Here is a 70,030-nt window from a genome sequence, read left to right as displayed (position 1 = left end):
TGACACAAGCACGGATTTGCAGCACCCTATTCCACCCATGGTGTGACAGGTTTCTGCGCTGTGCAGGGCATTTCTCTACATCTGGGAGTCCAAGGGAAAGCGCAATTGTTGTGGCAGAGGGTAGCAACAGCAGGAGGGAGCAGCAGAAGGAAGTCATGGCCGTACTTGTGCCACACGACAACTAGCGACTAATCAACAAGCGTGCGAGCAGCAGCTAAGTTCCACTTGCAGTCTGAAAGTTTCGCGTGCCAGATGCCTGTTCAACACCTTCCTTATTCGCCTGCCCGCAGCGCTCGCGCTTTCCCCCGCCCGCGCTCTGACCGGCACTCTCCCTCAGACATACATGGGAAGTTGGTCGGTTGCCAAGAGCTCCGGAATGCAGCTTCTGCCGAAGGAGGCTCGCCTCTTGCGGTTACCTTCTCCGAACTGCGGAGTCGCGGCTTCTGCTTTTCTTTGCTCTTAATGTAAGCGGAAAGCTTTTGCTCTGCGTCTGGCGAGGAGAACGTGTGACAGGAGAGCACATGTTTGTGCAGCTTACACCTGCCACTGACACAAGCACGGATTTGCAGCACCCTATTCCACCCATGGGGTGACAGCTTTCTGTGCTGCCCAGGGCATTTCTCTGCATCTGGGAGTCCAAGAGAAAGTAAAATTGTTGCCGCAGAGAGCAGCAACAGCAGTAGGGAGCAGCAGAAGGAAGTCGTTTCAGTACTTCTTCCACACGACATCAAGCAACTAATCAGCAAGGGTGCGAGCGGCAGCTATGTTCCACTTGCAATATGAAAGTTTCGCCTGCCAGATACCTGTTCAACACCTTCCTTATTCGCCTCCCCGCAGCGCTCCCTCTTTCCCCCGCCAGCGCGCTGATTGGCACGCTCCCTCTGACACACATGGTTCCTTGGCCGGTTGCCAAGAGCTCCGGAAAGCACCTTCTGCCGAAGGAGGCTCGCCTCTTGCGGTTACCTTCTCTGAGCTCCGGAGTCCTGGCTTCTGCCTTTCTTGCTCTTAATGCAAGCAGAAAGCTTTTGCACTGCGTCTGGCGAGGAGAACGTGTGACAGGACAGCACATGTTTGTGCAGCTCACCCCTGCCACTGACAAAAGCACGGATTTGCAGCACCCTATTCCACCCATGGTGTGACAGGTTTCTGCGCTGTGCAGGGCATTTCTCTGCATCTGGGAGTCCAAGGGAAAGCGCAATTGTTGTCGCAGAGAGCAGCAACAGCAGTAGGGAGCAGCAGAAGGAACTCGTGGCCGTACTTCTTCTACAAGACAACTAGAGACTTGTCAGCAAGCGGCTGAGCAGCATCTACGTTCCACTTGCAGTCTGAAAGTTTCCCGTGCCACATGCCTGTTCAACACCTTCCTTATTCGCCTGCCCGCAGCGCTCGCGCTTTCCCCCGCCCGCGCTCTGACCGGCACTCTCCCTCTGACACACATGGATCCTTGGCCGGTTGCCAAGAGCTCCGGAAAGCAGCTTCTGCCGAAGGAGGCTCGCCTCTTGCGGTTACCTTCTCTGAGCTCCGGAGTCCTGGCTTCTGCCTTTCTTGCTCTTAATGCAAGCAGAAAGCTTTTGCACTGCGTCTGGCGAGGAGAACGTGTGACAGGACAGCACATGTTTGTGCAGCTCACCCCTGCCACTGACACAAGCACGGATTTGCAGCACCCTATTCCACCCATGGTGTGACAGGTTTCTGCGCTGCCCAGGGCATTTCTCTGCATCTGGGAGTCCAAGGGAAAGCGCAATTGTTGTCGCAGAGAGCAGCAACAGCAGTAGGGAGAAGCAGAAGGTTCGCCTGCCCGCAGCGCTCGCTCTTTCCCCCGCCCGCGCTCTGACAGGCACTCTCCCTCTGACACACATGGTTCCTTGGCCGGTTGCCAAGAGCTCCGGAAAGCAGCTTCTGCCGAAGGAGGCTCGCCTCTTGCGGTTACCTTCTCTGAGCTCCGGAGTCCTGGCTTCTGCCTTTCTTGCTCTTAATGCAAGCAGAAAGCTTTTGCACTGCGTCTGGCGAGGAGAACGTGTGACAGGACAGCACATGTTTGTGCAGCTCACCCCTGCCACTGACACAAGCACCTATTTGCAGCACCCTATTCCACCCATGTGGTGACAGGTTTCTGCGCTGTGCAGGGCATTTCTCTGCATCTGGGAGTCCAAGGGAAAGTAAAATTGTTGTCGCAGAGAGCAGCAACAGCAGTAGGGAGCAGCAGAAGGAAGTCTTGCCCGTACTTCTTCTACAAGACAACTAGAGACTTGTCAGCAAGCGGCTGAGCAGCATCTACGTTCCACTTGCAGTCTGAAAGTTTCCCGTGCCAGATGCCTGTTCAACACCTTCCTTATTCGCCTGCCCGCAGCGCTCGCGCTTTCCCCCGCCCGCGCTCTGACCGGCACTCTCCCTCTGACACACATGGTTCCTTGGCCGGTTGCCAAGAGCTCCGGAAAGCAGCTTCTGCCGAAGGAGGCTCGCCTCTTGCGGTTACCTTCTCTGAGCTCCGGAGTCCTGGCTTCTGCCTTTCTTGCTCTTAATGCAAGCAGAAAGCTTTTGCACTGCGTCTGGCGAGGAGAACGTGTGACAGGACAGCACATGTTTGTGCAGCTCACCCCTGCCACTGACACAAGCACGGATTTACAGCACCCTATTCCACCCATGGTGTGACAGGTTTCTGCGCTGTGCAGGGCATTTCTCTGCATCTGGGAGTCCAAGGGAAAGCGCAATTGTTGTCGCAGAGAGCAGCAACAGCAGTAGGGAGCAGCAGAAGGAAGTCATGGCCGTACTTGTTCCACATGACAACTAGCGACTAATCAACAAGCGTGCGAGCAGCAGCTAAGTTCCACTTGCAGTCTGAAAGTTTCGCGTGCCAGATGCCTGTTCAACACCTTCCTTATTCGCCTGCCCGCAGCGCTCGCGCTTTCCCCCGCCCGCGCGCTGACCGGCACTCTCCCTCTGACACACATGGTTCCTTGGCCGTTTGCCAAGAGCTCCGGAATGCAGCTTCTGCCGAAGGAGGCTCGCCTCTTGCGGTTACCTTCTCTGAGCTCCGGAGCCCTGGCTTCTGCCTTTCTTGCTCTTAATGCAAACAGAAAGCTTTTGCACTGCGTCTGGCGAGGAGAACGTGTGACAGGACAGCACATGTTTGTGCAGCTCACCCCTGCCACTGACACAAGCACGGATTTGCAGCACCCTATTCCACCCATGGTGTGACAGGTTTCTGCGCTGCCCAGGGCATTTCTCTGCATCTGGGAGTCCAAGGGAAAGTAAAATTGTTGTCACAGAGAGCAGCAACAGCAGTAGGGAGCAGCAGAAGGAAGTCTTGCCCGTACTTCTTCTACAAGACAACTAGAGACTTGTCAGCAAGCGGCTGAGCAGCATCTACGTTCCACTTGCAGTCTGAAAGTTTCCCGTGCCAGATGCCTGTTCAACACCTTCCTTATTCGCCTGCCCGCAGCGCTCGCGCTTTCCCCCGCCAGCGCGCTGACCAGCAGCGTTCCACAGACACATATGGTTCCTTGGCCGGCAGCCAAGAGCTCCGGAAAGCAGCTTCTGCCGAAGGAGGCTCGCCTCTTGCGGTTACCTTCTCTGAGCTCCGGAGTCCTGGCTTCTGCCTTTCTTGCTCTTAATGCAAGCAGAAAGCTTTTGCACTGCGTCTGGCGGGGAGAACGTGTGACAGGACAGCACATGTTTGTGCAGCTCACCCCTGCCACTGACACAAGCACGGATTTGCAGCACCCTATTCCACCCATGGTGTGACAGGTTTCTGCGCTGTGCAGGGCATTTCTCTGCATCTGGGAGTCCAAGGGAAAGTAAAATTGTTGTCGCAGAGAGCAGCAACAGCAGTAGGGAGCAGCAGAAGGAAGTCTTGCCCGTACTTCTTCTACAAGACAACTAGAGACTTGTCAGCAAGCGGCTGAGCAGCATCTACGTTCCACTTGCAGTCTGAAAGTTTCCCGTGCCAGATGCCTGTTCAACACCTTCCTTATTCGCCTGCCCGCAGCGCTCGCGCTTTCCCCCGCCCGCGCTCTGACCGGCACTCTCCCTCTGACACACATGGTTCCTTGGCCGGTTGCCAAGAGCTCCGGAAAGCAGCTTCTGCCGAAGGAGGCTCGCCTCTTGCGGTTACATTCTCTGAGCTCCGGAGTCCTGGCTTCTGCCTTTCTTGCTCTTAATGCAAGCAGAAAGCTTTTGCACTGCGTCTGGCGAGGAGAACGTGTGACAGGACAGCACATGTTTGTGCAGCTCACCCCTGCCACTGACACATGCACGGATTTGCAGCACCCTATTCTACCCTTAGAATGACAGGTTTCTGCGCTGTGCAGGGCATTTCTCTGAATCTGGGAGTACAAGGGAAATTAAAATTGTTGTCGCAGAGAGCAGCAACAGCAGTAGGGAGCAGCAGAAGGAAGTCTTGCCCGTACTTCTTCTACAAGACAACTAGAGACTTGTCAGCAAGCGGCTGAGCAGCATCTACGTTCCACTTGCAGTCTGAAAGTTTCCCGTGCCACATGCCTGTTCAACACCTTCCTTATTCGCCTGCCCGCAGCGCTCGCGCTTTCCCCCGCCCGCGCTCTGACCGGCACTCTCCCTCTGACACACATGGTTCCTTGGCCGGTTGCCAAGAGCTCCGGAAAGCAGCTTCTGCCGAAGGAGGCTCGCCTCTTGCGGTTACCTTCTCTGAGCTCCGGAGTCCTGGCTTCTGCCTTTCTTGCTCTTAATGCAAGCAGAAAGTTTTTGCACTGCGTCTGGCGAGGAGAACATGTGACAGGACAGCACATGTTTGTTCAGCTCACCCCTGCAACTGACACAAGCACGGATTTGCAGCACCCTATTCCACCCATGGTGTGACAGGTTTCTGCGCTGCGCAGGGCTTTTCTCTGCATCTGGGAGTCCAAGGGAAAGTAAAATTGTTGTCGCAGAGAGCAGCAACAGCAGTAGGGAGCAGCAGAAGTATGTCGTGGCCGTACTTCTTCTACAAGACAACTAGAGACTTGTCAGCAAGCGGCTGAGCAGCATCTACGTTCCACTTGCAGTCTGAAAGTTTCCCGTGCCAGATGCCTGTTCAACACCTTCCTTATTCGCCTGCCCGCAGCGCTCGCGCTTTCCCCCGCCCGCGCTCTGACCGGCACTCTCCCTCTGACACACATGGTTCCTTGGCCGGTTGCCAAGAGCTCCGGAAAGCAGCTTCTGCCGAAGGAGGCTCGCCTCTTGCGGTTACCTTCTCTGAGCTCCGGAGTCCTGGCTTCTGCCTTTCTTGCTCTTAATGCAAGCAGAAAGCTTTTCCACTGCGTCTGGCGAGGAGAACCTGTGACAGGACAGCACATGTTTGTGCAGCTCACCCCTGCCACTGACACAAGCACGGATTTGCAGCACCCTATTCCACCCATGGTGTGACAGGTTTCTGCGCTGTGCAGGGCATTTCTCTGCATCTGGGAGTGAAACGGAAAGTAAAATTGTTGTCGCAGAGAGCAGCAACAGCAGTAGGGAGCAGCAGAAAGAAGTCGTGGTCGTACTTCTTCTACACGACATCTAGCAACTAATCAGCAAGCGTGCGAGCGGCAGCTATGTTCCACTTGAAATCTGAAAGTTTCGCCTGCCAGATACCTGTTCAACACCTTCCTTATTCGCCTGCCTGCAGCGCTCGCGCTTTCCCCCGCCCGCGCGCTGACCGGCACTCTCCCTCAGACATACATGGGAAGTTGGCCGGTTGCCAAGAGCTACGGAATGCAGCTTCTGCCGAAGGAGGCTCGCCTCTTGCGGTTACCTTCTCCGAACTGCGGAGTCGCGGCTTCTGCTTTTCTTTGCTCTTAATGCAAGCGGAAAGCTTTTGCTCTGCGTCTGACGAGGAGAACGTGTGACAGGAGAGCACATGTTTGTGCAGCTTACCCCTGCCACTGACACAAGCACGGATTTGCAGCACCCTATTCCACCCATGGGGTGACAGCTTTCTGTGCTGCCCAGGGCATTTCTCTGCATCTGGGAGTCCAAGGGAAAGCGCAATTGTTGTGGCAGAGGGTAGCAACAGCAGTAGGGAGCAGCAGAAGGAAGTCATGGCCGTACTTGTTCCACATGACAACTAGCGACTAATCAACAAGCGTGCGAGCAGCAGCTAAGTTCCACTTGCAGTCTGAAAGTTTCGCGTGCCAGATGCCTGTTCAACACCTTCCTTATTCGCCTGCCCGCAACGCTCGCGCTTTCCCCCGCCCGCGCGCTGACCGGCACTCTCCCTCAGACATACATGGGAAGTTGGCCGGTTGCCAAGAGCTCCGGAATGCAGCTTCTGCCGAAGGAGGCTCGCCTCTTGCGGTTACCTTCTCCGAACTGCGGAGTCGCGGCTTCTGCTTTTCTTTGCTCTTAATACAAGCGGAAAGCTTTTGCTCTGCGTCTGGCGAGGAGAACGTGTGACAGGAGAGCACATGTTTGTGCAGCTTACCCCTGCCACTGACACAAGCACGGATTTGCAGCACCCTATTCCACCCATGGTGTGACAGGTTTCTGCGCTGTGCAGGGCATTTCTCTACATCTGGGAGTCCAAGGGAAAGCGCAATTGTTGTGGCAGAGGGTAGCAACAGCAGGAGGGAGCAGCAGAAGGAAGTCATGGCCGTACTTGTGCCACACGACAACTAGCGACTAATCAACAAGCGTGCGAGCAGCAGCTAAGTTCCACTTGCAGTCTGAAAGTTTCGCGTGCCAGATGCCTGTTCAACACCTTCCTTATTCGCCTGCCCGCAGCGCTCGCGCTTTCCCCCGCCCGCGCTCTGACCGGCACTCTCCCTCAGACATACATGGGAAGTTGGTCGGTTGCCAAGAGCTCCGGAATGCAGCTTCTGCCGAAGGAGGCTCGCCTCTTGCGGTTACCTTCTCCGAACTGCGGAGTCGCGGCTTCTGCTTTTCTTTGCTCTTAATGTAAGCGGAAAGCTTTTGCTCTGCGTCTGGCGAGGAGAACGTGTGACAGGAGAGCACATGTTTGTGCAGCTTACCCCTGCCACTGACACAAGCACGGATTTGCAGCACCCTATTCCACCCATGGGGTGACAGCTTTCTGTGCTGCCCAGGGCATTTCTCTGCATCTGGGAGTCCAAGAGAAAGTAAAATTGTTGCCGCAGAGAGCAGCAACAGCAGTAGGGAGCAGCAGAAGGAAGTCGTTTCAGTACTTCTTCCACACGACATCAAGCAACTAATCAGCAAGGGTGCGAGCGGCAGCTATGTTCCACTTGCAATATGAAAGTTTCGCCTGCCAGATACCTGTTCAACACCTTCCTTATTCGCCTCCCCGCAGCGCTCCCTCTTTCCCCCGCCAGCGCGCTGATTGGCACGCTCCCTCTGACACACATGGTTCCTTGGCCGGTTGCCAAGAGCTCCGGAAAGCACCTTCTGCCGAAGGAGGCTCGCCTCTTGCGGTTACCTTCTCTGAGCTCCGGAGTCCTGGCTTCTGCCTTTCTTGCTCTTAATGCAAGCAGAAAGCTTTTGCACTGCGTCTGGCGAGGAGAACGTGTGACAGGACAGCACATGTTTGTGCAGCTCACCCCTGCCACTGACAAAAGCACGGATTTGCAGCACCCTATTCCACCCATGGTGTGACAGGTTTCTGCGCTGTGCAGGGCATTTCTCTGCATCTGGGAGTCCAAGGGAAAGTAAAATTGTTGTCGCAGAGAGCAGCAACAGCAGTAGGGAGCAGCAGAAGGAACTCGTGGCCGTACTTCTTCTACAAGACAACTAGAGACTTGTCAGCAAGCGGCTGAGCAGCATCTACGTTCCACTTGCAGTCTGAAAGTTTCCCGTGCCAGATGCCTGTTCAACACCTTCCTTATTCGCCTGCCCGCAGCGCTCGCGCTTTCCCCCGCCCGCGCTCTGACCGGCACTCTCCCTCTGACACACATGGTTCCTTGGCCAGTTGCCAAGAGCTCCGGAAAGCAGCTTCTGCCGAAGGAGGCTCGCCTCTTGCGGTTACCTTCTCTGAGCTCCGGAGTCCTGGCTTCTGCCTTTCTTGCTCTTAATGCAAGCAGAAAGCTTTTGCACTGCGTCTGGCGAGGAGAACGTGTGACAGGACAGCACATGTTTGTGCAGCTCACCCCTGCCACTGACACAAGCACGGATTTGCAGCACCCTATTCCACCCATGGTGTGACAGGTTTCTGCGCTGTGCAGGGTATTTCTCTGCATCTGGGAGTCCAAGGGAAAGCGCAATTGTTGTCGCAGAGAGCAGCAACAGCAGTAGGGAGCAGCAGAAGTATGTCGTGGCCGTACTTCTTCTACAAGACAACTAGAGACTTGTCAGCAAGCGGCTGAGCAGCATCTACGTTCCACTTGCAGTCTGAAAGTTTCCCGTGCCACATGCCTGTTCAACACCTTCCTTATTCGCCTGCCCGCAGCGCTCGCGCTTTCCCCCGCACGCGCTCTGACCGGCACTCTCCCTCTGACACACATGGTTCCTTGGCCGGTTGCCAAGAGCTCCGGAAAGCAGCTTCTGCCGAAGGAGGCTCGCCTCTTACCTTCTCTGGGCTCCGGAGTCCTGGCTTCTGCCTTTCTTGCTCTTAATGCAAGCAGAAAGCTTTTGCACTGCGTCTGGCGAGGAGAACGTGTGACAGGACAGCACATGTTTGTGCAGCTCACCCCTGCCACTGACACATGCACGGATTTGCAGCACCCTATTCTACCCTTAGAATGACAGGTTTCTGCGCTGTGCAGGGCATTTCTCTGAATCTGGGAGTACAAGGGAAAGTAAAATTGTTGTCGCAGAGAGCAGCAACAGCAGTAGGGAGCAGCAGAAGGAAGTCTTGCCCGTACTTCTTCTACAAGACAACTAGAGACTTGTCAGCAAGCGGCTGAGCAGCATCTACGTTCCACTTGCAGTCTGAAAGTTTCCCGTGCCACATGCCTGTTCAACACCTTCCTTATTCGCCTGCCCGCAGCGCTCGCGCTTTCCCCCGCCCGCGCTCTGACCGGCACTCTCCCTCTGACACACATGGTTCCTTGGCCGGTTGCCAAGAGCTCCGGAAAGCAGCTTCTGCCGAAGGAGGCTCGCCTCTTGCGGTTACCTTCTCTGAGCTCCGGAGTCCTGGCTTCTGCCTTTCTTGCTCTTAATGCAAGCAGAAAGTTTTTGCACTGCGTCTGGCAAGGAGAACATGTGACAGGACAGCACATGTTTGTTCAGCTCACCCCTGCAACTGACACAAGCACGGATTTGCAGCACCCTATTCCACCCATGGTGTGACAGGTTTCTGCGCTGCGCAGGGCTTTTCTCTGCATCTGGGAGTCCAAGGGAAAGTAAAATTGTTGTCGCAGAGAGCAGCAACAGCAGTAGGGAGCAGCAGAAGTATGTCGTGGCCCTACTTCTTCTACAAGACAACTAGAGACTTGTCAGCAAGCGGCTGAGCAGCATCTACGTTCCACTTGCAGTCTGAAAGTTTCCCGTGCCAGATGCCTGTTCAACACCTTCCTTATTCGCCTGCCCGCAGCGCTCGCGCTTTCCCCCGCCCGCGCTCTGACCGGCACTCTCCCTCTGACACACATGGTTCCTTGGCCGGTTGCCAAGAGCTCCGGAAAGCAGCTTCTGCCGAAGGAGGCTCGCCTCTTGCGGTTACCTTCTCTGAGCTCCGGAGTCCTGGCTTCTGCCTTTCTTGCTCTTAATGCAAGCAGAAAGCTTTTGCACTGCGTCTGGCGAGGAGAACGTGTGACAGGACAGCACATGTTTGTGCAGCTCACCCCTGCCACTGACACAAGCACGGATTTGCAGCACCCTATTCCACCCATGGTGTGACAGGTTTCTGCGCTGTGCAGGGCATTTCTCTGCATCTGGGAGTCCAAGGGAAAGTAAAATTGTTGTCGCAGAGAGCAGCAACAGCAGTAGGGAGCAGCAGAAAGAAGTCGTGGTCGTACTTCTTCTACACGACATCTAGCAACTAATCAGCAAGCGTGCGAGCGGCAGCTATGTTCCACTTGAAATCTGAAAGTTTCGCCTGCCAGATACCTGTTCAACACCTTCCTTATTCGCCTGCCTGCAGCGCTCGCGCTTTCCCCCGCCCGCGCGCTGACCGGCACTCTCCCTCAGACATACATGGGAAGTTGGCCGGTTGCCAAGAGCTACGGAATGCAGCTTCTGCCGAAGGAGGCTCGCCTCTTGCGGTTACCTTCTCCGAACTGCGGAGTCGCGGCTTCTGCTTTTCTTTGCTCTTAATGCAAGCGGAAAGCTTTTGCTCTGCGTCTGACGAGGAGAACGTGTGACAGGAGAGCACATGTTTGTGCAGCTTACCCCTGCCACTGACACAAGCACGGATTTGCAGCACCCTATTCCACCCATGGGGTGACAGCTTTCTGTGCTGCCCAGGGCATTTCTCTGCATCTGGGAGTCCAAGGGAAAGCGCAATTGTTGTGGCAGAGGGTAGCAACAGCAGTAGGGAGCAGCAGAAGGAAGTCATGGCCGTACTTGTTCCACATGACAACTAGCGACTAATCAACAAGCGTGCGAGCAGCAGCTAAGTTCCACTTGCAGTCTGAAAGTTTCGCGTGCCAGATGCCTGTTCAACACCTTCCTTATTCGCCTGCCCGCAACGCTCGCGCTTTCCCCCGCCCGCGCGCTGACCGGCACTCTCCCTCAGACATACATGGGAAGTTGGCCGGTTGCCAAGAGCTCCGGAATGCAGCTTCTGCCGAAGGAGGCTCGCCTCTTGCGGTTACCTTCTCCGAACTGCGGAGTCGCGGCTTCTGCTTTTCTTTGCTCTTAATACAAGCGGAAAGCTTTTGCTCTGCGTCTGGCGAGGAGAACGTGTGACAGGAGAGCACATGTTTGTGCAGCTTACCCCTGCCACTGACACAAGCACGGATTTGCAGCACCCTATTCCACCCATGGTGTGACAGGTTTCTGCGCTGTGCAGGGCATTTCTCTACATCTGGGAGTCCAAGGGAAAGCGCAATTGTTGTGGCAGAGGGTAGCAACAGCAGGAGGGAGCAGCAGAAGGAAGTCATGGCCGTACTTGTGCCACACGACAACTAGCGACTAATCAACAAGCGTGCGAGCAGCAGCTAAGTTCCACTTGCAGTCTGAAAGTTTCGCGTGCCAGATGCCTGTTCAACACCTTCCTTATTCGCCTGCCCGCAGCGCTCGCGCTTTCCCCCGCCCGCGCTCTGACCGGCACTCTCCCTCAGACATACATGGGAAGTTGGTCGGTTGCCAAGAGCTCCGGAATGCAGCTTCTGCCGAAGGAGGCTCGCCTCTTGCGGTTACCTTCTCCGAACTGCGGAGTCGCGGCTTCTGCTTTTCTTTGCTCTTAATGTAAGCGGAAAGCTTTTGCTCTGCGTCTGGCGAGGAGAACGTGTGACAGGAGAGCACATGTTTGTGCAGCTTACCCCTGCCACTGACACAAGCACGGATTTGCAGCACCCTATTCCACCCATGGGGTGACAGCTTTCTGTGCTGCCCAGGGCATTTCTCTGCATCTGGGAGTCCAAGAGAAAGTAAAATTGTTGCCGCAGAGAGCAGCAACAGCAGTAGGGAGCAGCAGAAGGAAGTCGTTTCAGTACTTCTTCCACACGACATCAAGCAACTAATCAGCAAGGGTGCGAGCGGCAGCTATGTTCCACTTGCAATATGAAAGTTTCGCCTGCCAGATACCTGTTCAACACCTTCCTTATTCGCCTCCCCGCAGCGCTCCCTCTTTCCCCCGCCAGCGCGCTGATTGGCACGCTCCCTCTGACACACATGGTTCCTTGGCCGGTTGCCAAGAGCTCCGGAAAGCACCTTCTGCCGAAGGAGGCTCGCCTCTTGCGGTTACCTTCTCTGAGCTCCGGAGTCCTGGCTTCTGCCTTTCTTGCTCTTAATGCAAGCAGAAAGCTTTTGCACTGCGTCTGGCGAGGAGAACGTGTGACAGGACAGCACATGTTTGTGCAGCTCACCCCTGCCACTGACAAAAGCACGGATTTGCAGCACCCTATTCCACCCATGGTGTGACAGGTTTCTGCGCTGTGCAGGGCATTTCTCTGCATCTGGGAGTCCAAGGGAAAGTAAAATTGTTGTCGCAGAGAGCAGCAACAGCAGTAGGGAGCAGCAGAAGGAAGTCTTGCCCGTACTTCTTCTACAAGACAACTAGAGACTTGTCAGCAAGCGGCTGAGCAGCATCTACGTTCCACTTGCAGTCTGAAAGTTTCCCGTGCCAGATGCCTGTTCAACACCTTCCTTATTCGCCTGCCCGCAGCGCTCGCGCTTTCCCCCGCCCGCGCTCTGACCGGCACTCTCCCTCTGACACACATGGTTCCTTGGCCAGTTGCCAAGAGCTCCGGAAAGCAGCTTCTGCCGAAGGAGGCTCGCCTCTTGCGGTTACCTTCTCTGAGCTCCGGAGTCCTGGCTTCTGCCTTTCTTGCTCTTAATGCAAGTAGAAAGCTTTTGCACTGCGTCTGGCGAGGAGAACGTGTGACAGGACAGCACATGTTTGTGCAGCTCACCCCTGCCACTGACACAAGCACGGATTTGCAGCACCCTATTCCACCCATGGTGTGACAGGTTTCTGCGCTGTGCAGGGCATTTCTCTGCATCTGGGAGTCCAAGGGAAAGCGCAATTGTTGTCGCAGAGAGCAGCAACAGCAGTAGGGAGCAGCAGAAGTATGTCGTGGCCGTACTTCTTCTACAAGACAACTAGAGACTTGTCAGCAAGCGGCTGAGCAGCATCTACGTTCCACTTGCAGTCTGAAAGTTTCCCGTGCCACATGCCTGTTCAACACCTTCCTTATTCGCCTGCCCGCAGCGCTCGCGCTTTCCCCCGCACGCGCTCTGACCGGCACTCTCCCTCTGACACACATGGTTCCTTGGCCGGTTGCCAAGAGCTCCGGAAAGCAGCTTCTGCCGAAGGAGGCTCGCCTCTTGCGGTTACCTTCTCTGAGCTCCGGAGTCCTGGCTTCTGCCTTTCTTGCTCTTAATGCAAGCAGAAAGCTTTTGCACTGCGTCTGGCGAGGAGAACGTGTGACAGGACAGCACATGTTTGTGCAGCTCACCCCTGCCACTGACACATGCACGGATTTGCAGCACCCTATTCTACCCTTAGAATGACAGGTTTCTGCGCTGTGCAGGGCATTTCTCTGAATCTGGGAGTACAAGGGAAAGTAAAATTGTTGTCGCAGAGAGCAGCAACAGCAGTAGGGAGCAGCAGAAGGAAGTCTTGCCCGTACTTCTTCTACAAGACAACTAGAGACTTGTCAGCAAGCGGCTGAGCAGCATCTACGTTCCACTTGCAGTCTGAAAGTTTCCCGTGCCACATGCCTGTTCAACACCTTCCTTATTCGCCTGCCCGCAGCGCTCGCGCTTTCCCCCGCCCGCGCTCTGACCGGCACTCTCCCTCTGACACACATGGTTCCTTGGCCGGTTGCCAAGAGCTCCGGAAAGCAGCTTCTGCCGAAGGAGGCTCGCCTCTTGCGGTTACCTTCTCTGAGCTCCGGAGTCCTGGCTTCTGCCTTTCTTGCTCTTAATGCAAGCAGAAAGTTTTTGCACTGCGTCTGGCGAGGAGAACATGTGACAGGACAGCACATGTTTGTTCAGCTCACCCCTGCAACTGACACAAGCACGGATTTGCAGCACCCTATTCCACCCATGGTGTGACAGGTTTCTGCGCTGCGCAGGGCTTTTCTCTGCATCTGGGAGTCCAAGGGAAAGTAAAATTGTTGTCGCAGAGAGCAGCAACAGCAGTAGGGAGCAGCAGAAGTATGTCGTGGCCGTACTTCTTCTACAAGACAACTAGAGACTTGTCAGCAAGCGGCTGAGCAGCATCTACGTTCCACTTGCAGTCTGAAAGTTTCCCGTGCCAGATGCCTGTTCAACACCTTCCTTATTCGCCTGCCCGCAGCGCTCGCGCTTTCCCCCACCCGCGCTCTGACCGGCACTCTCCCTCTGACACACATGGTTCCTTGGCCGGTTGCCAAGAGCTCCGGAAAGCAGCTTCTGCCGAAGGAGGCTCGCCTCTTGCGGTTACCTTCTCTGAGCTCCGGAGTCCTGGCTTCTGCCTTTCTTGCTCTTAATGCAAGCAGAAAGCTTTTGCACTGCGTCTGGCGAGGAGAACGTGTGACAGGACAGCACATGTTTGTGCAGCTCACCCCTGCCACTGACACAAGCACGGATTTGCAGCACCCTATTCCACCCATGGTGTGACAGGTTTCTGCGCTGTGCAGGGCATTTCTCTGCATCTGGGAGTGAAACGGAAAGTAAAATTGTTGTCGCAGAGAGCAGCAACAGCAGTAGGGAGCAGCAGAAAGAAGTCGTGGTCGTACTTCTTCTACACGACATCTAGCAACTAATCAGCAAGCGTGCGAGCGGCAGCTATGTTCCACTTGAAATCTGAAAGTTTCGCCTGCCAGATACCTGTTCAACACCTTCCTTATTCGCCTGCCTGCAGCGCTCGCGCTTTCCCCCGCCCGCGCGCTGACCGGCACTCTCCCTCAGACATACATGGGAAGTTGGCCGGTTGCCAAGAGCTACGGAATGCAACTTCTGCCGAAGGAGGCTCGCCTCTTGCGGTTACCTTCTCTGAGCTCCGGAGTCCTGGCTTCTGCCTTTCTTGCTCTTAATGCAAGCAGAAAGCTTTTGCACTGCGTCTGGCGAGGAGAACGTGTGACAGGACAGCACATGTTTGTGCAGCTCACCCCTGCCACTGACAAAAGCACGGATTTGCAGCACCCTATTCCACCCATGGTGTGACAGGTTTCTGCGCTGTGCAGGGCATTTCTCTGCATCTGGGAGTCCAAGGGAAAGTAAAATTGTTGTCGCAGAGAGCAGCAACAGCAGTAGGGAGCAGCAGAAGGAAGTCTTGCCCGTACTTCTTCTACAAGACAACTAGAGACTTGTCAGCAAGCGGCTGAGCAGCATCTACGTTCCACTTGCAGTCTGAAAGTTTCCCGTGCCAGATGCCTGTTCAACACCTTCCTTATTCGCCTGCCCGCAGCGCTCGCGCTTTCCCCCGCCCGCGCTCTGACCGGCACTCTCCCTCTGACACACATGGTTCCTTGGCCAGTTGCCAAGAGCTCCGGAAAGCAGCTTCTGCCGAAGGAGGCTCGCCTCTTGCGGTTACCTTCTCTGAGCTCCGGAGTCCTGGCTTCTGCCTTTCTTGCTCTTAATGCAAGCAGAAAGCTTTTGCACTGCGTCTGGCGAGGAGAACGTGTGACAGGACAGCACATGTTTGTGCAGCTCACCCCTGCCACTGACACAAGCACGGATTTGCAGCACCCTATTCCACCCATGGTGTGACAGGTTTCTGCGCTGTGCAGGGCATTTCTCTGCATCTGGGAGTCCAAGGGAAAGCGCAATTGTTGTCGCAGAGAGCAGCAACAGCAGTAGGGAGCAGCAGAAGTATGTCGTGGCCGTACTTCTTCTACAAGACAACTAGAGACTTGTCAGCAAGCGGCTGAGCAGCATCTACGTTCCACTTGCAGTCTGAAAGTTTCCCGTGCCACATGCCTGTTCAACACCTTCCTTATTCGCCTGCCCGCAGCGCTCGCGCTTTCCCCCGCACGCGCTCTGACCGGCACTCTCCCTCTGACACACATGGTTCCTTGGCCGGTTGCCAAGAGCTCCGGAAAGCAGCTTCTGCCGAAGGAGGCTCGCCTCTTGCGGTTACCTTCTCTGAGCTCCGGAGTCCTGGCTTCTGCCTTTCTTGCTCTTAATGCAAGCAGAAAGCTTTTGCACTGCGTCTGGCGAGGAGAACGTGTGACAGGACAGCACATGTTTGTGCAGCTCACCCCTGCCACTGACACATGCACGGATTTGCAGCACCCTATTCTACCCTTAGAATGACAGGTTTCTGCGCTGTGCAGGGCATTTCTCTGAATCTGGGAGTACAAGGGAAAGTAAAATTGTTGTCGCAGAGAGCAGCAACAGCAGTAGGGAGCAGCAGAAGGAAGTCTTGCCCGTACTTCTTCTACAAGACAACTAGAGACTTGTCAGCAAGCGGCTGAGCAGCATCTACGTTCCACTTGCAGTCTGAAAGTTTCCCGTGCCACATGCCTGTTCAACACCTTCCTTATTCGCCTGCCCGCAGCGCTCGCGCTTTCCCCCGCCCGCGCTCTGACCGGCACTCTCCCTCTGACACACATGGTTCCTTGGCCGGTTGCCAAGAGCTCCGGAAAGCAGCTTCTGCCGAAGGAGGCTCGCCTCTTGCGGTTACCTTCTCTGAGCTCCGGAGTCCTGGCTTCTGCCTTTCTTGCTCTTAATGCAAGCAGAAAGTTTTTGCACTGCGTCTGGCGAGGAGAACATGTGACAGGACAGCACATGTTTGTTCAGCTCACCCCTGCAACTGACACAAGCACGGATTTGCAGCACCCTATTCCACCCATGGAGTGACAGCTTTCTGTGCTGCGCAGGGCTTTTCTCTGCATCTGGGAGTCCAAGGGAAAGCGCAATTGTTGTGGCAGAGGGTAGCAACAGCAGTAGGGAGCAGCAGAAGGAAGTCATGGCCGTACTTGTTCCACATGACAACTAGCGACTAATCAACAAGCGTGCGAGCAGCAGCTAAGTTCCACTTGCAGTCTGAAAGTTTCGCGTGCCAGATGCCTGTTCAACACCTTCCTTATTCGCCTGCCCGCAACGCTCGCGCTTTCCCCCGCCCGCGCGCTGACCGGCACTCTCCCTCAGACATACATGGGAAGTTGGCCGGTTGCCAAGAGCTCCGGAATGCAGCTTCTGCCGAAGGAGGCTCGCCTCTTGCGGTTACCTTCTCCGAACTGCGGAGTCGCGGCTTCTGCTTTTCTTTGCTCTTAATACAAGCGGAAAGCTTTTGCTCTGCGTCTGGCGAGGAGAACGTGTGACAGGAGAGCACATGTTTGTGCAGCTTACCCCTGCCACTGACACAAGCACGGATTTGCAGCACCCTATTCCACCCATGGTGTGACAGGTTTCTGCGCTGTGCAGGGCATTTCTCTACATCTGGGAGTCCAAGGGAAAGCGCAATTGTTGTGGCAGAGGGTAGCAACAGCAGGAGGGAGCAGCAGAAGGAAGTCATGGCCGTACTTGTGCCACACGACAACTAGCGACTAATCAACAAGCGTGCGAGCAGCAGCTAAGTTCCACTTGCAGTCTGAAAGTTTCGCGTGCCAGATGCCTGTTCAACACCTTCCTTATTCGCCTGCCCGCAGCGCTCGCGCTTTCCCCCGCCCGCGCTCTGACCGGCACTCTCCCTCAGACATACATGGGAAGTTGGTCGGTTGCCAAGAGCTCCGGAATGCAGCTTCTGCCGAAGGAGGCTCGCCTCTTGCGGTTACCTTCTCCGAACTGCGGAGTCGCGGCTTCTGCTTTTCTTTGCTCTTAATGTAAGCGGAAAGCTTTTGCTCTGCGTCTGGCGAGGAGAACGTGTGACAGGAGAGCACATGTTTGTGCAGCTTACCCCTGCCACTGACACAAGCACGGATTTGCAGCACCCTATTCCACCCATGGGGTGACAGCTTTCTGTGCTGCCCAGGGCATTTCTCTGCATCTGGGAGTCCAAGAGAAAGTAAAATTGTTGCCGCAGAGAGCAGCAACAGCAGTAGGGAGCAGCAGAAGGAAGTCGTTTCAGTACTTCTTCCACACGACATCAAGCAACTAATCAGCAAGGGTGCGAGCGGCAGCTATGTTCCACTTGCAATATGAAAGTTTCGCCTGCCAGATACCTGTTCAACACCTTCCTTATTCGCCTCCCCGCAGCGCTCGCTTTTTCCCCCGCCAGCGCGCTGATTGGCACGCTCCCTCTGACACACATGGTTCCTTGGCCGGTTGCCAAGAGCTCCGGAAAGCACCTTCTGCCGAAGGAGGCTCGCCTCTTGCGGTTACCTTCTCTGAGCTCCGGAGTCCTGGCTTCTGCCTTTCTTGCTCTTAATGCAAGCAGAAAGCTTTTGCACTGCGTCTGGCGAGGAGAACGTGTGACAGGATAGCACATGTTTGTGCAGCTCACCCCTGCCACTGACAAAAGCACGGATTTGCAGCACCCTATTCCACCCATGGTGTGACAGGTTTCTGCGCTGTGCAGGGCATTCCTCTGCATCTGGGAGTCCAAGGGAAAGTAAAATTGTTGTCGCAGAGAGCAGCAACAGCAGTAGGGAGCAGCAGAAGGAACTCGTGGCCGTACTTCTTCTACAAGACAACTAGAGACTTGTCAGCAAGCGGCTGAGCAGCATCTACGTTCCACTTGCAGTCTGAAAGTTTCCCGTGCCAGATGCCTGTTCAACACCTTCCTTATTCGCCTGCCCGCAGCGCTCGCGCTTTCCCCCGCCCGCGCTCTGACCGGCACTCTCCCTCTGACACACATGGTTCCTTGGCCAGTTGCCAAGAGCTCCGGAAAGCAGCTTCTGCCGAAGGAGGCTCGCCTCTTGCGGTTACCTTCTCTGAGCTCCGGAGTCCTGGCTTCTGCCTTTCTTGCTCTTAATGCAAGCAGAAAGCTTTTGCACTGCGTCTGGCGAGGAGAACGTGTGACAGGACAGCACATGTTTGTGCAGCTCACCCCTGCCACTGACACAAGCACGGATTTGCAGCACCCTATTCCACCCATGGTGTGACAGGTTTCTGCGCTGTGCAGGGCATTTCTCTGCATCTGGGAGTCCAAGGGAAAGCGCAATTGTTGTCGCAGAGAGCAGCAACAGCAGTAGGGAGCAGCAGAAGGTTCGCCTGCCCGCAGCGCTCGCTCTTATCCCCGCCCGCGCTCTGACCGGCACTCTCCTTCTGACACACATGGTTCCTTGGCCGGTTGCCAAGAGCTCCGGAAAGCAGCTTCTGCCGAAGGAGGCTCGCCTCTTGCGGTTACCTTCTCTGAGCTCCGGAGTCCTGGCTTCTGCCTTTCTTGCTCTTAATGCAAGCAGAAAGCTTTTGCACTGCGTCTGGCGAGGAGAACGTGTGACAGGACAGCACATGTTTGTGCAGCTCACCCCTGCCACTGACACAAGCACGGATTTGCAGCACCCTATTCCACTCTTAGTGTGACAGGTTTCTGCGCTGTGCAGGGCATTTCTCTGCATATGGGAGTCCATGAGAAAGTAAAATTGCTGCCGCAGAGAGCAGCAACAGCAGTAGGGAGCAGCAGAAAGAAGTCGTTTCAGTACTTCTTCCACACGACATCTAGCAACTAATCAGCAAGCGTGCGAGCGGCAGCTATGTTCCACTTGCAATATGAAAGTTTCGCGCTCCACATACCTCTTCAACACCTTCCTTATTCGCCTGCCCGCAGCGCTCGCTCTTTCCCCCGCCAGCGCGCTGATCGGCACGCTCCCTCTGACACACATGGTTCCTTGGCCGGTTGCCAAGAGCTCCGGAAAGCAGCTTCTGCCGAAGGAGGCTCGCCTCTTGCGGTTACCTTCTCCGAGCTCCGGAGTCCTGGCTTCTGCCTTTCTTGCTCTTAATGCAAGCAGAAAGCTTTTGCACTGCGTCTGGCGAGGAGAACGTGTGACAGGACTGCACATGTTTGTGCAGCTCACCCCTGCCACTGACACAAGCACGGATTTGCAGCACCCTATTCCACCCATGGGGTGACAGGTTTCTGCGCTGTGCAGGGCATTTCTCTGCATCTGGGAGTCCAAGGGAAAGTAAAATTGTTGTCGCAGAGAGCAGCAACAGCAGTAGGGAGCAGCAGAAGGAAGTCTTGCCCGTACTTCTTCTACAAGACAACTAGAGACTTGTCAGCAAGCGGCTGAGCAGCATCTACGTTCCACTTGCAGTCTGAAAGGTTCCCGTGCCAGATGCCTGTTCAACACCTTCCTTATTCGCCTGCCCGCAGCGCTCGCGCTTTCCCCCGCCCGCGCTCTGACCGGCACTCTCCCTCTGACACACATGGTTCCTTGGCCGGTTGCCAAGAGCTCCGGAAAGCAGCTTCTGCCGAAGGAGGCTCGCCTCTTGCGGTTACATTCTCTGAGCTCCGGAGTCCTGGCTTCTGCCTTTCTTGCTCTTAATGCAAGCAGAAAGCTTTTGCACTGCGTCTGGCGAGGAGAACGTGTGACAGGACAGCACATGTTTGTGCAGCTCACCCCTGCCACTGACAAAAGCACGGATTTGCAGCACCCTATTCCACCCATGGTGTGACAGGTTTCTGCGCTGTGCAGGGCATTTCTCTGCATCTGGGAGTCCAAGGGAAAGCGCAATTGTTGTCGCAGAGAGCAGCAACAGCAGTAGGGAGCAGCAGAAGGAACTCGTGGCCGTACTTCTTCTACAAGACAACTAGAGACTTGTCAGCAAGCGGCTGAGCAGCATCTACGTTCCACTTGCAGTCTGAAAGTTTCCCGTGCCAGATGCCTGTTCAACACCTTCCTTATTCGCCTGCCCGCAGCGCTCGCGCTTTCCCCCGCCCGCGCTCTGACCGGCACTCTCCCTCTGACACACATGGATCCTTGGCCGGTTGCCAAGAGCTCCGGAAAGCAGCTTCTGCCGAAGGAGGCTCGCCTCTTGCGGTTACCTTCTCTGAGCTCCGGAGTCCTGGCTTCTGCCTTTCTTGCTCTTAATGCAAGCAGAAAGCTTTTGCACTGCGTCTGGCGAGGAGAACGTGTGACAGGACAGCACATGTTTGTGCAGCTCACCCCTGCCACTGACACAAGCACGGATTTGCAGCACCCTATTCCACCCATGGTGTGACAGGTTTCTGCGCTGCCCAGGGCATTTCTCTGCATCTGGGAGTCCAAGGGAAAGCGCAATTGTTGTCGCAGAGAGCAGCAACAGCAGTAGGGAGAAGCAGAAGGTTCGCCTGCCCGCAGCGCTCGCTCTTTCCCCCGCCCGCGCTCTGACAGGCACTCTCCCTCTGACACACATGGTTCCTTGGCCGGTTGCCAAGAGCTCCGGAAAGCAGCTTCTGCCGAAGGAGGCTCGCCTCTTGCGGTTACCTTCTCTGAGCTCCGGAGTCCTGGCTTCTGCCTTTCTTGCTCTTAATGCAAGCAGAAAGCTTTTGCACTGCGTCTGGCGAGGAGAACGTGTGACAGGACAGCACATGTTTGTGCAGCTCACCCCTGCCACTGACACAAGCACCTATTTGCAGCACCCTATTCCACCCATGTGGTGACAGGTTTCTGCGCTGTGCAGGGCATTTCTCTGCATCTGGGAGTCCAAGGGAAAGTAAAATTGTTGTCGCAGAGAGCAGCAACAGCAGTAGGGAGCAGCAGAAGGAAGTCTTGCCCGTACTTCTTCTACAAGACAACTAGAGACTTGTCAGCAAGCGGCTGAGCAGCATCTACGTTCCACTTGCAGTCTGAAAGTTTCCCGTGCCAGATGCCTGTTCAACACCTTCCTTATTCGCCTGCCCGCAGCGCTCGCGCTTTCCCCCGCCCGCGCTCTGACCGGCACTCTCCCTCTGACACACATGGTTCCTTGGCCGGTTGCCAAGAGCTCCGGAAAGCAGCTTCTGCCGAAGGAGGCTCGCCTCTTGCGGTTACCTTCTCTGAGCTCCGGAGTCCTGGCTTCTGCCTTTCTTGCTCTTAATGCAAGCAGAAAGCTTTTGCACTGCGTCTGGCGAGGAGAACGTGTGACAGGACAGCACATGTTTGTGCAGCTCACCCCTGCCACTGACACAAGCACGGATTTACAGCACCCTATTCCACCCATGGTGTGACAGGTTTCTGCGCTGTGCAGGGCATTTCTCTGCATCTGGGAGTCCAAGGGAAAGCGCAATTGTTGTCGCAGAGAGCAGCAACAGCAGTAGGGAGCAGCAGAAGGAAGTCATGGCCGTACTTGTTCCACATGACAACTAGCGACTAATCAACAAGCGTGCGAGCAGCAGCTAAGTTCCACTTGCAGTCTGAAAGTTTCGCGTGCCAGATGCCTGTTCAACACCTTCCTTATTCGCCTGCCCGCAGCGCTCGCGCTTTCCCCCGCCCGCGCGCTGACCGGCACTCTCCCTCTGACACACATGGTTCCTTGGCCGTTTGCCAAGAGCTCCGGAATGCAGCTTCTGCCGAAGGAGGCTCGCCTCTTGCGGTTACCTTCTCTGAGCTCCGGAGCCCTGGCTTCTGCCTTTCTTGCTCTTAATGCAAGCAGAAAGCTTTTGCACTGCGTCTGGCGAGGAGAACGTGTGACAGGACAGCACATGTTTGTGCAGCTCACCCCTGCCACTGACACAAGCACGGATTTGCAGCACCCTATTCCACCCATGGTGTGACAGGTTTCTGCGCTGCCCAGGGCATTTCTCTGCATCTGGGAGTCCAAGGGAAAGTAAAATTGTTGTCACAGAGAGCAGCAACAGCAGTAGGGAGCAGCAGAAGGAAGTCTTGCCCGTACTTCTTCTACAAGACAACTAGAGACTTGTCAGCAAGCGGCTGAGCAGCATCTACGTTCCACTTGCAGTCTGAAAGTTTCCCGTGCCAGATGCCTGTTCAACACCTTCCTTATTCGCCTGCCCGCAGCGCTCGCGCTTTCCCCCGCCAGCGCGCTGACCAGCAGCGTTCCACAGACACATATGGTTCCTTGGCCGGCAGCCAAGAGCTCCGGAAAGCAGCTTCTGCCGAAGGAGGCTCGCCTCTTGCGGTTACCTTCTCTGAGCTCCGGAGTCCTGGCTTCTGCCTTTCTTGCTCTTAATGCAAGCAGAAAGCTTTTGCACTGCGTCTGGCGGGGAGAACGTGTGACAGGACAGCACATGTTTGTGCAGCTCACCCCTGCCACTGACACAAGCACGGATTTGCAGCACCCTATTCCACCCATGGTGTGACAGGTTTCTGCGCTGTGCAGGGCATTTCTCTGCATCTGGGAGTCCAAGGGAAAGTAAAATTGTTGTCGCAGAGAGCAGCAACAGCAGTAGGGAGCAGCAGAAGGAAGTCTTGCCCGTACTTCTTCTACAAGACAACTAGAGACTTGTCAGCAAGCGGCTGAGCAGCATCTACGTTCCACTTGCAGTCTGAAAGTTTCCCGTGCCAGATGCCTGTTCAACACCTTCCTTATTCGCCTGCCCGCAGCGCTCGCGCTTTCCCCCGCCCGCGCTCTGACCGGCACTCTCCCTCTGACACACATGGTTCCTTGGCCGGTTGCCAAGAGCTCCGGAAAGCAGCTTCTGCCGAAGGAGGCTCGCCTCTTGCGGTTACATTCTCTGAGCTCCGGAGTCCTGGCTTCTGCCTTTCTTGCTCTTAATGCAAGCAGAAAGCTTTTGCACTGCGTCTGGCGAGGAGAACGTGTGACAGGACAGCACATGTTTGTGCAGCTCACCCCTGCCACTGACACATGCACGGATTTGCAGCACCCTATTCTACCCTTAGAATGACAGGTTTCTGCGCTGTGCAGGGCATTTCTCTGAATCTGGGAGTACAAGGGAAAGTAAAATTGTTGTCGCAGAGAGCAGCAACAGCAGTAGGGAGCAGCAGAAGGAAGTCTTGCCCGTACTTCTTCTACAAGACAACTAGAGACTTGTCAGCAAGCGGCTGAGCAGCATCTACGTTCCACTTGCAGTCTGAAAGTTTCCCGTGCCACATGCCTGTTCAACACCTTCCTTATTCGCCTGCCCGCAGCGCTCGCGCTTTCCCCCGCCCGCGCTCTGACCGGCACTCTCCCTCTGACACACATGGTTCCTTGGCCGGTTGCCAAGAGCTCCGGAAAGCAGCTTCTGCCGAAGGAGGCTCGCCTCTTGCGGTTACCTTCTCTGAGCTCCGGAGTCCTGGCTTCTGCCTTTCTTGCTCTTAATGCAAGCAGAAAGTTTTTGCACTGCGTCTGGCGAGGAGAACATGTGACAGGACAGCACATGTTTGTTCAGCTCACCCCTGCAACTGACACAAGCACGGATTTGCAGCACCCTATTCCACCCATGGTGTGACAGGTTTCTGCGCTGCGCAGGGCTTTTCTCTGCATCTGGGAGTCCAAGGGAAAGTAAAATTGTTGTCGCAGAGAGCAGCAACAGCAGTAGGGAGCAGCAGAAGTATGTCGTGGCCGTACTTCTTCTACAAGACAACTAGAGACTTGTCAGCAAGCGGCTGAGCAGCATCTACGTTCCACTTGCAGTCTGAAAGTTTCCCGTGCCAGATGCCTGTTCAACACCTTCCTTATTCGCCTGCCCGCAGCGCTCGCGCTTTCCCCCGCCCGCGCTCTGACCGGCACTCTCCCTCTGACACACATGGTTCCTTGGCCGGTTGCCAAGAGCTCCGGAAAGCAGCTTCTGCCGAAGGAGGCTCGCCTCTTGCGGTTACCTTCTCTGAGCTCCGGAGTCCTGGCTTCTGCCTTTCTTGCTCTTAATGCAAGCAGAAAGCTTTTGCACTGCGTCTGGCGAGGAGAACGTGTGACAGGACAGCACATGTTTGTGCAGCTCACCCCTGCCACTGACACAAGCACGGATTTGCAGCACCCTATTCCACCCATGGTGTGACAGGTTTCTGCGCTGTGCAGGGCATTTCTCTGCATCTGGGAGTGAAACGGAAAGTAAAATTGTTGTCGCAGAGAGCAGCAACAGCAGTAGGGAGCAGCAGAAAGAAGTCGTGGTCGTACTTCTTCTACACGACATCTAGCAACTAATCAGCAAGCGTGCGAGCGGCAGCTATGTTCCACTTGAAATCTGAAAGTTTCGCCTGCCAGATACCTGTTCAACACCTTCCTTATTCGCCTGCCTGCATCGCTCGCGCTTTCCCCCGCCCGCGCGCTGACCGGCACTCTCCCTCAGACATACATGGGAAGTTGGCCGGTTGCCAAGAGCTACGGAATGCAGCTTCTGCCGAAGGAGGCTCGCCTCTTGCGGTTACCTTCTCCGAACTGCGGAGTCGCGGCTTCTGCTTTTCTTTGCTCTTAATGCAAGCGGAAAGCTTTTGCTCTGCGTCTGACGAGGAGAACGTGTGACAGGAGAGCACATGTTTGTGCAGCTTACCCCTGCCACTGACACAAGCACGGATTTGCAGCACCCTATTCCACCCATGGTGTGACAGGTTTCTGCGCTGTGCAGGGCATTTCTCTGCATCTGGGAGTCCAAGGGAAAGCGCAATTGTTGTGGCAGAGGGTAGCAACAGCAGGAGGGAGCAGCAGAAGGAAGTCATGGCCGTACTTGTTCCACATGACAACTAGCGACTAATCAACAAGCGTGCGAGCAGCAGCTAAGTTCCACTTGCAGTCTGAAAGTTTCGCGTGCCAGATGCCTGTTCAACACCTTCCTTATTCGCCTGCCCGCAACGCTCGCGCTTTCCCCCGCCCGCGCGCTGACCGGCACTCTCCCTCAGACATACATGGGAAGTTGGCCGGTTGCCAAGAGCTCCGGAATGCAGCTTCTGCCGAAGGAGGCTCGCCTCTTGCGGTTACCTTCTCCGAACTGCGGAGTCGCGGCTTCTGCTTTTCTTTGCTCTTAATACAAGCGGAAAGCTTTTGCTCTGCGTCTGGCGAGGAGAACGTGTGACAGGAGAGCACATGTTTGTGCAGCTTACCCCTGCCACTGACACAAGCACGGATTTGCAGCACCCTATTCCACCCATGGTGTGACAGGTTTCTGCGCTGTGCAGGGCATTTCTCTACATCTGGGAGTCCAAGGGAAAGCGCAATTGTTGTGGCAGAGGGTAGCAACAGCAGGAGGGAGCAGCAGAAGGAAGTCATGGCCGTACTTGTGCCACACGACAACTAGCGACTAATCAACAAGCGTGCGAGCAGCAGCTAAGTTCCACTTGCAGTCTGAAAGTTTCGCGTGCCAGATGCCTGTTCAACACCTTCCTTATTCGCCTGCCCGCAGCGCTCGCGCTTTCCCCCGCCCGCGCTCTGACCGGCACTCTCCCTCAGACATACATGGGAAGTTGGTCGGTTGCCAAGAGCTCCGGAATGCAGCTTCTGCCGAAGGAGGCTCGCCTCTTGCGGTTACCTTCTCCGAACTGCGGAGTCGCGGCTTCTGCTTTTCTTTGCTCTTAATGTAAGCGGAAAGCTTTTGCTCTGCGTCTGGCGAGGAGAACGTGTGACAGGAGAGCACATGTTTGTGCAGCTTACCCCTGCCACTGACACAAGCACGGATTTGCAGCACCCTATTCCACCCATGGGGTGACAGCTTTCTGTGCTGCCCAGGGCATTTCTCTGCATCTGGGAGTCCAAGAGAAAGTAAAATTGTTGCCGCAGAGAGCAGCAACAGCAGTAGGGAGCAGCAGAAGGAAGTCGTTTCAGTACTTCTTCCACACGACATCAAGCAACTAATCAGCAAGGGTGCGAGCGGCAGCTATGTTCCACTTGCAATATTAAAGTTTCGCCTGTCAGATACCTGTTCAACACCTTCCTTATTCGCCTCCCCGCAGCGCTCCCTCTTTCCCCCGCCAGCGCGCTGATTGGCACGCTCCCTCTGACACACATGGTTCCTTGGCCGGTTGCCAAGAGCTCCGGAAAGCACCTTCTGCCGAAGGAGGCTCGCCTCTTGCGGTTACCTTCTCTGAGCTCCGGAGTCCTGGCTTCTGCCTTTCTTGCTCTTAATGCAAGCAGAAAGCTTTTGCACTGCGTCTGGCGAGGAGAACGTGTGACAGGACAGCACATGTTTGTGCAGCTCACCCCTGCCACTGACACAAGCACGGATTTGCAGCACCCTATTCCACCCATGGTGTGACAGGTTTCTGCGCTGTGCAGGGCATTTCTCTGCATCTGGGAGTCCAAGGGAAAGCGCAATTGTTGTCGCAGAGAGCAGCAACAGCAGTAGGGAGCAGCAGAAGTATGTCGTGGCCGTACTTCTTCTACAAGACAACTAGAGACTTGTCAGCAAGCGGCTGAGCAGCATCTACGTTCCACTTGCAGTCTGAAAGTTTCCCGTGCCACATGCCTGTTCAACACCTTCCTTATTCGCCTGCCCGCAGCGCTCGCGCTTTCCCCCGCACGCGCTCTGACCGGCACTCTCCCTCTGACACACATGGTTCCTTGGCCGGTTGCCAAGAGCTCCGGAAAGCAGCTTCTGCCGAAGGAGGCTCGCCTCTTGCCTTCTCTGGGCTCCGGAGTCCTGGCTTCTGCCTTTCTTGCTCTTAATGCAAGCAGAAAGCTTTTGCACTGCGTCTGGCGAGGAGAACGTGTGACAGGACAGCACATGTTTGTGCAGCTCACCCCTGCCACTGACACATGCACGGATTTGCAGCACCCTATTCTACCCTTAGAATGACAGGTTTCTGCGCTGTGCAGGGCATTTCTCTGAATCTGGGAGTACAAGGGAAAGTAAAATTGTTGTCGCAGAGAGCAGCAACAGCAGTAGGGAGCAGCAGAAGGAAGTCTTGCCCGTACTTCTTCTACAAGACAACTAGAGACTTGTCAGCAAGCGGCTGAGCAGCATCTACGTTCCACTTGCAGTCTGAAAGTTTCCCGTGCCAGATGCCTGTTCAACACCTTCCTTATTCGCCTGCCCGCAGCGCTCGCGCTTTCCCCCGCCCGCGCTCTGACCGGCACTCTCCCTCTGACACACATGGTTCCTTGGCCGGTTGCCAAGAGCTCCGGAAAGCAGCTTCTGCCGAAGGAGGCTCGCCTCTTGCGGTTACCTTCTCTGAGCTCCGGAGTCCTGGCTTCTGCCTTTCTTGCTCTTAATGCAAGCAGAAAGTTTTTGCACTGCGTCTGGCGAGGAGAACATGTGACAGGACAGCACATGTTTGTTCAGCTCACCCCTGCAACTGACACAAGCACGGATTTGCAGCACCCTATTCCACCCATGGGGTGACAGCTTTCTGTGCTGCGCAGGGCTTTTCTCTGCATCTGGGAGTCCAAGGGAAAGCGCAATTGTTGTGGCAGAGGGTAGCAACAGCAGTAGGGAGCAGCAGAAGGAAGTCATGGCCGTACTTGTTCCACATGACAACTAGCGACTAATCAACAAGCGTGCGAGCAGCAGCTAAGTTCCACTTGCAGTCTGAAAGTTTCGCGTGCCAGATGCCTGTTCAACACCTTCCTTATTCGCCTGCCCGCAACGCTCGCGCTTTCCCCCGCCCGCGCGCTGACCGGCACTCTCCCTCAGACATACATGGGAAGTTGGCCGGTTGCCAAGAGCTCCGGAATGCAGCTTCTGCCGAAGGAGGCTCGCCTCTTGCGGTTACCTTCTCCGAACTGCGGAGTCGCGGCTTCTGCTTTTCTTTGCTCTTAATACAAGCGGAAAGCTTTTGCTCTGCGTCTGGCGAGGAGAACGTGTGACAGGAGAGCACATGTTTGTGCAGCTTACCCCTGCCACTGACACAAGCACGGATTTGCAGCACCCTATTCCACCCATGGTGTGACAGGTTTCTGCGCTGTGCAGGGCATTTCTCTACATCTGGGAGTCCAAGGGAAAGCGCAATTGTTGTGGCAGAGGGTAGCAACAGCAGGAGGGAGCAGCAGAAGGAAGTCATGGCCGTACTTGTTCCACATGACAACTAGCGACTAATCAACAAGCGTGCGAGCAGCAGCTAAGTTCCACTTGCAGTCTGAAAGTTTCGCGTGCCAGATGCCTGTTCAACACCTTCCTTATTCGCCTGCCCGCAACGCTCGCGCTTTCCCCCGCCCGCGCGCTGACCGGCACTCTCCCTCAGACATACATGGGAAGTTGGCCGGTTGCCAAGAGCTCCGGAATGCAGCTTCTGCCGAAGGAGGCTCGCCTCTTGCGGTTACCTTCTCCGAACTGCGGAGTCGCGGCTTCTGCTTTTCTTTGCTCTTAATACAAGCGGAAAGCTTTTGCTCTGCGTCTGGCGAGGAGAACGTGTGACAGGAGAGCACATGTTTGTGCAGCTTACCCCTGCCACTGACACAAGCACGGATTTGCAGCACCCTATTCCACCCATGGTGTGACAGGTTTCTGCGCTGTGCAGGGCATTTCTCTACATCTGGGAGTCCAAGGGAAAGCGCAATTGTTGTGGCAGAGGGTAGCAACAGCAGGAGGGAGCAGCAGAAGGAAGTCATGGCCGTACTTGTGCCACACGACAACTAGCGACTAATCAACAAGCGTGCGAGCAGCAGCTAAGTTCCACTTGCAGTCTGAAAGTTTCGCGTGCCAGATGCCTGTTCAACACCTTCCTTATTCGCCTGCCCGCAGCGCTCGCGCTTTCCCCCGCCCGCGCTCTGACCGGCACTCTCCCTCAGACATACATGGGAAGTTGGTCGGTTGCCAAGAGCTCCGGAATGCAGCTTCTGCCGAAGGAGGCTCGCCTCTTGCGGTTACCTTCTCCGAACTGCGGAGTCGCGGCTTCTGCTTTTCTTTGCTCTTAATGTAAGCGGAAAGCTTTTGCTCTGCGTCTGGCGAGGAGAACGTGTGACAGGAGAGCACATGTTTGTGCAGCTTACCCCTGCCACTGACACAAGCACGGATTTGCAGCACCCTATTCCACCCATGGTGTGACAGGTTTCTGCGCTGTGCAGGGCATTTCTCTACATCTGGGAGTCCAAGGGAAAGCGCAATTGTTGTGGCAGAGGGTAGCAACAGCAGGAGGGAGCAGCAGAAGGAAGTCATGGCCGTACTTGTGCCACACGACAACTAGCGACTAATCAACAAGCGTGCGAGCAGCAGCTAAGTTCCACTTGCAGTCTGAAAGTTTCGCGTGCCAGATGCCTGTTCAACACCTTCCTTATTCGCCTGCCCGCAGCGCTCGCGCTTTCCCCCGCCCGCGCTCTGACCGGCACTCTCCCTCAGACATACATGGGAAGTTGGTCGGTTGCCAAGAGCTCCGGAATGCAGCTTCTGCCGAAGGAGGCTCGCCTCTTGCGGTTACCTTCTCCGAACTGCGGAGTCGCGGCTTCTGCTTTTCTTTGCTCTTAATGTAAGCGGAAAGCTTTTGCTCTGCGTCTGGCGAGGAGAACGTGTGACAGGAGAGCACATGTTTGTGCAGCTTACCCCTGCCACTGACACAAGCACGGATTTGCAGCACCCTATTCCACCCATGGGGTGACAGCTTTCTGTGCTGCCCAGGGCATTTCTCTGCATCTGGGAGTCCAAGAGAAAGTAAAATTGTTGCCGCAGAGAGCAGCAACAGCAGTAGGGAGCAGCAGAAGGAAGTCGTTTCAGTACTTCTTCCACACGACATCAAGCAACTAATCAGCAAGGGTGCGAGCGGCAGCTATGTTCCACTTGCAATATTAAAGTTTCGCCTGTCAGATACCTGTTCAACACCTTCCTTATTCGCCTCCCCGCAGCGCTCCCTCTTTCCCCCGCCAGCGCGCTGATTGGCACGCTCCCTCTGACACACATGGTTCCTTGGCCGGTTGCCAAGAGCTCCGGAAAGCACCTTCTGCCGAAGGAGGCTCGCCTCTTGCGGTTACCTTCTCTGAGCTCCGGAGTCCTGGCTTCTGCCTTTCTTGCTCTTAATGCAAGCAGAAAGCTTTTGCACTGCGTCTGGCGAGGAGAACGTGTGACAGGACAGCACATGTTTGTGCAGCTCACCCCTGCCACTGACAAAAGCACGGATTTGCAGCACCCTATTCCACCCATGGTGTGACAGGTTTCTGCGCTGTGCAGGGCATTTCTCTGCATCTGGGAGTCCAAGGGAAAGTAAAATTGTTGTCGCAGAGAGCAGCAACAGCAGTAGGGAGCAGCAGAAGGAACTCGTGGCCGTACTTCTTCTACAAGACAACTAGAGACTTGTCAGCAAGCGGCTGAGCAGCATGTACGTTCCACTTGCAGTCTGAAAGTTTCCCGTGCCAGATGCCTGTTCAACACCTTCCTTATTCGCCTGCCCGCAGCGCTCGCGCTTTCCCCCGCCCGCGCTCTGACCGGCACTCTCCCTCTGACACACATGGTTCCTTGGCCAGTTGCCAAGAGCTCCGGAAAGCAGCTTCTGCCGAAGGAGGCTCGCCTCTTGCGGTTACCTTCTCTGAGCTCCGGAGTCCTGGCTTCTGCCTTTCTTGCTCTTAATGCAAGCAGAAAGCTTTTGCACTGCGTCTGGCGAGGAGAACGTGTGACAGGACAGCACATGTTTGTGCAGCTCACCCCTGCCACTGACACAAGCACGGATTTGCAGCACCCTATTCCACCCATGGTGTGACAGGTTTCTGCGCTGTGCAGGGCATTTCTCTGCATCTGGGAGTCCAAGGGAAAGCGCAATTGTTGTCGCAGAGAGCAGCAACAGCAGTAGGGAGCAGCAGAAGTATGTCGTGACCGTACTTCTTCTACAAGACAACTAGAGACTTGTCAGCAAGCGGCTGAGCAGCATCTACGTTCCACTTGCAGTCTGAAAGTTTCCCGTGCCACATGCCTGTTCAACACCTTCCTTATTCGCCTGCCCGCAGCGCTCGCGCTTTCCCCCGCACGCGCTCTGACCGGCACTCTCCCTCTGACACACATGGTTCCTTGGCCGGTTGCCAAGAGCTCCGGAAAGCAGCTTCTGCCGAAGGAGGCTCGCCTCTTGCCTTCTCTGGGCTCCGGAGTCCTGGCTTCTGCCTTTCTTGCTCTTAATGCAAGCAGAAAGCTTTTGCACTGCGTCTGGCGAGGAGAACGTGTGACAGGACAGCACATGTTTGTGCAGCTCACCCCTGCCACTGACACATGCACGGATTTGCAGCACCCTATTCTACCCTTAGAATGACAGGTTTCTGCGCTGTGCAGGGCATTTCTCTGAATCTGGGAGTACAAGGGAAAGTAAAATTGTTGTCGCAGAGAGCAGCAACAGCAGTAGGGAGCAGCAGAAGGAAGTCTTGCCCGTACTTCTTCTACAAGACAACTAGAGACTTGTCAGCAAGCGGCTGAGCAGCATCTACGTTCCACTTGCAGTCTGAAAGTTTCCCGTGCCAGATGCCTGTTCAACACCTTCCTTATTCGCCTGCCCGCAGCGCTCGCGCTTTCCCCCGCCCGCGCTCTGACCGGCACTCTCCCTCTGACACACATGGTTCCTTGGCCGCTTGCCAAGAGCTCCGGAAAGCAGCTTCTGCCGAAGGAGGCTCGCCTCTTGCGGTTACCTTCTCTGAGCTCCGGAGTCCTGGCTTCTGCCTTTCTTGCTCTTAATGCAAGCAGAAAGTTTTTGCACTGCGTCTGGCGAGGAGAACATGTGACAGGACAGCACATGTTTGTTCAGCTCACCCCTGCAACTGACACAAGCACGGATTTGCAGCACCCTATTCCACCCATGGGGTGACAGCTTTCTGTGCTGCGCAGGGCTTTTCTCTGCATCTGGGAGTCCAAGGGAAAGCGCAATTGTTGTGGCAGAGGGTAGCAACAGCAGTAGGGAGCAGCAGAAGGAAGTCATGGCCGTACTTGTTCCACATGACAACTAGCGACTAATCAACAAGCGTGCGAGCAGCAGCTAAGTTCCACTTGCAGTCTGAAAGTTTCGCGTGCCAGATGCCTGTTCAACACCTTCCTTATTCGCCTGCCCGCAACGCTCGCGCTTTCCCCCGCCCGCGCGCTGACCGGCACTCTCCCTCAGACATACATGGGAAGTTGGCCGGTTGCCAAGAGCTCCGGAATGCAGCTTCTGCCGAAGGAGGCTCGCCTCTTGCGGTTACCTTCTCCGAACTGCGGAGTCGCGGCTTCTGCTTTTCTTTGCTCTTAATACAAGCGGAAAGCTTTTGCTCTGCGTCTGGCGAGGAGAACGTGTGACAGGAGAGCACATGTTTGTGCAGCTTACCCCTGCCACTGACACAAGCACGGATTTGCAGCACCCTATTCCACCCATGGTGTGACAGGTTTCTGCGCTGTGCAGGGCATTTCTCTACATCTGGGAGTCCAAGGGAAAGCGCAATTGTTGTGGCAGAGGGTAGCAACAGCAGGAGGGAGCAGCAGAAGGAAGTCATGGCCGTACTTGTTCCACATGACAACTAGCGACTAATCAACAAGCGTGCGAGCAGCAGCTAAGTTCCACTTGCAGTCTGAAAGTTTCGCGTGCCAGATGCCTGTTCAACACCTTCCTTATTCGCCTGCCCGCAACGCTCGCGCTTTCCCCCGCCCGCGCGCTGACCGGCACTCTCCCTCAGACATACATGGGAAGTTGGCCGGTTGCCAAGAGCTCCGGAATGCAGCTTCTGCCGAAGGAGGCTCGCCTCTTGCGGTTACCTTCTCCGAACTGCGGAGTCGCGGCTTCTGCTTTTCTTTGCTCTTAATGTAAGCGGAAAGCTTTTGCTCTGCGTCTGGCGAGGAGAACGTGTGACAGGAGAGCACATGTTTGTGCAGCTTACCCCTGCCACTGACACAAGCACGGATTTGCAGCACCCTATTCCACCCATGGGGTGACAGCTTTCTGTGCTGCCCAGGGCATTTCTCTGCATCTGGGAGTCCAAGAGAAAGTAAAATTGTTGCCGCAGAGAGCAGCAACAGCAGTAGGGAGCAGCAGAAGGAAGTCGTTTCAGTACTTCTTCCACACGACATCAAGCAACTAATCAGCAAGGGTGCGAGCGGCAGCTATGTTCCACTTGCAATATGAAAGTTTCGCCTGCCAGATACCTGTTCAACACCTTCCTTATTCGCCTCCCCGCAGCACTCGCTCTTTCCCCCGCCAGCGCGCTGATTGGCACGCTCCCTCTGACACACATGGTTCCTTGGCCGGTTGCCAAGAGCTCCGGAAAGCACCTTCTGCCGAAGGAGGCTCGCCTCTTGCGGTTACCTTCTCTGAGCTCCGGAGTCCTGGCTTCTGCCTTTCTTGCTCTTAATGCAAGCAGAAAGCTTTTGCACTGCGTCTGGCGAGGAGAACGTGTGACAGGATAGCACATGTTTGTGCAGCTCACCCCTGCCACTGACAAAAGCACGGATTTGCAGCACCCTATTCCACCCATGGTGTGACAGGTTTCTGCGCTGTGCAGGGCATTTCTCTGCATCTGGGAGTCCAAGGGAAAGTAAAATTGTTGTCGCAGAGAGCAGCAACAGCAGTAGGGAGCAGCAGAAGGAACTCGTGGCCGTACTTCTTCTACAAGACAACTAGAGACTTGTCAGCAAGCGGCTGAGCAGCATCTACGTTCCACTTGCAGTCTGAAAGTTTCCCGTGCCAGATGCCTGTTCAACACCTTCCTTATTCGCCTGCCCGCAGCGCTCGCGCTTTCCCCCGCCCGCGCTCTGACCGGCACTCTCCCTCTGACACACATGGTTCCTTGGCCAGTTGCCAAGAGCTCCGGAAAGCAGCTTCTGCCGAAGGAGGCTCGCCTCTTGCGGTTACCTTCTCTGAGCTCCGGAGTCCTGGCTTCTGCCTTTCTTGCTCTTAATGCAAGCAGAAAGCTTTTGCACTGCGTCTGGCGAGGAGAACGTGTGACAGGACAGCACATGTTTGTGCAGCTCACCCCTGCCACTGACACAAGCACGGATTTGCAGCACCCTATTCCACCCATGGTGTGACAGGTTTCTGCGCTGTGCAGGGCATTTCTCTGCATCTGGGAGTCCAAGGGAAAGCGCAATTGTTGTCGCAGAGAGCAGCAACAGCAGTAGGGAGCAGCAGAAGGTTCGCCTGCCCGCAGCGCTCGCTCTTATCCCCGCCCGCGCTCTGACCGGCACTCTCCTTCTGACACACATGGTTCCTTGGCCGGTTGCCAAGAGCTCCGGAAAGCAGCTTCTGCCGAAGGAGGCTCGCCTCTTGCGGTTACCTTCTCTGAGCTCCGGAGTCCTGGCTTCTGCCTTTCTTGCTCTTAATGCAAGCAGAAAGCTTTTGCACTGCGTCTGGCGAGGAGAACGTGTGACAGGACAGCACATGTTTGTGCAGCTCACCCCTGCCACTGACACAAGCACGGATTTGCAGCACCCTATTCCACTCTTAGTGTGACAGGTTTCTGCGCTGTGCAGGGCATTTCTCTGCATATGGGAGTCCATGAGAAAGTAAAATTGCTGCCGCAGAGAGCAGCAACAGCAGTAGGGAGCAGCAGAAAGAAGTCGTTTCAGTACTTGTTCCACATGACAACTAGCGACTAATCAACAAGCGTGCGAGCAGCATCTACGTTCCACTTGCAGTCTGAAAGTTTCGCGTGCCAGATGCCTGTTCAACACCTTCCTTATTCGCCTGCCCGCAGCGCTCGCTCTTTCCCCCGCCCGCGCGCTGACCGGCACTCTCCCTCAGACATACATGGGAAGTTGGCCGGTTGCCAAGAGCTCCGGAATGCAGCTTCTGCCGAAGGAGGCTCGCCTCTTGCGGTTACCTTCTCCGAACTGCGGAGTCGCGGCTTCTGCTTTTCTTTGCTCTTAATACAAGCGGAAAGCTTTTGCTCTGCGTCTGGCGAGGAGAACGTGTGACAGGAGAGCACATGTTTGTGCAGCTTACCCCTGCCACTGACACAAGCACGGATTTGCAGCACCCTATTCCACCCATGGTGTGACAGGTTTCTGCGCTGTGCAGGGCATTTCTCTACATCTGGGAGTCCAAGGGAAAGCGCAATTGTTGTGGCAGAGGGTAGCAACAGCAGGAGGGAGCAGCAGAAGGAAGTCATGGCCGTACTTGTGCCACACGACAACTAGCGACTAATCAACAAGCGTGCGAGCAGCAGCTAAGTTCCACTTGCAGTCTGAAAGTTTCGCGTGCCAGATGCCTGTTCAACACCTTCCTTATTCGCCTGCCCGCAGCGCTCGCGCTTTCCCCCGCCCGCGCTCTGACCGGCACTCTCCCTCAGACATACATGGGAAGTTGGTCGGTTGCCAAGAGCTCCGGAATGCAGCTTCTGCCGAAGGAGGCTCGCCTCTTGCGGTTACCTTCTCCGAACTGCGGAGTCGCGGCTTCTGCTTTTCTTTGCTCTTAATGTAAGCGGAAAGCTTTTGCTCTGCGTCTGGCGAGGAGAACGTGTGACAGGAGAGCACATGTTTGTGCAGCTTACCCCTGCCACTGACACAAGCACGGATTTGCAGCACCCTATTCCACCCATGGTGTGACAGGTTTCTGCGCTGTGCAGGGCATTTCTCTGCATCTGGGAGTCCAAGGGAAAGTAAAATTGTTGTCGCAGAGAGCAGCAACAGCAGTAGGGAGCAGCAGAAGGAACTCGTGGCCGTACTTCTTCTACAAGACAACTAGAGACTTGTCAGCAAGCGGCTGAGCAGCATCTACGTTCCACTTGCAGTCTGAAAGTTTCCCGTGCCAGATGCCTGTTCAACACCTTCCTTATTCGCCTGCCCGCAGCGCTCGCGCTTTCCCCCGCCCGCGCTCTGACCGGCACTCTCCCTCTGACACACATGGTTCCTTGGCCAGTTGCCAAGAGCTCCGGAAAGCAGCTTCTGCCGAAGGAGGCTCGCCTCTTGCGGTTACCTTCTCTGAGCTCCGGAGTCCTGGCTTCTGCCTTTCTTGCTCTTAATGCAAGCAGAAAGCTTTTGCACTGCGTCTGGCGAGGAGAACGTGTGACAGGACAGCACATGTTTGTGCAGCTCACCCCTGCCACTGACACAAGCACGGATTTGCAGCACCCTATTCCACCCATGGTGTGACAGGTTTCTGCGCTGTGCAGGGCATTTCTCTGCATCTGGGAGTCCAAGGGAAAGCGCAATTGTTGTCGCAGAGAGCAGCAACAGCAGTAGGGAGCAGCAGAAGTATGTCGTGGCCGTACTTCTTCTACAAGACAACTAGAGACTTGTCAGCAAGCGGCTGAGCAGCATCTACGTTCCACTTGCAGTCTGAAAGTTTCCCGTGCCACATGCCTGTTCAACACCTTCCTTATTCGCCTGCCCGCAGCGCTCGCGCTTTCCCCCGCACGCGCTCTGACCGGCACTCTCCCTCTGACACACATGGTTCCTTGGCCGGTTGCCAAGAGCTCCGGAAAGCAGCTTCTGCCGAAGGAGGCTCGCCTCTTGCCTTCTCTGGGCTCCGGAGTCCTGGCTTCTGCCTTTCTTGCTCTTAATGCAAGCAGAAAGCTTTTGCACTGCGTCTGGCGAGGAGAACGTGTGACAGGACAGCACATGTTTGTGCAGCTCACCCCTGCCACTGACACATGCACGGATTTGCAGCACCCTATTCTACCCTTAGAATGACAGGTTTCTGCGCTGTGCAGGGCATTTCTCTGAATCTGGGAGTACAAGGGAAAGTAAAATTGTTGTCGCAGAGAGCAGCAACAGCAGTAGGGAGCAGCAGAAGGAAGTCTTGCCCGTACTTCTTCTACAAGACAACTAGAGACTTGTCAGCAAGCGGCTGAGCAGCATCTACGTTCCACTTGCAGTCTGAAAGTTTCCCGTGCCAGATGCCTGTTCAACACCTTCCTTATTCGCCTGCCCGCAGCGCTCGCGCTTTCCCCCGCCCGCGCTCTGACCGGCACTCTCCCTCTGACACACATGGTTCCTTGGCCGGTTGCCAAGAGCTCCGGAAAGCAGCTTCTGCCGAAGGAGGCTCGCCTCTTGCGGTTACCTTCTCTGAGCTCCGGAGTCCTGGCTTCTGCCTTTCTTGCTCTTAATGCAAGCAGAAAGTTTTTGCACTGCGTCTGGCGAGGAGAACATGTGACAGGACAGCACATGTTTGTTCAGCTCACCCCTGCAACTGACACAAGCACGGATTTGCAGCACCCTATTCCACCCATGGGGTGACAGCTTTCTGTGCTGCGCAGGGCTTTTCTCTGCATCTGGGAGTCCAAGGGAAAGCGCAATTGTTGTGGCAGAGGGTAGCAACAGCAGTAGGGAGCAGCAGAAGGAAGTCATGGCCGTACTTGTTCCACATGACAACTAGCGACTAATCAACAAGCGTGCGAGCAGCAGCTAAGTTCCACTTGCAGTCTGAAAGTTTCGCGTGCCAGATGCCTGTTCAACACCTTCCTTATTCGCCTGCCCGCAACGCTCGCGCTTTCCCCCGCCCGCGCGCTGACCGGCACTCTCCCTCAGACATACATGGGAAGTTGGCCGGTTGCCAAGAGCTCCGGAATGCAGCTTCTGCCGAAGGAGGCTCGCCTCTTGCGGTTACCTTCTCCGAACTGCGGAGTCGCGGCTTCTGCTTTTCTTTGCTCTTAATACAAGCGGAAAGCTTTTGCTCTGCGTCTGGCGAGGAGAACGTGTGACAGGAGAGCACATGTTTGTGCAGCTTACCCCTGCCACTGACACAAGCACGGATTTGCAGCACCCTATTCCACCCATGGTGTGACAGGTTTCTGCGCTGTGCAGGGCATTTCTCTACATCTGGGAGTCCAAGGGAAAGCGCAATTGTTGTGGCAGAGGGTAGCAACAGCAGGAGGGAGCAGCAGAAGGAAGTCATGGCCGTACTTGTTCCACATGACAACTAGCGACTAATCAACAAGCGTGCGAGCAGCAGCTAAGTTCCACTTGCAGTCTGAAAGTTTCGCGTGCCAGATGCCTGTTCAACACCTTCCTTATTCGCCTGCCCGCAACGCTCGCGCTTTCCCCCGCCCGCGCGCTGACCGGCACTCTCCCTCAGACATACATGGGAAGTTGGCCGGTTGCCAAGAGCTCCGGAATGCAGCTTCTGCCGAAGGAGGCTCGCCTCTTGCGGTTACCTTCTCCGAACTGCGGAGTCGCGGCTTCTGCTTTTCTTTGCTCTTAATACAAGCGGAAAGCTTTTGCTCTGCGTCTGGCGAGGAGAACGTGTGACAGGAGAGCACATGTTTGTGCAGCTTACCCCTGCCACTGACACAAGCACGGATTTGCAGCACCCTATTCCACCCATGGTGTGACAGGTTTCTGCGCTGTGCAGGGCATTTCTCTACATCTGGGAGTCCAAGGGAAAGCGCAATTGTTGTGGCAGAGGGTAGCAACAGCAGGAGGGAGCAGCAGAAGGAAGTCATGGCCGTACTTGTGCCACACGACAACTAGCGACTAATCAACAAGCGTGCGAGCAGCAGCTAAGTTCCACTTGCAGTCTGAAAGTTTCGCGTGCCAGATGCCTGTTCAACACCTTCCTTATTCGCCTGCCCGCAGCGCTCGCGCTTTCCCCCGCCCGCGCTCTGACCGGCACTCTCCCTCAGACATACATGGGAAGTTGGTCGGTTGCCAAGAGCTCCGGAATGCAGCTTCTGCCGAAGGAGGCTCGCCTCTTGCGGTTACCTTCTCCGAACTGCGGAGTCGCGGCTTCTGCTTTTCTTTGCTCTTAATGTAAGCGGAAAGCTTTTGCTCTGCGTCTGGCGAGGAGAACGTGTGACAGGAGAGCACATGTTTGTGCAGCTTACCCCTGCCACTGACACAAGCACGGATTTGCAGCACCCTATTCCACCCATGGGGTGACAGCTTTCTGTGCTGCCCAGGGCATTTCTCTGCATCTGGGAGTCCAAGAGAAAGTAAAATTGTTGCCGCAGAGAGCAGCAACAGCAGTAGGGAGCAGCAGAAGGAAGTCGTTTCAGTACTTCTTCCACACGACATCAAGCAACTAATCAGCAAGGGTGCGAGCGGCAGCTATGTTCCACTTGCAATATGAAAGTTTCGCCTGCCAGATACCTGTTCAACACCTTCCTTATTCGCCTCCCCGCAGCACTCGCTCTTTCCCCCGCCAGCGCGCTGATTGGCACGCTCCCTCTGACACACATGGTTCCTTGGCCGGTTGCCAAGAGCTCCGGAAAGCACCTTCTGCCGAAGGAGGCTCGCCTCTTGCGGTTACCTTCTCTGAGCTCCGGAGTCCTGGCTTCTGCCTTTCTTGCTCTTAATGCAAGCAGAAAGCTTTTGCACTGCGTCTGGCGAGGAGAACGTGTGACAGGATAGCACATGTTTGTGCAGCTCACCCCTGCCACTGACAAAAGCACGGATTTGCAGCACCCTATTCCACCCATGGTGTGACAGGTTTCTGCGCTGTGCAGGGCATTTCTCTGCATCTGGGAGTCCAAGGGAAAGTAAAATTGTTGTCGCAGAGAGCAGCAACAGCAGTAGGGAGCAGCAGAAGGAACTCGTGGCCGTACTTCTTCTACAAGACAACTAGAGACTTGTCAGCAAGCGGCTGAGCAGCATCTACGTTCCACTTGCAGTCTGAAAGTTTCCCGTGCCAGATGCCTGTTCAACACCTTCCTTATTCGCCTGCCCGCAGCGCTCGCGCTTTCCCCCGCCCGCGCTCTGACCGGCACTCTCCCTCTGACACACATGGTTCCTTGGCCAGTTGCCAAGAGCTCCGGAAAGCAGCTTCTGCCGAAGGAGGCTCGCCTCTTGCGGTTACCTTCTCTGAGCTCCGGAGTCCTGGCTTCTGCCTTTCTTGCTCTTAATGCAAGCAGAAAGCTTTTGCACTGCGTCTGGCGAGGAGAACGTGTGACAGGACAGCACATGTTTGTGCAGCTCACCCCTGCCACTGACACAAGCACGGATTTGCAGCACCCTATTCCACCCATGGTGTGACAGGTTTCTGCGCTGTGCAGGGCATTTCTCTGCATCTGGGAGTGAAACGGAAAGTAAAATTGTTGTCGCAGAGAGCAGCAACAGCAGTAGGGAGCAGCAGAAAGAAGTCGTGGTCGTACTTCTTCTACACGACATCTAGCAACTAATCAGCAAGCGTGCGAGCGGCAGCTATGTTCCACTTGAAATCTGAAAGTTTCGCCTGCCAGATACCTGTTCAACACCTTCCTTATTCGCCTGCCTGCATCGCTCGCGCTTTCCCCCGCCCGCGCGCTGACCGGCACTCTCCCTCAGACATACATGGGAAGTTGGCCGGTTGCCAAGAGCTACGGAATGCAGCTTCTGCCGAAGGAGGCTCGCCTCTTGCGGTTACCTTCTCCGAACTGCGGAGTCGCGGCTTCTGCTTTTCTTTGCTCTTAATGCAAGCGGAAAGCTTTTGCTCTGCGTCTGACGAGGAGAACGTGTGACAGGAGAGCACATGTTTGTGCAGCTTACCCCTGCCACTGACACAAGCACGGATTTGCAGCACCCTATTCCACCCATGGGGTGACAGCTTTCTGTGCTGCCCAGGGCATTTCTCTGCATCTGGGAGTCCAAGGGAAAGCGCAATTGTTGTGGCAGAGGGTAGCAACAGCAGTAGGGAGCAGCAGAAGGAAGTCATGGCCGTACTTGTTCCACATGACAACTAGCGACTAATCAACAAGCGTGCGAGCAGCAGCTAAGTTCCACTTGCAGTCTGAAAGTTTCGCGTGCCAGATGCCTGTTCAACACCTTCCTTATTCGCCTGCCCGCAACGCTCGCGCTTTCCCCCGCCCGCGCGCTGACCGGCACTCTCCCTCAGACATACATGGGAAGTTGGCCGGTTGCCAAGAGCTCCGGAATGCAGCTTCTGCCGAAGGAGGCTCGCCTCTTGCGGTTACCTTCTCCGAACTGCGGAGTCGCGGCTTCTGCTTTTCTTTGCTCTTAATACAAGCGGAAAGCTTTTGCTCTGCGTCTGACGAGGAGAACGTGTGACAGGAGAGCACATGTTTGTGCAGCTTACCCCTGCCACTGACACAAGCACGGATTTGCAGCACCCTATTCCACCCATGGTGTGACAGGTTTCTGCGCTGTGCAGGGCATTTCTCTACATCTGGGAGTCCAAGGGAAAGCGCAATTGTTGTGGCAGAGGGTAGCAACAGCAGGAGGGAGCAGCAGAAGGAAGTCATGGCCGTACTTGTGCCACACGACAACTAGCGACTAATCAACAAGCGTGCGAGCAGCAGCTAAGTTCCACTTGCAGTCTGAAAGTTTCGCGTGCCAGATGCCTGTTCAACACCTTCCTTATTCGCCTGCCCGCAGCGCTCGCGCTTTCCCCCGCCCGCGCTCTGACCGGCACTCTCCCTCAGACATACATGGGAAGTTGGTCGGTTGCCAAGAGCTCCGGAATGCAGCTTCTGCCGAAGGAGGCTCGCCTCTTGCGGTTACCTTCTCCGAACTGCGGAGTCGCGGCTTCTGCTTTTCTTTGCTCTTAATGTAAGCGGAAAGCTTTTGCTCTGCGTCTGGCGAGGAGAACGTGTGACAGGAGAGCACATGTTTGTGCAGCTTACCCCTGCCACTGACACAAGCACGGATTTGCAGCACCCTATTCCACCCATGGGGTGACAGCTTTCTGTGCTGCCCAGGGCATTTCTCTGCATCTGGGAGTCCAAGAGAAAGTAAAATTGTTGCCGCAGAGAGCAGCAACAGCAGTAGGGAGCAGCAGAAGGAAGTCGTTTCAGTACTTCTTCCACACGACATCAAGCAACTAATCAGCAAGGGTGCGAGCGGCAGCTATGTTCCACTTGCAATATGAAAGTTTCGCCTGCCAGATACCTGTTCAACACCTTCCTTATTCGCCTCCCCGCAGCGCTCCCTCTTTCCCCCGCCAGCGCGCTGATTGGCACGCTCCCTCTGACACACATGGTTCCTTGGCCGGTTGCCAAGAGCTCCGGAAAGCACCTTCTGCCGAAGGAGGCTCGCCTCTTGCGGTTACCTTCTCTGAGCTCCGGAGTCCTGGCTTCTGCCTTTCTTGCTCTTAATGCAAGCAGAAAGCTTTTGCACTGCGTCTGGCGAGGAGAACGTGTGACAGGACAGCACATGTTTGTGCAGCTCACCCCTGCCACTGACAAAAGCACGGATTTGCAGCACCCTATTCCACCCATGGTGTGACAGGTTTCTGCGCTGTGCAGGGCATTTCTCTGCATCTGGGAGTCCAAGGGAAAGTAAAATTGTTGTCGCAGAGAGCAGCAACAGCAGTAGGGAGCAGCAGAAGGAACTCGTGGCCGTACTTCTTCTACAAGACAACTAGAGACTTGTCAGCAAGCGGCTGAGCAGCATCTACGTTCCACTTGCAGTCTGAAAGTTTCCCGTGCCAGATGCCTGTTCAACACCTTCCTTATTCGCCTGCCCGCAGCGCTCGCGCTTTCCCCCGCCCGCGCTCTGACCGGCACTCTCCCTCTGACACACATGGTTCCTTGGCCAGTTGCCAAGAGCTCCGGAATGCAGCTTCTGCCGAAGGAGGCTCGCCTCTTGCGGTTACCTTCTCTGAGCTCCGGAGTCCTGGCTTCTGCCTTTCTTGCTCTTAATGCAAGCAGAAAGCTTTTGCACTGCGTCTGGCGAGGAGAACGTGTGACAGGACAGCACATGTTTGTGCAGCTCACCCCTGCCACTGACACAAGCACGGATTTGCAGCACCCTATTCCACCCATGGTGTGACAGGTTTCTGCGCTGTGCAGGGCATTTCTCTGCATCTGGGAGTCCAAGGGAAAGCGCAATTGTTGTCGCAGAGAGCAGCAACAGCAGTAGGGAGCAGCAGAAGTATGTCGTGGCCGTACTTCTTCTACAAGACAACTAGAGACTTGTCAGCAAGCGGCTGAGCAGCATCTACGTTCCACTTGCAGTCTGAAAGTTTCCCGTGCCACATGCCTGTTCAACACCTTCCTTATTCGCCTGCCCGCAGCGCTCGCGCTTTCCCCCGCACGCGCTCTGACCGGCACTCTCCCTCTGACACACATGGTTCCTTGGCCGGTTGCCAAGAGCTCCGGAAAGCAGCTTCTGCCGAAGGAGGCTCGCCTCTTGCCTTCTCTGGGCTCCGGAGTCCTGGCTTCTGCCTTTCTTGCTCTTAATGCAAGCAGAAAGCTTTTGCACTGCGTCTGGCGAGGAGAACGTGTGACAGGACAGCACATGTTTGTGCAGCTCACCCCTGCCACTGACACATGCACGGATTTGCAGCACCCTATTCTACCCTTAGAATGACAGGTTTCTGCGCTGTGCAGGGCATTTCTCTGAATCTGGGAGTACAAGGGAAAGTAAAATTGTTGTCGCAGAGAGCAGCAACAGCAGTAGGGAGCAGCAGAAGGAAGTCTTGCCCGTACTTCTTCTACAAGACAACTAGAGACTTGTCAGCAAGCGGCTGAGCAGCATCTACGTTCCACTTGCAGTCTGAAAGTTTCCCGTGCCAGATGCCTGTTCAACACCTTCCTTATTCGCCTGCCCGCAGCGCTCGCGCTTTCCCCCGCCCGCGCTCTGACCGGCACTCTCCCTCTGACACACATGGTTCCTTGGCCGGTTGCCAAGAGCTCCGGAAAGCAGCTTCTGCCGAAGGAGGCTCGCCTCTTGCGGTTACCTTCTCTGAGCTCCGGAGTCCTGGCTTCTGCCTTTCTTGCTCTTAATGCAAGCAGAAAGTTTTTGCACTGCGTCTGGCGAGGAGAACATGTGACAGGACAGCACATGTTTGTTCAGCTCACCCCTGCAACTGACACAAGCACGGATTTGCAGCACCCTATTCCACCCATGGGGTGACAGCTTTCTGTGCTGCGCAGGGCTTTTCTCTGCATCTGGGAGTCCAAGGGAAAGCGCAATTGTTGTGGCAGAGGGTAGCAACAGCAGTAGGGAGCAGCAGAAGGAAGTCATGGCCGTACTTGTTCCACATGACAACTAGCGACTAATCAACAAGCGTGCGAGCAGCAGCTAAGTTCCACTTGCAGTCTGAAAGTTTCGCGTGCCAGATGCCTGTTCAACACCTTCCTTATTCGCCTGCCCGCAACGCTCGCGCTTTCCCCCGCCCGCGCGCTGACCGGCACTCTCCCTCAGACATACATGGGAAGTTGGCCGGTTGCCAAGAGCTCCGGAATGCAGCTTCTGCCGAAGGAGGCTCGCCTCTTGCGGTTACCTTCTCCGAACTGCGGAGTCGCGGCTTCTGCTTTTCTTTGCTCTTAATACAAGCGGAAAGCTTTTGCTCTGCGTCTGGCGAGGAGAACGTGTGACAGGAGAGCACATGTTTGTGCAGCTTACCCCTGCCACTGACACAAGCACGGATTTGCAGCACCCTATTCCACCCATGGTGTGACAGGTTTCTGCGCTGTGCAGGGCATTTCTCTACATCTGGGAGTCCAAGGGAAAGCGCAATTGTTGTGGCAGAGGGTAGCAACAGCAGGAGGGAGCAGCAGAAGGAAGTCATGGCCGTACTTGTTCCACATGACAACTAGCGACTAATCAACAAGCGTGCGAGCAGCAGCTAAGTTCCACTTGCAGTCTGAAAGTTTCGCGTGCCAGATGCCTGTTCAACACCTTCCTTATTCGCCTGCCCGCAACGCTCGCGCTTTCCCCCGCCCGCGCGCTGACCGGCACTCTCCCTCAGACATACATGGGAAGTTGGCCGGTTGCCAAGAGCTCCGGAATGCAGCTTCTGCCGAAGGAGGCTCGCCTCTTGCGGTTACCTTCTCCGAACTGCGGAGTCGCGGCTTCTGCTTTTCTTTGCTCTTAATACAAGCGGAAAGCTTTTGCTCTGCGTCTGGCGAGGAGAACGTGTGACAGGAGAGCACATGTTTGTGCAGCTTACCCCTGCCACTGACACAAGCACGGATTTGCAGCACCCTATTCCACCCATGGTGTGACAGGTTTCTGCGCTGTGCAGGGCATTTCTCTACATCTGGGAGTCCAAGGGAAAGCGCAATTGTTGTGGCAGAGGGTAGCAACAGCAGGAGGGAGCAGCAGAAGGAAGTCATGGCCGTACTTGTGCCACACGACAACTAGCGACTAATCAACAAGCGTGCGAGCAGCAGCTAAGTTCCACTTGCAGTCTGAAAGTTTCGCGTGCCAGATGCCTGTTCAACACCTTCCTTATTCGCCTGCCCGCAGCGCTCGCGCTTTCCCCCGCCCGCGCTCTGACCGGCACTCTCCCTCAGACATACATGGGAAGTTGGTCGGTTGCCAAGAGCTCCGGAATGCAGCTTCTGCCGAAGGAGGCTCGCCTCTTGCGGTTACCTTCTCCGAACTGCGGAGTCGCGGCTTCTGCTTTTCTTTGCTCTTAATGTAAGCGGAAAGCTTTTGCTCTGCGTCTGGCGAGGAGAACGTGTGACAGGAGAGCACATGTTTGTGCAGCTTACCCCTGCCACTGACACAAGCACGGATTTGCAGCACCCTATTCCACCCATGGGGTGACAGCTTTCTGTGCTGCCCAGGGCATTTCTCTGCATCTGGGAGTCCAAGAGAAAGTAAAATTGTTGCCGCAGAGAGCAGCAACAGCAGTAGGGAGCAGCAGAAGGAAGTCGTTTCAGTACTTCTTCCACACGACATCAAGCAACTAATCAGCAAGGGTGCGAGCGGCAGCTATGTTCCACTTGCAATATGAAAGTTTCGCCTGCCAGATACCTGTTCAACACCTTCCTTATTCGCCTCCCCGCAGCGCTCGCTCTTTCCCCCGCCAGCGCGCTGATTGGCACGCTCCCTCTGACACACATGGTTCCTTGGCCGGTTGCCAAGAGCTCCGGAAAGCACCTTCTGCCGAAGGAGGCTCGCCTCTTGCGGTTACCTTCTCTGAGCTCCGGAGTCCTGGCTTCTGCCTTTCTTGCTCTTAATGCAAGCAGAAAGCTTTTGCACTGCGTCTGGCGAGGAGAACGTGTGACAGGATAGCACATGTTTGTGCAGCTCACCCCTGCCACTGACAAAAGCACGGATTTGCAGCACCCTATTCCACCCATGGTGTGACAGGTTTCTGCGCTGTGCAGGGCATTTCTCTGCATCTGGGAGTCCAAGGGAAAGTAAAATTGTTGTCGCAGAGAGCAGCAACAGCAGTAGGGAGCAGCAGAAGGAACTCGTGGCCGTACTTCTTCTACAAGACAACTAGAGACTTGTCAGCAAGCGGCTGAGCAGCATCTACGTTCCACTTGCAGTCTGAAAGTTTCCCGTGCCAGATGCCTGTTCAACACCTTCCTTATTCGCCTGCCCGCAGCGCTCGCGCTTTCCCCCGCCCGCGCTCTGACCGGCACTCTCCCTCTGACACACATGGTTCCTTGGCCAGTTGCCAAGAGCTCCGGAAAGCAGCTTCTGCCGAAGGAGGCTCGCCTCTTGCGGTTACCTTCTCTGAGCTCCGGAGTCCTGGCTTCTGCCTTTCTTGCTCTTAATGCAAGCAGAAAGCTTTTGCACTGCGTCTGGCGAGGAGAACGTGTGACAGGACAGCACATGTTTGTGCAGCTCACCCCTGCCACTGACACAAGCACGGATTTGCAGCACCCTATTCCACCCATGGTGTGACAGGTTTCTGCGCTGTGCAGGGCATTTCTCTGCATCTGGGAGTCCAAGGGAAAGCGCAATTGTTGTCGCAGAGAGCAGCAACAGCAGTAGGGAGCAGCAGAAGGTTCGCCTGCCCGCAGCGCTCGCTCTTATCCCCGCCCGCGCTCTAACCGGCACTCTCCTTCTGACACACATGGTTCCTTGGCCGGTTGCCAAGAGCTCCGGAAAGCAGCTTCTGCCGAAGGAGGCTCGCCTCTTGCGGTTACCTTCTCTGAGCTCCGGAGTCCTGGCTTCTGCCTTTCTTGCTCTTAATGCAAGCAGAAAGCTTTTGCACTGCGTCTGGCGAGGAGAACGTGTGACAGGACAGCACATGTTTGTGCAGCTCACCCCTGCCACTGACACAAGCACGGATTTGCAGCACCCTATTCCACTCTTAGTGTGACAGGTTTCTGCGCTGTGCAGGGCATTTCTCTGCATATGGGAGTCCATGAGAAAGTAAAATTGCTGCCGCAGAGAGCAGCAACAGCAGTAGGGAGCAGCAGAAAGAAGTCGTTTCAGTACTTCTTCTACACGACATCTAGCAACTAATCAGCAAGCGTGCGAGCGGCAGCTATGTTCCACTTGCAATATGAAAGTTTCGCGCTCCAGATACCTCTTCAACACCTTCCTTATTCGCCTGCCCGCAGCGCTCGCTCTTTCCCCCGCCAGCGCGCTGATCGGCACGCTCCCTCTGACACACATGGTTCCTTGGCCGGTTGCCAAGAGCTCCGGAATGCAGCTTCTGCCGAAGGAGGCTCGCCTCTTGCGGTTACCTTCTCCGAACTGCGGAGTCGCGGCTTCTGCTTTTCTTTGCTCTTAATACAAGCGGAAAGCTTTTGCTCTGCGTCTGGCGAGGAGAACGTGTGACAGGAGAGCACATGTTTGTGCAGCTTACCCCTGCCACTGACACAAGCACGGATTTGCAGCACCCTATTCCACCCATGGGGTGACAGCTTTCTGTGCTGCGCCGGGCTTTTCTCTGCATCTGGGAGTCCAAGGGAAAGCGCAATTGTTGTGGCAGAGGGTAGCAACAGCAGTAGGGAGCAGCAGAAGGAAGTCATGGCCGTACTTGTTCCACATGACAACTAGCGACTAATCAACAAGCGTGCGAGCAGCAGCTAAGTTCCACTTGCAGTCTGAAAGTTTCGCGTGCCAGATGCCTGTTCAACACCTTCCTTATTCGCCTGCCCGCAACGCTCGCGCTTTCCCCCGCCCGCGCGCTGACCGGCACTCTCCCTCAGACATACATGGGAAGTTGGCCGGTTGCCAAGAGCTCCGGAATGCAGCTTCTGCCGAAGGAGGCTCGCCTCTTGCGGTTACCTTCTCCGAACTGCGGAGTCGCGGCTTCTGCTTTTCTTTGCTCTTAATACAAGCGGAAAGCTTTTGCTCTGCGTCTGGCGAGGAGAACGTGTGACAGGAGAGCACATGTTTGTGCAGCTTACCCCTGCCACTGACACAAGCACGGATTTGCAGCACCCTATTCCACCCATGGTGTGACAGGTTTCTGCGCTGTGCAGGGCATTTCTCTACATCTGGGAGTCCAAGGGAAAGCGCAATTGTTGTGGCAGAGGGTAGCAACAGCAGGAGGGAGCAGCAGAAGGAAGTCATGGCCGTACTTGTGCCACACGACAACTAGCGACTAATCAACAAGCGTGCGAGCAGCAGCTAAGTTCCACTTGCAGTCTGAAAGTTTCGCGTGCCAGATGCCTGTTCAACACCTTCCTTATTCGCCTGCCCGCAGCGCTCGCGCTTTCCCCCGCCCGCGCTCTGACCGGCACTCTCCCTCAGACATACATGGGAAGTTGGTCGGTTGCCAAGAGCTCCGGAATGCAGCTTCTGCCGAAGGAGGCTCGCCTCTTGCGGTTACCTTCTCCGAACTGCGGAGTCGCGGCTTCTGCTTTTCTTTGCTCTTAATGTAAGCGGAAAGCTTTTGCTCTGCGTCTGGCGAGGAGAACGTGTGACAGGAGAGCACATGTTTGTGCAGCTTACCCCTGCCACTGACACAAGCACGGATTTGCAGCACCCTATTCCACCCATGGGGTGACAGCTTTCTGTGCTGCCCAGGGCATTTCTCTGCATCTGGGAGTCCAAGAGAAAGTAAAATTGTTGCCGCAGAGAGCAGCAACAGCAGTAGGGAGCAGCAGAAGGAAGTCGTTTCAGTACTTCTTCCACACGACATCAAGCAACTAATCAGCAAGGGTGCGAGCGGCAGCTATGTTCCACTTGCAATATGAAAGTTTCGCCTGCCAGATACCTGTTCAACACCTTCCTTATTCGCCTCCCCGCAGCGCTCGCTCTTTCCCCCGCCAGCGCGCTGATTGGCACGCTCCCTCTGACACACATGGTTCCTTGGCCGGTTGCCAAGAGCTCCGGAAAGCACCTTCTGCCGAAGGAGGCTCGCCTCTTGCGGTTACCTTCTCTGAGCTCCGGAGTCCTGGCTTCTGCCTTTCTTGCTCTTAATGCAAGCAGAAAGCTTTTGCACTGCGTCTGGCGAGGAGAACGTGTGACAGGATAGCACATGTTTGTGCAGCTCACCCCTGCCACTGACAAAAGCACGGATTTGCAGCACCCTATTCCACCCATGGTGTGACAGGTTTCTGCGCTGTGCAGGGCATTTCTCTGCATCTGGGAGTCCAAGGGAAAGTAAAATTGTTGTCGCAGAGAGCAGCAACAGCAGTAGGGAGCAGCAGAAGGAACTCGTGGCCGTACTTCTTCTACAAGACAACTAGAGACTTGTCAGCAAGCGGCTGAGCAGCATCTACGTTCCACTTGCAGTCTGAAAGTTTCCCGTGCCAGATGCCTGTTCAACACCTTCCTTATTCGCCTGCCCGCAGCGCTCGCGCTTTCCCCCGCCCGCGCTCTGACCGGCACTCTCCCTCTGACACACATGGTTCCTTGGCCAGTTGCCAAGAGCTCCGGAAAGCAGCTTCTGCCGAAGGAGGCTCGCCTCTTGCGGTTACCTTCTCTGAGCTCCGGAGTCCTGGCTTCTGCCTTTCTTGCTCTTAATGCAAGCAGAAAGCTTTTGCACTGCGTCTGGCGAGGAGAACGTGTGACAGGACAGCACATGTTTGTGCAGCTCACCCCTGCCACTGACACAAGCACGGATTTGCAGCACCCTATTCCACCCATGGTGTGACAGGTTTCTGCGCTGTGCAGGGCATTTCTCTGCATCTGGGAGTCCAAGGGAAAGCGCAATTGTTGTCGCAGAGAGCAGCAACAGCAGTAGGGAGCAGCAGAAGGTTCGCCTGCCCGCAGCGCTCGCTCTTATCCCCGCCCGCGCTCTGACCGGCACTCTCCTTCTGACACACATGGTTCCTTGGCCGGTTGCCAAGAGCTCCGGAAAGCAGCTTCTGCCGAAGGAGGCTCGCCTCTTGCGGTTACCTTCTCTGAGCTCCGGAGTCCTGGCTTCTGCCTTTCTTGCTCTTAATGCAAGCAGAAAGCTTTTGCACTGCGTCTGGCGAGGAGAACGTGTGACAGGACAGCACATGTTTGTTCAGCTCACCCCTGCAACTGACACAAGCACGGATTTGCAGCACCCTATTCCACCCATGGGGTGACAGCTTTCTGTGCTGCGCAGGGCTTTTCTCTGCATCTGGGAGTCCAAGGGAAAGCGCAATTGTTGTGGCAGAGGGTAGCAACAGCAGTAGGGAGCAGCAGAAGGAAGTCATGGCCGTACTTGTTCCACATGACAACTAGCGACTAATCAACAAGCGTGCGAGCAGCAGCTAAGTTCCACTTGCAGTCTGAAAGTTTCGCGTGCCAGATGCCTGTTCAACACCTTCCTTATTCGCCTGCCCGCAACGCTCGCGCTTTCCCCCGCCCGCGCGCTGACCGGCACTCTCCCTCAGACATACATGGGAAGTTGGCCGGTTGCCAAGAGCTCCGGAATGCAGCTTCTGCCGAAGGAGGCTCGCCTCTTGCGGTTACCTTCTCCGAACTGCGGAGTCGCGGCTTCTGCTTTTCTTTGCTCTTAATACAAGCGGAAAGCTTTTGCTCTGCGTCTGGCGAGGAGAACGTGTGACAGGAGAGCACATGTTTGTGCAGCTTACCCCTGCCACTGACACAAGCACGGATTTGCAGCACCCTATTCCACCCATGGTGTGACAGGTTTCTGCGCTGTGCAGGGCATTTCTCTACATCTGGGAGTCCAAGGGAAAGCGCAATTGTTGTGGCAGAGGGTAGCAACAGCAGGAGGGAGCAGCAGAAGGAAGTCATGGCCGTACTTGTTCCACATGACAACTAGCGACTAATCAACAAGCGTGCGAGCAGCAGCTAAGTTCCACTTGCAGTCTGAAAGTTTCGCGTGCCAGATGCCTGTTCAACACCTTCCTTATTCGCCTGCCCGCAACGCTCGCGCTTTCCCCCGCCCGCGCGCTGACCGGCACTCTCCCTCAGACATACATGGGAAGTTGGCCGGTTGCCAAGAGCTCCGGAATGCAGCTTCTGCCGAAGGAGGCTCGCCTCTTGCGGTTACCTTCTCCGAACTGCGGAGTCGCGGCTTCTGCTTTTCTTTGCTCTTAATACAAGCGGAAAGCTTTTGCTCTGCGTCTGGCGAGGAGAACGTGTGACAGGAGAGCACATGTTTGTGCAGCTTACCCCTGCCACTGACACAAGCACGGATTTGCAGCACCCTATTCCACCCATGGTGTGACAGGTTTCTGCGCTGTGCAGGGCATTTCTCTACATCTGGGAGTCCAAGGGAAAGCGCAATTGTTGTGGCAGAGGGTAGCAACAGCAGGAGGGAGCAGCAGAAGGAAGTCATGGCCGTACTTGTGCCACACGACAACTAGCGACTAATCAACAAGCGTGCGAGCAGCAGCTAAGTTCCACTTGCAGTCTGAAAGTTTCGCGTGCCAGATGCCTGTTCAACACCTTCCTTATTCGCCTGCCCGCAGCGCTCGCGCTTTCCCCCGCCCGCGCTCTGACCGGCACTCTCCCTCAGACATACATGGGAAGTTGGTCGGTTGCCAAGAGCTCCGGAATGCAGCTTCTGCCGAAGGAGGCTCGCCTCTTGCGGTTACCTTCTCCGAACTGCGGAGTCGCGGCTTCTGCTTTTCTTTGCTCTTAATGTAAGCGGAAAGCTTTTGCTCTGCGTCTGGCGAGGAGAACGTGTGACAGGAGAGCACATGTTTGTGCAGCTTACCCCTGCCACTGACACAAGCACGGATTTGCAGCACCCTATTCCACCCATGGGGTGACAGCTTTCTGTGCTGCCCAGGGCATTTCTCTGCATCTGGGAGTCCAAGAGAAAGTAAAATTGTTGCCGCAGAGAGCAGCAACAGCAGTAGGGAGCAGCAGAAGGAAGTCGTTTCAGTACTTCTTCCACACGACATCAAGCAACTAATCAGCAAGGGTGCGAGCGGCAGCTATGTTCCACTTGCAATATGAAAGTTTCGCCTGCCAGATACCTGTTCAACACCTTCCTTATTCGCCTCCCCGCAGCGCTCGCTCTTTCCCCCGCCAGCACGCTGATTGGCACGCTCCCTCTGACACACATGGTTCCTTGGCCGGTTGCCAAGAGCTCCGGAAAGCACCTTCTGCCGAAGGAGGCTCGCCTCTTGCGGTTACCTTCTCTGAGCTCCGGAGTCCTGGCTTCTGCCTTTCTTGCTCTTAATGCAAGCAGAAAGCTTTTGCACTGCGTCTGGCGAGGAGAACGTGTGACAGGATAGCACATGTTTGTGCAGCTCACCCCTGCCACTGACAAAAGCACGGATTTGCAGCACCCTATTCCACCCATGGTGTGACAGGTTTCTGCGCTGTGCAGGGCATTTCTCTGCATCTGGGAGTCCAAGGGAAAGTAAAATTGTTGTCGCAGAGAGCAGCAACAGCAGTAGGGAGCAGCAGAAGGAACTCGTGGCCGTACTTCTTCTACAAGACAACTAGAGACTTGTCAGCAAGCGGCTGAGCAGCATCTACGTTCCACTTGCAGTCTGAAAGTTTCCCGTGCCAGATGCCTGTTCAACACCTTCCTTATTCGCCTGCCCGCAGCGCTCGCGCTTTCCCCCGCCCGCGCTCTGACCGGCACTCTCCCTCTGACACACATGGTTCCTTGGCCAGTTGCCAAGAGCTCCGGAAAGCAGCTTCTGCCGAAGGAGGCTCGCCTCTTGCGGTTACCTTCTCTGAGCTCCGGAGTCCTGGCTTCTGCCTTTCTTGCTCTTAATGCAAGCAGAAAGCTTTTGCACTGCGTCTGGCGAGGAGAACGTGTGACAGGACAGCACATGTTTGTGCAGCTCACCCCTGCCACTGACACAAGCACGGATTTGCAGCACCCTATTCCACCCATGGTGTGACAGGTTTCTGCGCTGTGCAGGGCATTTCTCTGCATCTGGGAGTCCAAGGGAAAGCGCAATTGTTGTCGCAGAGAGCAGCAACAGCAGTAGGGAGCAGCAGAAGGTTCGCCTGCCCGCAGCGCTCGCTCTTATCCCCGCCCGCGCTCTGACCGGCACTCTCCTTCTGACACACATGGTTCCTTGGCCGGTTGCCAAGAGCTCCGGAAAGCAGCTTCTGCCGAAGGAGGCTCGCCTCTTGCGGTTACCTTCTCTGAGCTCCGGAGTCCTGGCTTCTGCCTTTCTTGCTCTTAATGCAAGCAGAAAGCTTTTGCACTGCGTCTGGCGAGGAGAACGTGTGACAGGACAGCACATGTTTGTGCAGCTCACCCCTGCCACTGACACAAGCACGGATTTGCAGCACCCTATTCCACTCTTAGTGTGACAGGTTTCTGCGCTGTGCAGGGCATTTCTCTGCATATGGGAGTCCATGAGAAAGTAAAATTGCTGCCGCAGAGAGCAGCAACAGCAGTAGGGAGCAGCAGAAAGAAGTCGTTTCAGTACTTCTTCTACACGACATCTAGCAACTAATCAGCAAGCGTGCGAGCGGCAGCTATGTTCCACTTGCAATATGAAAGTTTCGCGCTCCAGATACCTCTTCAACACCTTCCTTATTCGCCTGCCCGCAGCGCTCGCTCTTTCCCCCGCCAGCGCGCTGATCGGCACGCTCCCTCTGACACACATGGTTCCTTGGCCGGTTGCCAAGAGCTCCGGAATGCAGCTTCTGCCGAAGGAGGCTCGCCTCTTGCGGTTACCTTCTCCGAACTGCGGAGTCGCGGCTTCTGCTTTTCTTTGCTCTTAATACAAGCGGAAAGCTTTTGCTCTGCGTCTGGCGAGGAGAACGTGTGACAGGAGAGCACATGTTTGTGCAGCTTACCCCTGCCACTGACACAAGCACGGATTTGCAGCACCCTATTCCACCCATGGGGTGACAGCTTTCTGTGCTGCGCCGGGCTTTTCTCTGCATCTGGGAGTCCAAGGGAAAGCGCAATTGTTGTGGCAGAGGGTAGCAACAGCAGTAGGGAGCAGCAGAAGGAAGTCATGGCCGTACTTGTTCCACATGACAACTAGCGACTAATCAACAAGCGTGCGAGCAGCAGCTAAGTTCCACTTGCAGTCTGAAAGTTTCGCGTGCCAGATGCCTGTTCAACACCTTCCTTATTCGCCTGCCCGCAACGCTCGCGCTTTCCCCCGCCCGCGCGCTGACCGGCACTCTCCCTCAGACATACATGGGAAGTTGGCCGGTTGCCAAGAGCTCCGGAATGCAGCTTCTGCCGAAGGAGGCTCGCCTCTTGCGGTTACCTTCTCCGAACTGCGGAGTCGCGGCTTCTGCTTTTCTTTGCTCTTAATACAAGCGGAAAGCTTTTGCTCTGCGTCTGGCGAGGAGAACGTGTGACAGGAGAGCACATGTTTGTGCAGCTTACCCCTGCCACTGACACAAGCACGGATTTGCAGCACCCTATTCCACCCATGGTGTGACAGGTTTCTGCGCTGTGCAGGGCATTTCTCTACATCTGGGAGTCCAAGGGAAAGCGCAATTGTTGTGGCAGAGGGTAGCAACAGCAGGAGGGAGCAGCAGAAGGAAGTCATGGCCGTACTTGTGCCACACGACAACTAGCGACTAATCAACAAGCGTGCGAGCAGCAGCTAAGTTCCACTTGCAGTCTGAAAGTTTCGCGTGCCAGATGCCTGTTCAACACCTTCCTTATTCGCCTGCCCGCAGCGCTCGCGCTTTCCCCCGCCCGCGCTCTGACCGGCACTCTCCCTCAGACATACATGGGAAGTTGGTCGGTTGCCAAGAGCTCCGGAATGCAGCTTCTGCCGAAGGAGGCTCGCCTCTTGCGGTTACCTTCTCCGAACTGCGGAGTCGCGGCTTCTGCTTTTCTTTGCTCTTAATGTAAGCGGAAAGCTTTTGCTCTGCGTCTGGCGAGGAGAACGTGTGACAGGAGAGCACATGTTTGTGCAGCTTACCCCTGCCACTGACACAAGCACGGATTTGCAGCACCCTATTCCACCCATGGGGTGACAGCTTTCTGTGCTGCCCAGGGCATTTCTCTGCATCTGGGAGTCCAAGAGAAAGTAAAATTGTTGCCGCAGAGAGCAGCAACAGCAGTAGGGAGCAGCAGAAGGAAGTCGTTTCAGTACTTCTTCCACACGACATCAAGCAACTAATCAGCAAGGGTGCGAGCGGCAGCTATGTTCCACTTGCAATATGAAAGTTTCGCCTGCCAGATACCTGTTCAACACCTTCCTTATTCGCCTCCCCGCAGCGCTCGCTCTTTCCCCCGCCAGCGCGCTGATTGGCACGCTCCCTCTGACACACATGGTTCCTTGGCCGGTTGCCAAGAGCTCCGGAAAGCACCTTCTGCCGAAGGAGGCTCGCCTCTTGCGGTTACCTTCTCTGAGCTCCGGAGTCCTGGCTTCTGCCTTTCTTGCTCTTAATGCAAGCAGAAAGCTTTTGCACTGCGTCTGGCGAGGAGAACGTGTGACAGGATAGCACATGTTTGTGCAGCTCACCCCTGCCACTGACAAAAGCACGGATTTGCAGCACCCTATTCCACCCATGGTGTGACAGGTTTCTGCGCTGTGCAGGGCATTTCTCTGCATCTGGGAGTCCAAGGGAAAGTAAAATTGTTGTCGCAGAGAGCAGCAACAGCAGTAGGGAGCAGCAGAAGGAACTCGTGGCCGTACTTCTTCTACAAGACAACTAGAGACTTGTCAGCAAGCGGCTGAGCAGCATCTACGTTCCACTTGCAGTCTGAAAGTTTCCCGTGCCAGATGCCTGTTCAACACCTTCCTTATTCGCCTGCCCGCAGCGCTCGCGCTTTCCCCCGCCCGCGCTCTGACCGGCACTCTCCCTCTGACACACATGGTTCCTTGGCCAGTTGCCAAGAGCTCCGGAAAGCAGCTTCTGCCGAAGGAGGCTCGCCTCTTGCGGTTACCTTCTCTGAGCTCCGGAGTCCTGGCTTCTGCCTTTCTTGCTCTTAATGCAAGCAGAAAGCTTTTGCACTGCGTCTGGCGAGGAGAACGTGTGACAGGACAGCACATGTTTGTGCAGCTCACCCCTGCCACTGACACAAGCACGGATTTGCAGCACCCTATTCCACTCTTAGTGTGACAGGTTTCTGCGCTGTGCAGGGCATTTCTCTGCATATGGGAGTCCATGAGAAAGTAAAATTGCTGCCGCAGAGAGCAGCAACAGCAGTAGGGAGCAGCAGAAAGAAGTCGTTTCAGTACTTCTTCCACACGACATCTAGCAACTAATCAGCAAGCGTGCGAGCGGCAGCTATGTTCCACTTGCAATATGAAAGTTTCGCGCTCCAGATACCTCTTCAACACCTTCCTTATTCGCCTGCCCGCAGCGCTCGCTCTTTCCCCCGCCAGCGCGCTGATCGGCACGCTCCCTCTGACACACATGGTTCCTTGGCCGGTTGCCAAGAGCTCCGGAAAGCAGCTTCTGCCGAAGGAGGCTCGCCTCTTGCGGTTACCTTCTCCGAGCTCCGGAGTCCTGGCTTCTGCCTTTCTTGCTCTTAATGCAAGCAGAAAGCTTTTGCACTGCGTCTGGCGAGGAGAACGTGTGACAGGACTGCACATGTTTGTGCAGCTCACCCCTGCCACTGACACAAGCACGGATTTGCAGCACCCTATTCCACCCATGGTGTGACAGGTTTCTGCGCTGTGCAGGGCATTTCTCTGCATCTGGGAGTCCAAGGGAAAGTAAAATTGTTGTCGCAGAGAGCAGCAACAGCAGTAGGGAGCAGCAGAAGGAAGTCTTGCCCGTACTTCTTCTACAAGACAACTAGAGACTTGTCAGCAAGCGGCTGAGCAGCATCTACGTTCCACTTGCAGTCTGAAAGTTTCCCGTGCCAGATGCCTGTTCAACACCTTCCTTATTCGCCTGCCGGCAGCGCTCGCGCTTTCCCCCGCCCGCGCTCTGACCGGCACTCTCCCTCTGACACACATGGTTCCTTGGCCGGTTGCCAAGAGCTCCGGAAAGCAGCTTCTGCCGAAGGAGGCTCGCCTCTTGCGGTTACATTCTCTGAGCTCCGGAGTCCTGGCTTCTGCCTTTCTTGCTCTTAATGCAAGCAGAAAGCTTTTGCACTGCGTCTGGCGAGAAGAACGTGTGACAGGACAGCACATGTTTGTGCAGCTCACCCCTGCCACTGACAAAAGCACGGATTTGCAGCACCCTATTCCACCCATGGTGTGACAGGTTTCTGCGCTGTGCAGGGCATTTCTCTGCATCTGGGAGTCCAAGGGAAAGCGCAATTGTTGTCGCAGAGAGCAGCAACAGCAGTAGGGAGCAGCAGAAGGAACTCGTGGCCGTACTTCTTCTACAAGACAACTAGAGACTTGTCAGCAAGCGGCTGAGCAGCATCTACGTTCCACTTGCAGTCTGAAAGTTTCCCGTGCCAGATGCCTGTTCAACACCTTCCTTATTCGCCTGCCCGCAGCGCTCGCGCTTTCCCCCGCCCGCGCTCTGACCGGCACTCTCCCTCTGACACACATGGATCCTTGGCCGGTTGCCAAGAGCTCCGGAAAGCAGCTTCTGCCGAAGGAGGCTCGCCTCTTGCGGTTACCTTCTCTGAGCTCCGGAGTCCTGGCTTCTGCCTTTCTTGCTCTTAATGCAAGCAGAAAGCTTTTGCACTGCGTCTGGCGAGGAGAACGTGTGACAGGACAGCACATGTTTGTGCAGCTCACCCCTGCCACTGACACAAGCACCTATTTGCAGCACCCTATTCCACCCATGTGGTGACAGGTTTCTGCGCTGTGCAGGGCATTTCTCTGCATCTGGGAGTCCAAGGGAAAGTAAAATTGTTGTCGCAGAGAGCAGCAACAGCAGTAGGGAGCAGCAGAAGGAAGTCTTGCCCGTACTTCTTCTACAAGACAACTAGAGACTTGTCAGCAAGCGGCTGAGCAGCATCTACGTTCCACTTGCAGTCTGAAAGTTTCCCGTGCCAGATGCCTGTTCAACACCTTCCTTATTCGCCTGCCCGCAGCGCTCGCGCTTTCCCCCGCCCGCGCTCTGACCGGCACTCTCCCTCTGACACACATGGTTCCTTGGCCGGTTGCCAAGAGCTCCGGAAAGCAGCTTCTGCCGAAGGAGGCTCGCCTCTTGCGGTTACCTTCTCTGAGCTCCGGAGTCCTGGCTTCTGCCTTTCTTGCTCTTAATGCAAGCAGAAAGCTTTTGCACTGCGTCTGGCGAGGAGAACGTGTGACAGGACAGCACATGTTTGTGCAGCTCACCCCTGCCACTGACACAAGCACGGATTTACAGCACCCTATTCCACCCATGGTGTGACAGGTTTCTGCGCTGTGCAGGGCATTTCTCTGCATCTGGGAGTCCAAGGGAAAGCGCAATTGTTGTCGCAGAGAGCAGCAACAGCAGTAGGGAGCAGCAGAAGGAAGTCATGGCCGTACTTGTTCCACATGACAACTAGCGACTAATCAACAAGCGTGCGAGCAGCAGCTAAGTTCCACTTGCAGTCTGAAAGTTTCCCGTGCCAGATGCCTGTTCAACACCTTCCTTATTCGCCTGCCCGCAGCGCTCGCGCTTTCCCCCGCCCGCGCGCTGACCGGCACTCTCCCTCAGACATACATGGGAAGTTGGCCGGTTGCCAAGAGCTCCGGAATGCAGCTTCTGCCGAAGGAGGCTCGCCTCTTGCGGTTACCTTCTCCGAACTGCGGAGTCGCGGCTTCTGCTTTTCTTTGCTCTTAATACAAGCGGAAAGCTTTTGCTCTGCGTCTGGCGAGGAGAACGTGTGACAGGAGAGCACATGTTTGTGCAGCTTACCCCTGCCACTGACACAAGCACGGATTTGCAGCACCCTATTCCACCCATGGGGTGACAGCTTTCTGTGCTGCCCAGGGCATTTCTCTGCATCTGGGAGTCCAAGGGAAAGCGCAATTTTTGTGGCAGAGGGTAGCAACAGCAGTAGGGAGCAGCAGAAGGAAGTCATGGCCGTACTTGTTCCACACGACAACTAGCGACTAATCAACAAGCGTGCGAGCAGCAGCTAAGTTCCACTTGCAGTCTGAAAGTTTCGCGTGCCAGATGCCTGTTCAACACCTTCCTTATTCGCCTGCTCGCAGCGCTCGCGCTTTCCCCCGCCCGCGCGCTGACCGGCACTCTCCCTCAGACATACATGGGAAGTTGGCCGGTTGCCAAGAGCTCCGGAATGCAGCTTCTGCCGAAGGAGGCTCGCCTCTTGCGGTTACCTTCTCCGAACTGCGGAGTCGCGGCTTCTGCTTTTCTTTGCTCTTAATGCAAGCGGAAAGCTTTTGCTCTGCGTCTGACGAGGAGAACGTGTGACAGGAGAGCACATGTTTGTGCAGCTTACCCCTGCCACTGACACAAGCACGGATTTGCAGCACCCTATTCCACCCATGGGGTGACAGCTTTCTGTGCTGCCCAGGGCATTTCTCTGCATCTGGGAGTCCAAGGGAAAGCGCAATTGTTGTGGCAGAGGGTAGCAACAGCAGTAGGGAGCAGCAGAAGGAAGTCATGGCCGTACTTGTTCCACACGACAACTAGCGACTAATCAACAAGCGTGCGAGCAGCAGCTAAGTTCCACTTGCAGTCTGAAAGTTTCGCGTGCCAGATGCCTGTTCAACACCTTCCTTATTCGCCTGCCCGCAGCGCTCGCGCTTTCCCCCGCCCGCGCGCTGACCGGCACTCTCCCTCAGACATACATGGGAAGTTGGCCGGTTGCCAAGAGCTCCGGAATGCAGCTTCTGCCGAAGGAGGCTCGCCTCTTGCGGTTACCTTCTCCGAACTGCGGAGTCGCGCCTTCTGCTTTTCTTTGCTCTTAATGTAAGCGGAAAGCTTTTGCTCTGCGTCTGGCGAGGAGAACGTGTGACAGGAGAGCACATGTTTGTGCAGCTTACCCCTGCCACTGACACAAGCACGGATTTGCAGCACCCTATTCCACCCATGGGGTGACAGCTTTCTGTGCTGCCCAGGGCATTTCTCTGCATCTGGGAGTCCAAGGGAAAGCGCAATTGTTGTGGCAGAGGGTAGCAACAGCAGTAGGGAGCAGCAGAAGGAAGTCATGGCCGTACTTGTTCCACACGACAACTAGCGACTAATCAACAAGCGTGCGAGCAGCAGCTAAGTTCCACTTGCAGTCTGAAAGTTTCGCGTGCCAGATGCCTGTTCAACACCTTCCTTATTCGCCTGCCCGCAGCGCTCGCGCTTTCCCCCGCCCGCGCGCTGACCGGCACTCTCCCTCTGACACACATGGTTCCTTGGCCCGTTGAGAAGAGCTCCGGAAAGCAGCTTCTGCCGAAGGAGGCTCGCCTCTTGCGGTTACCTTCTCTGAGCTCCGGAGTCCTGGCTTCTGCCTTTCTTGTTCTTAATGCAAGCAGAAAGCTTTTGCACTGCGTCTGGCGAGGAGAACGTGTGACAGGACAGCACATGTTTGTGCAGCTCACCCCTGCCACTGACACAAGCACGGATTTGCAGCACCCTATTCCACCCTTAGAATGACAGCTTTCTGCGCTGTGCAGGGCATTTCTCTGCATCTGGGAGTCCAAGAGAAAGTAAAATTGTTGCCGCAGAGAGCAGCAACAGCAGTAGGGAGCAGCAGAATGAAGTCGTTTCTGTACTTCTTCCACACGACATCTAGCAACTAATCAGCAAGCGTGCGAGCGGCAGCTATGTTCCACTTGCAATATGAAAGTTTCGCGCTCCAGATACCTCTTCAAAACCTTCCTTATTCGCTTGCCCGCAGCGCTCGCTCTTTCCCCCGCCAGCGCGCTGATCGGCACGCTCCCTCTGACACACATGGTTCCTTGGCCGGTTGCCAAGAGCTCCGGAAAGCAGCTTCTGCCGAAGGAGGCTCGCCTCTTGCGGTTACCTTCTCTGAGCTCCGGAGTCCTGGCTTCTGCCTTTCTTGCTCTTAATGCAAGCAGAAAGCTTTTGCACTGCGTCTGGCGAGGAGAACGTGTGACAGGACAGCACATGTTTGTGCAGCTCACCCCTGCCACTGACACAAGCACGGATTTGCAGCACCCTATTCCACCCATGGTGTGACAGGTTTCTGCGCTCTGCAGGGCATTTCTCTGCATCTGGGAGTCCAAGGGAAAGCGCAATTGTTGTCGCAGAGAGCAGCAACAGCAGTAGGGAGAAGCAGAAGGTTCGCCTGCCCGCAGCGCTCGCTCTTTCCCCCGCCCGCGCTCTGACCGGCACTCTCCTTCTGACACACATGGTTCCTTGGCCGGTTGCCAAGAACTCCGGAAAGCAGCTTCTGCCGAAGGAGGCTCGCCTCTTGCGGTTACCTTCTCCGAACTGCGGAGTCCTGGCTTCTGCCTTTCTTGCTCTTAATGCAAGCAGAAAGCTTTTGCACTGCGTCTGGCGAGGAGAACGTGTGACAGGACAGCACAAGTTTGTGCAGCTCACCCCTGCCACTGACACAAGCACGGATTTGCAGCACCCTATTCCACCCATGGGGTGACAGGTTTCTGCGCTGTGCAGGGCATTTCTCTGCATATGGGAGTCCATGAGAAAGTAAAATTGTTGCCGCAGAGAGCAGCAACAGCAGTAGGGAGCAGCAGAATGAAGTCGTTTCTGTACTTCTTCCACACGACATCTAGCAACTAATCAGCAAGCGTGCGAGCGGCAGCTATGTTCCACTTGCAATATGAAAGTTTCGCGCTCCAGATACCTCTTCAACACCTTCCTTATTCGCCTGCCCGCAGCGCTCGCTCTTTCCCCCGCCAGCGCGCTGATCGGCACGCTCCCTCTGACACACATGGTTCCTTGGCCGGTTGCCAAGAGCTCCGGAAAGCAGCTTCTGCCGAAGGAGGCTCGCCTCTTGCGGTTACCTTCTCTGAGCTCCGGAGTCCTGGCTTCTGCCTTTCTTGCTCTTAATGCAAGCAGAAAGCTTTTGCACTGCGTCTGGCGAGGAGAACGTGTGACAGGACAGCACATGTTTGTGCAGCTCACCCCTGCCACTGACACAAGCACGGATTTGCAGCACCCTATTCCACCCATGCTGTGACAGGTTTCTGCGCTGTGCAGGGCATTTCTCTGCATCTGGGAGTCCAAGGGAAAGTAAAATTGTTGTCGCAGAGAGCAGCAACAGCAGTAGGGAGCAGCAGAAGGAAGTCTTGCCCGTACTTCTTCTACAAGACAACTAGAGACTTGTCAGCAAGCGGCTGAGCAGCATCTACGTTCCACTTGCAGTCTGAAAGTTTCCCGTGCCACATGCCTGTTCAACACCATCCTTATTCGCCTGCCCGCAGCGCTCGCGCTTTCCCCCGCCCGCGCTCTGACCGGCACTCTCCCTCTGACACACATGGTTCCTTGGCCGGTTGCCAAGAGCTCCGGAAAGCAGCTTCTGCCGAAGGAGGCTCGCCTCTTGCGGTTACCTTCTCTGAGATCCGGAGTCCTGGCTTCTACATTTCTTGCTCTTAATGCAAGCAGAAAGCTTTTGCACTGCTTCTGGCGAGGAGAACGTGTGACAGGACAGCACATGTTTGTGCAGCTCACCCCTGCCACTGACACAAGCACGGATTTGCAGCACCCTATTCCACCCATGGTGTGACAGGTTTCTGCGCTGTGCAGGGCATTTCTCTGCATCTGGGAGTCCAAGAGAAAGCGCAATTTTTGTCGCAGAGAGCAGCAACAGCAATAGGGAGCAGCAGAAGGTTCGCCTGCCCGCAGCGCTCGCTCTTTCCCCCGCCCGCGCTCTGACCGGCACTCTCCCTCTGACACACATGGTTCCTTGGCCGGTTGCCAAGAGCTCCGGAAAGCAGCTTCTGCCGAAGGAGGCTCGCCTCTTGCGGTTACCTTCTCTGAGCTCCGGAGTCCTGGCTTCTGCCTTTCTTGCTCTTAATGCAAGCAGAAAGCTTTTGCACTGCGTCTGGCGAGGAGAACGTGTGACAGGACAGCACATGTTTGTGCAGCTCACCCCTGCCACTGACACAAGCACGGATTTGCAGCACCCTATTCCACCCATGGTGTGACAGGTTTCTGCGCTGTGCAGGGCATTTCTCTGCATCTGGGAGTCCAAGGGAAAGTAAAATTGTTGTCGCAGAGAGCAGCAACAGCAGTAGGGAGCAGCAGAAGGAAGTCTTGCCCGTACTTCTTCTACAAGACAACTAGAGACTTGTCAGCAAGCGGCTGAGCAGCATCTACGTTCCACTTGCAGTCTGAAAGTTTCCCGTGCCAGATGCCTGTTCAACACCTTCCTTATTCGCCTGCCGGCAGCGCTCGCGCTTTCCCCCGCCCGCGCTCTGACCGGCACTCTCCCTCTGACACACATGGTTCCTTGGCCGGTTGCCAAGAGCTCCGAAAAGCAGCTTCTGCCGAAGGAGGCTCGCCTCTTGCGGTTACCTTCTCTGAGCTCCGGAGTCCTGGCTTCTGCCTTTCTTGCTCTTAATGCAAGCAGAAAGCTTTTGCACTGCGTCTGGCGAGGAGAACATGTGACAGGACAGCACATGTTTGTTCAGCTCACCCCTGCAACTGACACAAGCACGGATTTGCAGCACCCTATTCCACCCATGGTGTGACAGGTTTCTGCGCTGCGCAGGGCTTTTCTCTGCATCTGGGAGTCCAAGGGAAAGTAAAATTGTAGTCGGAGAGAGCAGCAACAGCAGTAGGGAGCAGCAGAAGTATGTCGTGGCCGTACTTCTTCTACAAGACAACTAGAGACTTGTCAGCAAGCGGCTGAGCAGCATCTACGTTCCACTTGCAGTCTGAAAGTTTCCCGTGCCACATGCCTGTTCAACACCTTCCTTATTCGCCTGCCCGCAGCGCTCGCGCTTTCCCCCGCCCGCGCTCTGACCGGCACTCTCCCTCTGACACACATGGTTCCTTGGCCGGTTGCCAAGAGCTCCGGAAAGCAGCTTCTGCCGAAGGAGGCTCGCCTCTTGCGGTTACCTTCTCTGAGCTCCGGAGTCCTGGCTTCTGCCTTTCTTGCTCTTAATGCAAGCAGAAAGCTTTTGCACTGCGTCTGGCGAGGAGAACGTGTGACAGGACAGCACATGTTTGTGCAGCTCACCCCTGCCACTGACACAAGCACGGATTTGCAGCACCCTATTCCACCCATGGTGTGACAGGTTTCTGCGCTGTGCAGGGCATTTCTCTGCATCTGGGAGTGAAACGGAAAGTAAAATTGTTGTCGCAGAGAGCAGCAACAGCAGTAGGGAGCAGCAGAAAGAAGTCGTGGTCGTACTTCTTCTACACGACATCTAGCAACTAATCAGCAAGCGTGCGAGCGGCAGCTATGTTCCACTTGAAATCTGAAAGTTTCGCCAGCCAGATACCTGTTGAACACCTTCCTTATTCGCCTGCCTGCAGCGCTCGCGCTTTCCCCCGCCCGCGCGCTGACCGGCACTCTCCCTCAGACATACATGGGAAGTTGGCCGGTTGCCAAGAGCTCCGGAATGCAGCTTCTGCCGAAGGAGGCTCGCCTCTTGCGGTTACCTTCTCCGAACTGCGGAGTCGCGGCTTCTGCTTTTCTTTGCTCTTAATGCAAGCGGAAAGCTTTTGCTCTGCGTCTGACGAGGAGAACGTGTGACAGGAGAGCACATGTTTGTGCAGCTTACCCCTGCCACTGATACAAGCACGGATTTGCAGCACCCTATTCCACCCATGGGGTGATAGTTTTCTGCGCTGTGCAGGGCATTTCTCTGCATCTGGGAGTCCAAGGGAAAGCGCAATTGTTGTGGCAGAGGGTAGCAACAGCAGTAGGGAGCAGCAGAAGGAAGTCATGGCCGTACTTGTTCCACATGACAACTAGCGACTAATCAACAAGCGTGCGAGCAGCAGCTAAGTTCCACTTGCAGTCTGAAAGTTTCGCGTGCCAGATGCCTGTTCAACACCTTCCTTATTCGCCTGCCCGCAGCGCTCGCGCTTTCCCCCGCCCGCGCGCTGACCGGCACTCTCCCTCAGACATACATGGGAAGTTGGCCGGTTGCCAAGAGCTCCGGAATGCAGCTTCTGCCGAAGGAGGCTCGCCTCTTGCGGTTACCTTCTCCGAACTGCGGAGTCGCGGCTTCTGCTTTTCTTTGCTCTTAATGCAAGCGGAAAGCTTTTGCTCTGCGTCTGGCGAGGAGAACGTGTGACAGGAGAGCACATGTTTGTGCAGCTTACCCCTGCCACTGACACAAGCACGGATTTGCAGCACCCTATTCCACCCATGGGGTGACAGCTTTCTGTGCTGCCCAGGGCATTTCTCTGCATCTGGGCGTCCAAGAGAAAGTAAAATTGTTGCCGCAGAGAGCAGCAACAGCAGTAGGGAGCAGCAGAAGGAAGTCGTTTCAGTACTTCTTCCACACGACATCAAGCAACTAATCAGCAAGGGTGCGAGCGGCAGCTATGTTCCACTTGCAATATGAAAGTTTCGCCTGCCAGATACCTGTTCAACACCTTCCTTATTCGCCTCCCCGCAGCGCTCGCTCTTTCCCCCGCCAGCGCGCTGATTGGCACGCTCCCTCTGACACACATGGTTCCTTGGCCGGTTGCCAAGAGCTCCGGAAAGCACCTTCTGCCGAAGGAGGCTCGCCTCTTGCGGTTACCTTCTCTGAGCTCCGGAGTCCTGGCTTCTGCCTTTCTTGCTCTTAATGCAAGCAGAAAGCTTTTGCACTGCGTCTGGCGAGGAGAACGTGTGACAGGACAGCACATGTTTGTGCAGCTCACCCCTGCCACTGACAAAAGCACGGATTTGCAGCACCCTATTCCACCCATGGTGTGACAGGTTTCTGCGCTGTGCAGGGCATTTCTCTGCATCTGGGAGTCCAAGGGAAAGCGCAATTTTTGTGGCAGAGGGTAGCAACAGCAGTAGGGAGCAGCAGAAGGAAGTCATGGCCGTACTTGTTCCACACGACAACTAGCGACTAATCAACAAGCGTGCGAGCAGCAGCTAAGTTCCACTTGCAGTCTGAAAGTTTCGCGTGCCAGATGCCTGTTCAACACCTTCCTTATTCGCCTGCTCGCAGCGCTCGCGCTTTCCCCCGCCCGCGCGCTGACCGGCACTCTCCCTCAGACATACATGGGAAGTTGGCCGGTTGCCAAGAGCTCCGGAATGCAGCTTCTGCCGAAGGAGGCTCGCCTCTTGCGGTTACCTTCTCCGAACTGCGGAGTCGCGGCTTCTGCTTTTCTTTGCTCTTAATGCAAGCGGAAAGCTTTTGCTCTGCGTCTGACGAGGAGAACGTGTGACAGGAGAGCACATGTTTGTGCAGCTTACCCCTGCCACTGACACAAGCACGGATTTGCAGCACCCTATTCCACCCATGGGGTGACAGCTTTCTGTGCTGCCCAGGGCATTTCTCTGCATCTGGGAGTCCAAGGGAAAGCACAATTGTTGTGGCAGAGGGTAGCAACAGCAGTAGGGAGCAGCAGAAGGAAGTCATGGCCGTACTTGTTCCACACGACAACTAGCGACTAATCAACAAGCGTGCGAGCAGCAGCTAAGTTCCACTTGCAGTCTGAAAGTTTCGCGTGCCAGATGCCTGTTCAACACCTTCCTTATTCGCCTGCCCGCAGCGCTCGCGCTTTCCCCCGCCCGCGCGCTGACCGGCACTCTCCCTCAGACATACATGGGAAGTTGGCCGGTTGCCAAGAGCTCCGGAATGCAGCTTCTGCCGAAGGAGGCTCGCCTCTTGCGGTTACCTTCTCCGAACTGCGGAGTCGCGCCTTCTGCTTTTCTTTGCTCTTAATGTAAGCGGAAAGCTTTTGCTCTGCGTCTGGCGAGGAGAACGTGTGACAGGAGAGCACATGTTTGTGCAGCTTACCCCTGCCACTGACACAAGCACGGATTTGCAGCACCCTATTCCACCCATGGGGTGACAGCTTTCTGTGCTGCCCAGGGCATTTCTCTGCATCTGGGAGTCCAAGGGAAAGCGCAATTGTTGTGGCAGAGGGTAGCAACAGCAGTAGGGAGCAGCAGAAGGAAGTCATGGCCGTACTTGTTCCACACGACAACTAGCGACTAATCAACAAGCGTGCGAGCAGCAGCTAAGTTCCACTTGCAGTCTGAAAGTTTCGCGTGCCAGATGCCTGTTCAACACCTTCCTTATTCGCCTGCCCGCAGCGCTCGCGCTTTCCCCCGCCCGCGCGCTGACCGGCACTCTCCCTCTGACACACATGGTTCCTTGGCCCGTTGAGAAGAGCTCCGGAAAGCAGCTTCTGCCGAAGGAGGCTCGCCTCTTGCGGTTACCTTCTCTGAGCTCCGGAGTCCTGGCTTCTGCCTTTCTTGTTCTTAATGCAAGCAGAAAGCTTTTGCACTGCGTCTGGCGAGGAGAACGTGTGACAGGAGAGCACAAGTTTGTGCAGCTCACCCCTGCCACTGACACAAGCACGGATTTGCAGCACCCTATTCCACCCTTAGAATGACAGCTTTCTGCGCTGTGCAGGGCATTTCTCTGCATCTGGGAGTCCAAGAGAAAGTAAAATTGTTGCCGCAGAGAGCAGCAACAGCAGTAGGGAGCAGCAGAAGGAAGTCGTTTCAGTACTTCTTCCACACGACATCTAGCAACTAATCAGCAAGCGTGCGAGCGGCAGCTATGTTCCACTTGCAATATGAAAGTTTCGCGCTCCAGATACCTCTTCAAAACCTTCCTTATTCGCTTGCCCGCAGCGCTCGCTCTTTCCCCCGCCAGCGCGCTGATCGGCACGCTCCCTCTGACACACATGGTTCCTTGGCCGGTTGCCAAGAGCTCCGGAAAGCAGCTTCTGCCGAAGGAGGCTCGCCTCTTGCGGTTACCTTCTCTGAGCTCCGGAGTCCTGGCTTCTGCCTTTCTTGCTCTTAATGCAAGCAGAAAGCTTTTGCACTGCGTCTGGCGAGGAGAACGTGTGACAGGACAGCACATGTTTGTGCAGCTCACCCCTGCCACTGACACAAGCACGGATTTGCAGCACCCTATTCCACCCATGGTGTGACAGGTTTCTGCGCTGTGCAGGGCATTTCTCTGCATCTGGGAGTCCAAGGGAAAGCGCAATTGTTGTCGCAGAGAGCAGCAACAGCAGTAGGGAGAAGCAGAAGGTTCGCCTGCCCGCAGCGCTCGCTCTTTCCCCCGCCCGCGCTCTGACCGGCACTCTCCTTCTGACACACATGGTTCCTTGGCCGGTTGCCAAGAACTCCGGAAAGCAGCTTCTGCCGAAGGAGGCTCGCCTCTTGCGGTTACCTTCTCTGAGCTCCGGAGTCCTGGCTTCTGCCTTTCTTGCTCTTAATGCAAGCAGAAAGCTTTTGCACTGCGTCTGGCGAGGAGAACGTGTGACAGGACAGCACAAGTTTGTGCAGCTCACCCCTGCCACTGACACAAGCACGGATTTGCAGCACCCTATTCCACCCATGGGGTGACAGGTTTCTGCGCTGTGCAGGGCATTTCTCTGCATATGGGAGTCCATGAGAAAGTAAAATTGTTGCCGCAGAGAGCAGCAACAGCAGTAGGGAGCAGCAGAATGAAGTCGTTTCTGTACTTCTTCCACACGACATCTAGCAACTAATCAGCAAGCGTGCGAGCGGCAGCTATGTTCCACTTGCAATATGAAAGTTTCGCGCTCCAGATACCTCTTCAACACCTTCCTTATTCGCCTGCCCGCAGCGCTCGCTCTTTCCCCCGCCAGCGCGCTGATCGGCACGCTCCCTCTGACACACATGGTTCCTTGGCCGGTTGCCAAGAGCTCCGGAAAGCAGCTTCTGCCGAAGGAGGCTCGCCTCTTGCGGTTACCTTCTCTGAGCTCCGGAGTCCTGGCTTCTGCCTTTCTTGCTCTTAATGCAAGCAGAAAGCTTTTGCACTGCGTCTGGCGAGGAGAACGTGTGACAGGACAGCACATGTTTGTGCAGCTCACCCCTGCCACTGACACAAGCACGGATTTGCAGCACCCTATTCCACCCATGCTGTGACAGGTTTCTGCGCTGTGCAGGGCATTTCTCTGCATCTGGGAGTCCAAGGGAAAGTAAAATTGTTGTCGCAGAGAGCAGCAACAGCAGTAGGGAGCAGCAGAAGGAAGTCTTGCCCGTACTTCTTCTACAAGACAACTAGAGACTTGTCAGCAAGCGGCTGAGCAGCATCTACGTTCCACTTGCAGTCTGAAAGTTTCCCGTGCCACATGCCTGTTCAACACCATCCTTATTCGCCTGCCCGCAGCGCTCGCGCTTTCCCCCGCCCGCGCTCTGACCGGCACTCTCCCTCTGACACACATGGTTCCTTGGCCGGTTGCCAAGAGCTCCGGAAAGCAGCTTCTGCCGAAGGAGGCTCGCCTCTTGCGGTTACCTTCTCTGAGCTCCGGAGTCCTGGCTTCTGCATTTCTTGCTCTTAATGCAAGCAGAAAGCTTTTGCACTGCTTCTGGCGAGGAGAACGTGTGACAGGACAGCACATGTTTGTGCAGCTCACCCCTGCCACTGACACAAGCACGGATTTGCAGCACCCTATTCCACCCATGGTGTGACAGGTTTCTGCGCTGTGCAGGGCATTTCTCTGCATCTGGGAGTCCAAGAGAAAGCGCAATTGTTGTCGCAGAGAGCAGCAACAGCAATAGGGAGCAGCAGAAGGTTCGCCTGCCCGCAGCGCTCGCTCTTTCCCCCGCCCGCGCTCTGACCGGCACTCTCCCTCTGACACACATGGTTCCTTGGCCGGTTGCCAAGAGCTCCGGAAAGCAGCTTCTGCCGAAGGAGGCTCGCCTCTTGCGGTTACCTTCTCTGAGCTCCGGAGTCCTGGCTTCTGCCTTTCTTGCTCTTAATGCAAGCAGAAAGCTTTTGCACTGCGTCTGGCGAGGAGAACGTGTGACAGGACAGCACATGTTTGTGCAGCTCACCCCTGCCACTGACACAAGCACGGATTTGCAGCACCCTATTCCACCCATGGTGTGACAGGTTTCTGCGCTGTGCAGGGCATTTCTCTGCATCTGGGAGTCCAAGGGAAAGTAAAATTGTTGTCGCAGAGAGCAGCAACAGCAGTAGGGAGCAGCAGAAGGAAGTCTTGCCCGTACTTCTTCTACAAGACAACTAGAGACTTGTCAGCAAGCGGCTGAGCAGCATCTACGTTCCACTTGCAGTCTGAAAGTTTCCCGTGCCAGATGCCTGTTCAACACCTTCCTTATTCGCCTGCCGGCAGCGCTCGCGCTTTCCCCCGCCCGCGCTCTGACCGGCACTCTCCCTCTGACACACATGGTTCCTTGGCCGGTTGCCAAGAGCTCCGAAAAGCAGCTTCTGCCGAAGGAGGCTCGCCTCTTGC

Source organism: Cyanistes caeruleus, chromosome 8 (assembly GCF_971803275.1).
Source record: "Cyanistes caeruleus chromosome 8, bCyaCae1.hap1.1, whole genome shotgun sequence".
Lineage (NCBI taxonomy): Eukaryota > Metazoa > Chordata > Aves > Passeriformes > Paridae > Cyanistes > Cyanistes caeruleus.
Note: the sequence above shows the minus strand (reverse complement) of the source record.